This window comes from Homarus americanus, unplaced genomic scaffold (assembly GCF_018991925.1).
Source record: "Homarus americanus isolate GMGI-L3 unplaced genomic scaffold, GMGI_Hamer_2.0 scaffold5589, whole genome shotgun sequence".
In the NCBI taxonomy this organism is placed as follows: Eukaryota; Metazoa; Arthropoda; class Malacostraca; order Decapoda; family Nephropidae; genus Homarus; species Homarus americanus.
Genome location: NW_024736650.1, coordinates 1501420 through 1573508, shown reverse-complemented (window position 1 = coordinate 1573508; position 72089 = coordinate 1501420). Strand labels below are relative to the sequence as shown.

Sequence of the window (72089 nt, the reverse complement as noted above, 5' to 3'; positions counted from 1 at the left end):
GTGAACAGTGCTTGAGTCAGTGAGAACAACTCAACAGTAAAAGTCGTATTCAAGTTAACCTTCACACAGTGAGGTCCCAGGTACCCAGTGATAACGGCCCGTGAGACCCAACAACCGGCGATGCGTTAATCCGTCTACGATAGGAAGGCCTGGGGCCACACCTCACTCATATAACACCATCTGTGAGGGAATTACTACACCAAGTCAAGTCCCTCATAACACCATCTGAGAGGGAATTACTACACCACGTGATGCCCCTCATAACACCATCTGTGAGGGAGTTACTACACCACGGCAGGCCCCTCATAACACCATCTGTGAGGGAATTACTACACCACGTCAGGTCCCTCATAACACCATCTGTGAGGGAATTCGTACACCACGTGATGCCCCTCATAACACCATCTGTGAGGGAGTTACTACACCACGTGAGGCCCCTCGTAACACCATCTATGAGGGAACTACTACACCACGTGAGGCCCCTCATAACACCATCTGTGAGGGAACTACTACACCACGTGAGGCCCCTCGTAACACCATCTGTGAGGGAACACTACACCAATGGAGGCCCTCATAACACCATCTGTGAGGGAACTACTACACCACGTGAGGCCCCTCATAACACCATCTGTGAGGGAATTACTACACCACATCAGGTCCCTCCTAACACCATCTGGGAGAGAGTTACTACACTACGTGTTTGCTGTTCAACACCTGCATTAATCTGAATGTTCACTGTATGTTCCTTTACCTTTCTCTAATGAAGGCTTTTGTTAAACCACCAATGTATGTAATAAGTCGCCAATGTATATTTTCAGCCTTCAGCTGCAGAACTTTTCAATGAACCGTTAATTATTATTATTATTATTATTATTATTATTATTATTATTATATATATTATTACATACATACATACATATACATACATACATACATACATATATATATATATATATATATATATATATATATATATATATATATATATATATATATATATATATATATTTATATCACTGTATATATATATATACATACATACATGCATACATACATACATACATATACATACATATATACAGTTGCCTCTGAAGATGTCTTGAATAAAGACGCAAAGCTAAGGTGCTCTGTTGTTTCCATTTTCCAGTGTGATTTTATCAAGATTTATCTTATCCTTTTCATTGTGGATTTACATGAAATATATATATATATATATATATATATATATATATATATATATATATATATATATATATATATATATATATATATATATATATATATATATATATATATATAAACATACATACATACATACATACATACATACATACATACATACATATATATATATATATATATATATATATATATATATATATATATATATATATATATATATATATATATTTATATATATATATATATATATATATATATATATATATATATAATATATATATATATATATATATATATATATATATATATATATATATATATATATATATATATATATATATATATATATATATATATATATATATATATATATATATATATATATATATATTGATAAAATCAAACGGAAAAGGGAAACAACGAGCATCTTAGCTTTCGCCTTTATTCAAGACATCTTCAGAGTAACTGATATATATATATATATATATATATATATATATATATATATATATATATATATATATATAATATTCTAGACCCCGACTTACGACGAAGTTAGGACCCAACCAGGTCGTAAGTCCGACATAGATAAAAAAATTTTAATAAAATCTACAATGAAATACAGTACAGTAAAGTAATGAATAATGATGAATGGATACAGTACAGTGAAAGTAATAAATAATAAGGAATGGATACAGTGTGACTGAGCACTTAACCTTTAATGTAGTCAGCTGAATGCACATGAGATCCCATAATTTTCTAATTATACATGGAGACTACATTAACTCAAACGTTTCGTATAGAAATGCGCATATTTAAATTTTTTTATCTATATCTGAGGCGGTCGTAGTCCCGACGGTCGTAAGTCCACGTAGTCAGTAAGTCTAGGTGTGTATGTATATATATATATATATATATATATATATATATATATATATATATATATATATATATATATATATATATATATATATATATATATATATATATATATATATATATATATATATATATATATATATATATATATATATATATATATATATATATATATATATATATATATATATATATATATATATATATATATATATATATATACAACAAAATATATGTACAAAACTAAATGTTAAATGAATTATTTATGGTGCATTAGAGTACTGGTTACTTCAGACACAAAGATGGGCTATAAATAGCTTTTATCTCCCTCCATCTCACTCTGAGCCAGAGGAAGGGTCATGGTAAATAAAATTTTTTGCTTATTTTCCATTTACTTGAAATAGATTTACCCAATTATTTGTTTATTTATTTAAAGTCATTTACTGAATATTCTATGTAAAAATAAATTTTAAATTAATTATTTATAGGAGATACCATAAATATATGGTATTACTGGTCACTTCAGACACAAAGACGGGATAAAAATAGCCCATCTCCCCTTCTACAGCTGCCAATGGGAAGGCTTGTAATTAAATTTGATGTTTATTTTCATTGTCTAATTTATCATGTATCAAAGTAATATTACTAAAAATTGTGTAGGTAGTAGGCAGCTACCAAACAGGTAGATACTACGCCTGGGAAGATATATTAAGCATAATGTGTTGTCTAATGGTAGACCCTGCTGCCATATGGCATCACAAATTGTGACCAAGTCCCAGGTTCAGCGCTGACCTGACTTTTCTGCCTCATTTACACACAATTGCAGTTTGAATTGTTCCTCTAACTTTGACAACACAACATACATACAGTATATTATTTCTCGCTTTTGATCTTTTTTACTTTTTCTATTTATTTATGGTTAGTTACTTTAAATAAGGCCAATTCAATTCCAAGTAATGGCATCAAATGTTACCAGCTGGTGTAGTGTAAACACTAGTGACGCCACTTAAGCGCCTGTATTTAACTGTCAGTAGTTTCAAGATTAATGCAGTCATTTACTGAATATTTCTTTAAAAATAAATTTTAAGTATGATTATCAGTAAATATACCGATATGCATTACTGTCCACCTCCACGCAAAATAGCCCAATCTCGCTGTCACTTTCCCTTTCTTTCCCTCACTGGCAAATGATTGGGAGGGTGTGTGATGATAGCTGTGTTTATTACAGGTATAATTTCTCTTTTACGGTATGTTAGACAGGTTTATAATACATTTTTATTATTTTAATATACCGTAATCTTAATTTGAATCCAGCTTGCCAAACGTAAGTTTCAGTATAAAATAATTAGTGGTAAGACTTTGTGAGTGGCTTACGTATGTTTCCATCACCACTCTTGACAAACTAAACCACAATATTTAAGAGGTAAGAATTTTATACTTGGTGGTTTAGACAACCCCCTAACTTTGGGCAGATTTTTTTAATGTTCAAATTCCGTCTTATAAGCCGAGATATACGGTAGTTGCCTCAACAATTATGCACCCCAATTGCAATTGGGGTTGCAATTTCAAAATCTGTGGCATTACTAAAAATAGTAAAGTTTCTGGTGCACTCTAAGAAAAAGAGAGAAAACAAAGGACTCAGGCGTCCTGATGTGAGAGAAAACGGACTCGTATGATGGGGACCAAAAAAAAAGCATAGCTACATGTTTTGTGGACTACAGTATGCGTATCTTTTCATCACTTTGTAATAAACCTAGCCATGCCTATGTGTGTTTATTATGATATTTACCATAACATTATACATATATTTAGTGGGTATAAATGGTCGTGAAATGGGAAACTTGGGGTTGGGTCTTGGGTGCCTGGAACCAACTTGAATAACCCATAGGTTCTGTACTTTCAAGTATCGGCGGGGTCCCAATTAGGGCCGATAACCAAGGGATGACTGTATATACTTGTGACACTGGCCAGTTGCTTCTGGTGTAATGGTACAGGGGTACCAAGTGACAGCACTAGGATCCCGCCTCTATCAAGGAATTAGCATTAAAATTTAAATTGAAAAAAAAAAAACATTCAAATAAATTACTATCTTACAAGAATCCTCCAATGTAAGTTATATTCACCCAGGTCGCTTTGGGTGGAAAATTATGAGAAGAGCTTAGTCACTCTTAAGTAATGATAAATAAAACACGCAGGCAGGCCTTCAGCGCCAACTGTCAAATCTTATCTCAAATAAATGAACAAACAAATGCCAGACATTCTGTCACTTCACCTCCCCCCCTCTTCCCGCCACCCTCGTGTTCAAAATAAAAGATTGGTGATTTCTTTGTTTATTTTATATAATATCTCAGACTAAAGTTACGATAATATAATTTGCATTGCTGAAATCCTTGCAAGACGGAGATTAATTTGAATATAAGCGTCATATTTTGTTCAGGATATAAAAAATGTAGTACATTAGTGTACAATGTACATTTTAAAAAAAGTTTTTTAACTGTATTTTTGTAGATTTACATAAATTTCTTCATTTAGTTTCACCCATTTACATTCACACACCATACTAAAATAAACGTAAATAAATTAGTGCAAAGCTGGACTGCACATATACTAATTTGATTACGGTACTAAAATTGTTATGTCGAGTGCTTAATTACAACATGTTTATATTCAAATAAATCAGTATCTTACAAGAATTCCAGCTATGTTAAATATATTTTCCTAGGTCATATCACTGGCATTTTAAAATGAGAGAAGCTTAGCCGTCCTGATGCCCCTGAGCCTATCAGACTGTCTCTCAGAGTTTCTGACGGGCCATCCTCCACTCAGGCTGAACTAATAGCCCTCCTTGCTGCCCTTCTCGCTGAGGAAGAAGCAGATGGTTTCTGCCCCTTGCTTGTCTGCTGCGATTCCAGGTCTGCTCTCGACGGATCGATTGATCAGGGGGAAAATAAGGACCTCATCCTCTGAATACGAGGGTTAACATCCACACTCCAGGATGCAGGGTCCTGTGACATTCCTATGGATACCCAGTCATGTCGGGTATTTGGGAAAATGGACAGGATGGCCTTGCCAAGACTGGCTGCAACAAGGCCACACACTATGTTGTTCTAACACTTTTACAGATTAAAATCCGCGCCAACAGAGAGAGCTCGAAGCAGCCATCCTGGACTCCCCGCCCACCTGGTACGATGTCCTCTGTAAACTTCCTGACCTCTCAGACGCCTACGGAAAGGGTCACGAAAGGGGACGTGATTGCTGCCCGCGATCATCATTGGGTATGACTTGCTTGGGAGATTGGTATCCCCAAGATCCCCTAGGCAACGCCTTGTGCATTATGCAGAAGACCCACAGCAGCACCCTTATCCACTACCTCCTAAGATGTCCCACACACAACGCCTCATGACGCCTGCTGGACCACCCACTCCACAACCCCTGACGGAGACACGATGATCCTCCCCATACTGGCCAGATATTTTGTAAATAATATTGATTATGTGTTAAAGGAATATCCTTCCTTCCTTAGGCTTTAGTGCCCCTTTATAATATTTATACTGTATATACTTGTCACACTTTGCCAATGCTTGGTGTCACTGTACAGTAGGGAGGACAGTTTGGCAAAAGTTTTCAAAACCTAATTGCTTAAGCTGGATTATTTGTCTATCGCCACGCTAATTCAATATGTTTGAGTTTTTTACATCATTGCATTAGAAGGTTTGTGGATACTTTTGGTCTGTAGAAAACCAAAAAACTGTAATAATAAAGGACTGGCAATGTGGCACAACCTGTTAAAATCAAGTTATTGAATTGGATTATTCAATACTGTGTACACTGGTTCATAATATGCTATTGTTTTACAACTCATCTACCATGAGACTCTGACCTGAATCCCCTGAACTTTTCTTTTTTTCTGTTATCGCGGACCTCTTCCCTGACTCTCTCCACTTTCTTCCAGTTAGCCACTTTAGACTTGTCCTCAGTTATGATGTTGTCTGCAGCTCTGATGGTGTTTATGGCGTGAGCCACGTATCATTGGATACCTTGAACCTGTCAGCAGTTTCTCCCGATCCTGTCCTCGCTTCTTTCTCCTTTTCCTTTCTCTGATCTTGCTCTCCTGTCGCACTATAGCCTTGAACTCATTGTCATTGACATCCCTTATAATCACTATCTTCTTCCTGAGCACTGTCATCCACTGCCGACACCTCCTTTACACCTACATCCTCTCTCCATCTCCTCCTTACTCTTTGACCTCATCTTCTCAGTTTTCCTCTCTTCCTCAGCCCTTTCTTTGCCCTCTTCGCTCTCCTTCTCCCTCTTCTTTCTCAGCTTGGCAGTCACAATTTTGTCAACGCCATCAATGCAGCCCTCCTTCCCGTTTCTGGGCTGCCAGGAAGTTTTTCCTCGCTCATGCACTCTTTGCTGTCGCCTCCACATCAAACAACTTCAGCTATATCCCCTAACCTCATCTTCAGCTTCCCGCTCTTCGCTTCTTCCTTTCTGTTTCGTCCATTTCCCTTCATCATCATCGCTTCCCTCCGCGATCCTCCACAGGTCGTGGACTCTCATTTTCACCCTGATTTCAGAGATAGTGGGACAGTGGCCTTCTATACACATCCAGTACCTTCTCAGTCACCTTGTTGGTGGCATCCATATAATCAAAAGCATTTGTTCTTCTCCTAACCTCTCGTTTTCTGCTTCATAAGCCAGGGCACTTCCAACTTCCTGTTCAGAGGCAACTTGTTAGATGGCAGAGCATCCAAACTCCTAACACCTTATCGCTACCCTGGCACAGCTGAGTGTTGCTAATCTTAGACCTAACCCATCTGGTGGCGCCCTTGAACTAACTGCAAAACAACACAGAAAAAACAACTCAGCACTTCAATATCACCTCACCTATTGAACAATATTTTATTCAAAAGTATGGACTGAGATTTTGTCCTTAACTGTCCAAAGTCAAGCTACTGGGCTGAATTCGCGATCAAGTCCTGGGATTGTTGATATTAACGGAGTTGATTCCTTGCGAATACTAGGCATTCCGCCCAGGAGCCTCAACAAACTCTGTAAATATTGCCATTGGCCTGCCATTGGCATACACATATAAGGAGTTTGGTAATGTTCCGAGCGGAATGTCCTGAATTCATTCCACGGAATCTATCCACGCCAAGGTAATATTGGGCCCTGGTTTTCAAATATAATGTGATGTGGTGACTTGCAGCAAAAAACGCATAATTTGTAGCCATTGAGTTGTAAAACAATAGCATATTATGAACCAGTACACAGTAATCTAACAATCCAATTCAATAACTTGATTTTAACAGGTTATAGCCACATTGCCAGTCCCTTTATTATTTACAGCAAGTTTATGCCAGAACCCAAAAGTATCCACAAACCTTCTAATGCAATGATGTAAAAACTCAAACATATTCGAATTAGCGCGGGCCGATAGACAAATAATCCAACCCAAGCAATTAGATTTTGAAAAACTTTTGACAAACTGTCACTCCTTACCATGTACATAGGTACTAGTGACAACTAGATCCTTCCCTATCAGGAATAAACAATTGAATTGGAGAAGCTTAGTAGGACTGTTAAATAAACAATACAGACCTTTGCCTCAAACTTATCACTCAACCCCCCACAGCCCCCCCAACTACTGTGGCGGAGCCGCCAGTCCCCCCACCCTCCCCAGCCAGGCTTTTAGGCTTACAGTTTTATCTTATATAATATCTCAGACTCAAAGTTAGGAGACTATAATTTCCATTGCTGGAATCCTCCAAGACAGCCCAAATACTCTGAATATAAACGCTATTTATTTTGCTCGAGATAAAAAATACATTAGTGTACACAAAGTACTGTACTACATTTTATAAAAAAGTTTTTCAACTGTACTTTTGGGTAGATTTACATAGATTTTTAGTGCAAAGTTGGAGGGCACATGTACTAATTTGATTACGGTACCAAAATTGCTTGTCTAGTGCAAATTATAGCATGTTTATATTCAAATTAATCAGTATGTTATAAGAATCCCAGCTATGTTAATTATATTCACCCAGGTCATTCCACTGGCTTTTTTGTAAGAGAGAAGCTTAGTCACTTAAGAACTGATAAATATACACGCCAAGTAGACCTGGGCCTGTACCAACTGTCAAACGTATCTACCCTCCCCACGCACCTCTCTCCCCATCTGCTGGCGCTAGTTGGAATCCTTTGTAAACAGTGAATAATTTCAATATAAATTCATGTATTTTGCACAAGAGATAAAAATTAATCACCTGTATCACATTACAGTAGTGATTTAAGAGTAAAAGTGTATATGCACGATATAGTATTCCACATACACATAAGTACAAATAAAAAGTTTATGATGATCTAGACACGCCCATTTCCGTTAACGCCACGCTTCCAAGAACGTATCTAGACGCTAACCGGAGCATGACTATATATCCAATGAAAACGCGGATAAGAATAAGATGAGTTGTGAACCCTAACCTTGATCTGGGCACCACTGAGCACTGTTAAGATATACGCCTGCTATGAGCCGCACCTTCTGGTCATGGTCTCAGATTCACTGATTGTATTCGGTTCCAATCCGCTAAACCGACCGAAAGTGCCCCTTCGCATTACATAGCTTAACATACCCAATCCAGGGCTTTGCAGGCCTTCATGTCAGTGTGACGTCTTTCCACATCTGTAACACTGTTCGGTTTAGCAGTCGGAACGCAGTAACGCCAGTCCTCACGTAGAAGCGCACACTTTGGCCAGAGGCTTAGTAGACCTGGTATCTCAGCTGCTTGCGTAGTTACTTTCAGAAGCTCTACAAATGTCTACCAGTAATGCCTTCTGTAAGTCTAGGTCCTTCAGGCCCCTCATCACGGGTGCCACAACCACTCTGTCTCGTGATCCAGTTGTCCAGACACACATCACAAAAATCACAAGGCTATCTCCTTGATGCTGCACAGGAAACCTCAGAAGACCTCCCGCCCTGAATGCGAATAAAAGTCTCTCCTGTCAACAATGATGTTATGCCATGCCGTAAGTGGGCCTCCATTGCAACGAAGTAGTCTGAGATCCCCATCAGCCACAGCAAGTCCATACCTCAGTGTTCTGACCAATCGCCGTCCAGCAACGCCACTCAAAGTCGAGATCTCGTCATCAGAGGTAGTAGTGAATCTTGGTAAGCTTCATATCCTCTAACTTATGTCGCCAGGAAGGCCAAACCCCCAGGAGGCGGAAGATTTGAGAGGTGTGGAAAGAGTCGTGACTGGAGGTAACTCTGGATTCATACATGAGGTGCTATGACGCTACTCTGACAGGCGTGTAGCGCCCCCAATCAGCGCCAAGCTGTCCACCTTGCCTTGAGCTCCAGTCCTTCCAAGACAGTGGTCAGGCTGCCTCTCTCCTGTGTGCTTCCCTCCATTTGACTTGCCATGAGCGCTGTCAACCGTTTCCAACTGTCCTTCCATTGTGCAGTGTCGATGTTGTAGTAAGCTGCACAGACGTAGTAGGTGAGAGCAACCAGCAGCAGATCCTACCACCAGCTCCAGGTTTGGTTTCTTCATCATGGTGGGGTAAGGAAACACGCATATGAAGAATTGCAATGTTGAGGAACTTGTACAGGTGACCGGCAGGATTCAATGAATGACTACTGTATATTACTTAACAAACAAGTCAACTTCTACAATACATATATAGGAATGGAAACTGTCTCATTCACTATTGAACAATAGTATGAGAACTATCATTCACACCGAGAACCAAGAGAGGCACTTTCATACTGAACAATACTGATACGCACATACACCTAGCAGACATCACACACTCACGAGACCTCTAGGTATGTGACTGCATGGTGTCTCCCCACACCCACACCGTACCCTTCACGGCTCCACACACACCATACCCTCCACCCACAAAACTCTTTTAATATGGTTAATAACGAATTAAAAAATACAGTAATATCCTCGTTAACCAGAATCCCTTACACCCGGAACTCTCCGATAACCGAATTTAAATTTTCGAAAAACATTCCCAAAAGCGAATTTTCAGAAAATTTTGGCTATGGGAACGATTTTCCGAGGGGCACATTTTCCGGAAAATTTAGAAAATTTTCCTGATACCTAGAAAATTCCAGGAAGAGAGTTTTTTCTGGGTTTGAGATGATGCAATGGGCAATTTCTGAACTTCCAAGAACTTTTTCCGCTACCTGAAAATTTAAAGTCTTGAGATATTTTTCATGGTTTCAGAGATGATGTAACGGCAATTTCTGGAACTTCAGAAAATTTTTCCGTTACCTGGAAAATTCCGGATGAGAATTTTTTCGGCTTTGAAGAGTCGTCTAGATTCCGAATCTCTCATTCCTGGAAGTGCTCTGCAACAATTGCTATGGCTACGGGATATCACTGTATATTATTTGTTTGCATGTAATGAATACGATTTTTGTTTTTCAATTGTATTGAGTAAAAGTACTTAAAAATGTGAGTAATTTATAAAGTAAATACCCAAAATTGTTGGCTTAGAATAGAGTAGTGGATGAGTGGAACAAGTTACCAAACATCATCATTATCTCAAATCACGCTGGACAGCTTCAAACAAAGGTTGATGGATATATGAGCAATAGGGGTTGGGTGTAAATGGGACTGCCAGTATGGGACAATAGGTCCTTCAGTTTCCTCCTTTCTTATGTTCATGAGTACAGTACACAAGAAAAATTATTTAGTTAAAACTCTGCAGGTCGGTAACATGAGACCCTCATCCTTACACACCTCGTGCAACATTTCTTATGTTTTTTCATAAAAAGAATTGTGACAGTGAAGTGAGCAGTGTAACTTTGAAAATGTCTGTAAAAATTTTGCTTACCATCTTCAAGGCCACTACAAATGCTACACCTCAGTCTCCACTCTAGACTCCTAAACTCTGTGTGGAGTCAGGTTGAATCCTCCACCCAAGAGTCCCTTAGCCTTGAAGAAGGGGACATGTGATGACCAGACTTCTTCTTAACAATGTGGTGAGTGTTGTTTTATTGTGTTGTACGATTTTTTTTTCAGTGATACATATGGGTGTCCGACTGGCCAAGACCTATCCCACTGAAGCCAATGTTATAACAAACCTGATTTACGATATTTTGACCTGTGATGGAGTTTTCAGGAACCTAACCCCATCACAAATAGAGGTTTACTTGAACATATATAGAAGAAACACTAACAAGAATAGAAAGAGAGAGGTGAGGGATAGGTGATCAGTTGTTATGTTCTTGGCCAACTAATTTATTTATTTATTTTTTTTTATTTTATTTTTTTTTTTTAGGATTACCACAGGGCACAGGTCACTGACCCATATCGAGGCCTGAGGTGAAAATGCAATAATAATAATAATAATAATAATAATATAATAATAATAATAATAATAATAATAATAATTCATAATAAATAAAACTTATACAAATAAAAAATTTAAATAAAATAATAAATCAATAATGATAATAATAATAACAGCATTGTAATAATACTAATAATAAAGAAATACAAAGATGAAAAAAGATCAAACGTGAGAAAAAATATTTGTATGTTGTGTTGTCATAGTAAAGAGAAACAATCGAGACCCTGCATTATTTGCTCTTATTTTGTACATTAATGTTATTTTGGGGAGGAAAATGAAATATTTTGTCACCAGAAATGGATCCTCCATTTACTACTACAGTATACTGAGCTTGTTTAATTTTGATTCCGGAAGGGTTCCATCCTGGAAAATGATTTTATCCAAATTCCATAACGCGAAAACCTATTTTCATTGACTTCCATTATAAAACTGGAGATGCATTCTAAGGAATATTTTGGGCTCCAAAAAGTAATTAAAAGCACTTTATGAAAGAAAATAAACATTTATAAACACATAATACAGTACATTAAATAGTATACCTCTTAAAACATCAAGTTTAATATCAATGTAATGTACGCAGCTTCTTTTTACTACTGGGGTCACTTCCATGATGGCCTCTTTCCACTGTATATACTTACTGTATGTTTGTAAAAGTTAAATCAAACTGCTGGGGAAACATGCGCCAAGACACTGGATGCAAAACAATGGAGTAACTCCTTGTGGCGATGCCACGCTTAGCGTAACAACACCAAGAAATCCACGCTAAACAAATTATCATTTTCACAAAAAATTATTTTATATAGTGATTTTTATTTTAAATTGTTAAAATTTACCAATTCTGTAAAAGCGGTTACAGGCTGTAACGCAAATTATTGGTCATAATTTACAAATTCCGTAAGAGCGAAATTCAACAAATCGGGGATGCCTTACTACATTTCTAATTCATGAATTGGTAAAGGAATTTTTTTCACCAGGCTTTAGCTGACCTTCAGTGGTTCATAACTTTCCATGTTCTAGCTTGGTTGATTTCAAGTGCAAGAATAAAAAAATTCAACCTGACTTGAAACAAATAATATCATCTAGTTCCCATAACTTCAACAATAACTTACCCTATCAATTTGAGGCACCTAATCCATGAAAACCGAGATGGATGGGAAGTTAGGAATGATGTGTGATGGCAAAGGCGTAACGCATAATGATGGTTGTAGTATGTTTTACTGAGCCAAGCACACAGAACTGAAGGTGCCATGTCCTATACAGTGACTAATATTGAGTGATTCAACTGTGGCACAGCATCTTGGAGCAGTGCAATGTTGTCTAGTTCATCATCTACAAGGAAAATTCATACATTACAATTAAGACACGATACAAACACTGTAATCATAAAATTTCCTAAAATAAAAGCAACTGAATAATAAACAAACTGCTACATACTGTAATATTGTACATGGCATGTGTACATTGAAGATGTTACCCAAGAAATATCCAATAAGAGTATACCTCTCTTAAAACCATTGTCTTTAATGAGTTACTAGTGAGACCATGGCATCAACTAATAGCATAACAACTTCTAAAACATTTTAAAAATTATAAAAAAAAATATTACTGTTTCTTGAGCTACATTTTGAGCCTCATAAAAGAGGTATTCATGAACATAATAAGTACAGTAGGAATACCCGCTATTCACCCCCGATAATAGCGATTAATATTTATACCCTATTCTCAAAGCACATCACTTTTCACAAATAAAAAAAATTAGATCACAACAAAGGGTTGTAACTTTTGAATCGCTGTGCCCATACAATTAATTTCAAATTTTTACTGCCCCTGCAGAGCTGGATTAAGCCATGTTGAGGAAGCTTTCGTCATCCGAGGCCCCAGGCCACCACCATAAAATACAATACAACCGACTTCACGACGGGTTGAACCCAAATCCAGGTAATGAAGTAAATGCTTAAATAATACAGTAATACCCGCTCAACACGGTTTTAAGCTTAGCGATTTCATGTCTGTGATTGCCTCGCCAAACTGAACTTTCATAGCGATTTTTTCCCGCGTATACCGTAGTAATGTCCAGCTAAAGGAGCTATTTAGCAATTCGCCCACCCCCACCACCTCATTTTAGCTCATAAAATTCATACAAATTACCCGTCCAGAATATAATTTACATTGCTGGAATTCTTACAATATGATCATTTTGAATATAAACATCATAATTTTGGCATTAGACATACAAATTTTAGATATAATGTTTACTCTGAGCAAATATATTATTACATGCAAAATATATGACATTTGTATTCAAAATATTCCTGGTCTTACAAGGAATCAGCAATGTCAATTATATTATCCTAACTAGTTTGAGGATGTGCTATTACTAAAAAGGTAAATATTCTGGATTTCCCACACATCTAATAGGAGGTTGGTGGGGAGGAGAATCAGGAGGGAGGGACGACCGACCATCTGTTACAAATGTGAAGAATTTTTTTTTTTATAAACTGAAGATATTTGTTTTGACTCATAAAATTGATTCATACCGGTCAGAATATAATTTGGGAATTCTTACAATTTGGATATTTTGAATATAAACATCCTTAGTGTAGTGGATATACACCACAACTCGTGGCCGCATACCTCACGTCACTAGCACCAAACAGCGGCAGGGGCGTGCCAGATACACAGTATCCTAACAACAGGTCAAAAGACCAGAGCTTCCAGTTGACTCCTACAGAAATAAGATGCCACCTGCCACGCTCTCCCTAGCAACTAAACGAGCTGCCCAGGGGGCGCCAGATGCCACAGTATATCCCAGCACGGAGTCAAAGACCAGGGCTTCCTACCGGGTTGACTCCACGGGCCAGGTATATAAGCTCTGTCTTCCATTGAGATTCATTCTGCTCTCGGGTTCCTCAACAGGCAACACCTCCTCTGCTAGAAGCTCCTCGCTGTCCCGTTTCATCTAACCTGGAGCAAAGAAGAAAGTAACACATCTTCTTCAACGGCTCCTGCACATCTATCCTTCAACACGCTAATACTCACCGAACGCGGTCTACTGAGCAGCTCTCACCACACGGCACCTCCAGCACTAGACTGTCTACTATATAACTTATATTATATAAGAACACCACCTTAGGAGTTTCCATCCTGAGTGCTAGACAACATAATATCACGAAACCCTACAAATAGTGACCCCCGAAAAAAAAAGCACTCACACAGGATGTGAGGGACGGACAGATCTCAATACTTTCAACAACAACGCCGATGACTGGCCAGATCATGGAAGCAGCCCTCACGGCTCACAAGCATCACCCAGTTAAAGTATGGCGCCTCTGCTCTAAAAGCCTGCCCACGGAAGTGGCCACGCTGGTCACACAAACCATTTCAACCTCCAGATGACAACAATCTACCATCTCTGCGGGATGCCTTGAAGACGCATTATCAACAGACCAGCCCCACCCCTGCAGAAGATCTATCCTTCATCTCCTCGAACTCAACCTGACGCTTCGGGAGGAGATGTGTCGGCTGAACTCCCGTCATTAACAGACAGACCTCTCTAACTCTATCCTGTTCCAGCTTCACGCACAAAAGCTACCCACAGAAGTACTCTAAACATCCTGTCCGCAGTAGATTATCATATGCCCAGAAACTACATGCAACCACGCAGACAGAATTTTCAACGCAGTGCGCCAGCTGCACCCCTTGTCACACGGTCACACCAGTACCACCAATCGAATCCTGTAAGCCGGGTCAACACCCTCAGCCGAGCAATACCTCACAAGACATCAAGGACCCATAAAACTTTGAACCGCAGAGGATGGACACCATTGAGCAGTCTCTGCTCCTCCATACCCGCTGCTGCGCCCAGTTCCTGACTCACACACCACTCCCCCACAAGTTCAATACTATCAGCACAGCCCCAGCACAACAACATACCCTCTACTGGTATCACCAGACTTTCGCCGCAAGAATACCGAAATCAGGAGCCCTATTGCACCTATTCGGGAAACGGCAACACCGAGGCCAGGTAGACGCCTTTGTACCGGCCCTCCAGGCGCTCCCATTACTGCGCTGTCAATCGACCGCACTCCGCAAGAAGTTCCTCATCGGCTACAGGTTCATTGGCGAGTCAGCCCCATCTCCTCACTACAAGACAAGTCAAAAGCAACCTCTTATGACCTTGCTCCGGCTGCCAACGTACCCATCGCCCACGCGCACGCATTTAGACCTCGGTCTGCCCAAGACTTGGCGCTGGTTATTCGTATTACAGACGGTCTCAACTCCATCCTTGGTTTCTAATTTCCTCACCCTTCCACAAGCCTCGGCCAAAACCAAGTCATCTATGCTCTCATCCATGAGCCCACAGCACGTTAGAAGATCCAGGGTTCTCGCGGCTGGGACACACCCCACACTATCACCTGTCTTGCGCTCTGGAATCTAGTTCCCTCTCCTGCTCGACGAATTCATGGGAGCCTTTTCTCACCCCGAGTCCCTACCCCCACCACCTACATCAGAATTTTCCAATTACATCGAACAAATCAAAGGACCACTCAGTCTTTCACGCCTCGCCTGGGCCCTGAGCTTCCTGAACACAGCCAAAGCAGTAGAATTCAACAAAACTACTGCAAGACGGCATCATTCGCCTCTTCAAGGAGTCCCTGCATCGCTTTCACATGGTTCCTAAGCAAACATCCGGGCGACTGGAGGGTATGTGGCTACTACAGAGCCCTGAATCTCGGCCACCAAACCTGACAGGCACTTATCTGCGATGTCCAGGACATTCACTCATTAAACTTTATGGCAAGACTATCTTCTCAAGATCGACTTGGAGCGCGGCTCTCTCCACCAGATCCCAGTAGCACCGCAGATACCCAGAAGACAGCCACTAATTCGCTTGGACTCTTCTGAGCACACTTTCATGAGTTTTGGCCATTTAATGCAGCACAGACTTCTCCAGAGGTACATGGACCATATGCTTCAAGCGACCTCGATTTTGTCACCGCTTCACATTGACGGCATCCTCGCCACATCTTCGACGCCCACAGCACCGCCACTACCTACAACTCCTTTCCAACGCCTCTGCAGAACAACAACATGAAAGTTCATCCTGCTAAGGGCGCCTTTGAACCTCGGCCATCGATTTCTCGGTCATTAGGTCTCGCCTATGGCATACAACCCCTACCACAGAAGATAATCGATAGGGGAGTTCCCCAACCCGAAACGCTAAGAAACCTGAGAATTCTAGGTTTAGGCTCAATTACTACCACCGCTTCATTGGACAAAGTTGCCACCGCCCTAGCCCCTCACACGACCTCTCAAGGACGCCCAAAGAAGTCTCATTAAGTCTCTCGCGGTGGACTCAAGAGGCCACGGACCACCACTATCAAACAGCACATTACATCGCCTCACCCTCCTGGCCACCCCGCACTCTAACGCCCGACCACTCTCACAACAGACGCTTTTCTACGTAGGCGCCATCTTACAGCAGGAGGTCACGGAATTCCTATGCCCGTTGCTTTTCTCAACGGCTTCAACCACCACACCTCAAGTACAGTAAGCCTTTTGATCGAGAACTCCTGACATATACCTTGGCTGTCAAACATTTCCAGCACCTCGAGGCCCGCCAGTTCACCATCTTCACTGATCACAGCTCCTCGTCCACGCCGCTTCAGCTTCCTTGAAGTCACATACGCCAAGGTCCTGGCGCCACTTGGCTTACATCTCGGAGTTCTCCAGCCATCGCCCAACACATTAAAGACAACGCAGATCATTGACGCCCTCTCTCAAGTAGAGATTCAACGGCCTCATCTCCACCCATTGATTATGGGCAGCTAGCCGCTGCTCAAGAGAAAGACGAAGACCTGGCAGCATACAAGACATCCCCCTCAGGCCCTCACACTCCAAAAGCGCCACAAAACAGTTTCTGCATTCAGAGCTACTGCTCCACGCCAGTTCTCGGCGCCCTGAACACATCCTCCTGCACCACTCACACGAGTATATGTTTTCGTCAGGCATGATGCTCACTGCGAACCCAATACAACGCCCCTAATGATGGACCTTCCAGGTGGTTACCCATTCAGCAAAGTTCCTGACACTATCCGAATGGCAGACATGACACCGCCAGCATAGACCCAGTCAAACCGCCACCTTACCCATCAGGACCCCAGCCCAGCAGCAGCCATCAACAACCACGCCTGTAATCTAGCCCACCCAAGAGTTACCACCGCAGCAACACCACTTCCACAACATTTCTGGGCAATCTCTTTCACCCTCATGTACACCCTGTTCCTCGCTAGAACCTGTTCGTCATAGACCCTCCTCCTGTCATAGAACCTGAACCTGTAATAGACCCTCCTCCCAAGGTCATATAGAACCTGTTCTATTACAGACCTCCCTCCTGTTATAGAACCTGCATCTATCATAGAATCCGTTCCTGCCATGGACCCTCTCTTGACTTAAAGAGCCCTGCAGCAGCAGAGCACAACAACCATTGCTTGTACAACCTCCTAATCCCAAACCCTTTCCTCCCACCTCCCACAGGTTTTGTGTCACTAGACGGAGTTGCGCCACATCGAAGGCCGAAATGTGACGTACACCCAAAGTAGGTGGACATAACACGGACAACATCCAGCCTACCAAGGCTGGAGGGAAGTATTGCGGGACATCTCCTTCAACTGCGAGTCAAGATGCCACCTGCCATGCCTTCCCCAGCAACTAAAACGAAAGTGCCCAGGAGGGGGGGGGGGGCATCACCAGATGCCACAGTATCTCAGCAACGAGTCAAAGACCGCTTCCCACGGCTGGGACTCAATGGCCGCTGTGTATATAAGCTCTGTCTCTCCATTGAGATTCATTCTGCTCTCCTGTTCCTCCTGAACACGCACATTCCTCCAAGAAGCTCCTCGCTGTCCTGTCTTCATTCAACCTGGAGGCCAGCAACAGGCAACATCTTCTAACGGCTCCTGCACATCTACCTTCAACACGCCACTCACCGAACGTGTCTTACTGAGCAGCTCACCACACAGCACCTCCAGCACCAGACTGTCTACCACTATATAACTTATATTATATAAGAAAAACCACCTTAGAGTTTCCATCCATCCTGGCGTAATAACATAACATCACGAAACCCCCACATAGATTTTGCATTAGGCATACAAATTTTCGATGTAATGTTTACTCTGAGTAAATATGTTATCTTTGTGCAAAATATATGACATTTATATTCAATATTCTCCTTAAAGGAACCAGCAATGTCAATTATATATCCTAACTTTAATCTGAGGTATTTTAATACAAATGTTTAAATTTAGTTTTTCACCAACAACTCTTGGAGGATTGGGGGTGGGGTGGGGAGGTCGGCCACCAGTTGGAAGAGGGGGAGGCAAGGTGGGGTACTTGATTGACAGATAGTGTCGCTGAAGAATATTTTTTTTATTAACTGAAGATATTGTTTTAGCTCATAAAATTCATACAAATTACCCAGCCAGATATAATTTATATTGCTGGAATTTTACATTTGGTGATCATTTTGAATATAAACATCATAGATTTTGCATTAGACATACAAATTTTAGATATAATGTTTACTCTGAGTAAATATGTTATCTTTGTGCAAAATATATGACATTTATATTCAAAATATTCCTTATTCACAAGGAATCCAGCAATGTCAATTGTATTATCCTAACTTTAGTTTGAGGTATTATTTATTAAAATTTAGTGGTTTCCAAATTTTCAGAGAGGAAGAGCCAGCAGTGTAGGTGTGAGAAGAGGGGAGGAAGTTGAGTCCATTATTTGAATGGACATTAACTTGGCGACTGTATTTCTTAAGTATTAATATGTGCATGTACCATCATAAAATTAAGATGTTATTTTTACTAGAACATAGGATTGTGTCGAAAGTGGAGGTTGGGGGTCGGGCCAGTTTCATTGGAATTAATCCCATATGTTCTGTTGTTCACTTAGCTGTTTTCACTTAACATGGTACCCTGTGGTTTTATTGACCACGTAAGCGGGTACTACTGCACATAGAAAATCTAAAATGGGTGTCTTTTTCATCTCAGCACAACAAAACTCTCACTTTTGCTTACAGCCATTTTAGTGAATTACAACCAAAAATTTTGTCTGTGTACTGACGTTGGGACTCAAAAAATACTTAATTTGCTAAAAATTTTGGTACCTAATGAGGCAGGTTGTCATAAGTCGGGAGGAGCTGTATACTCGGTAGTGTATATATTTTTGTTTTTCCAAAGATAAATTATATATGCGGAAGAGGTGTTAATGAGAGAGAGAGAGAGAGAGAGGAGGAGAGAGAGAGAGAGAGAGAGAGAGAGAGAGAGAGAGAGAGAGAGAGAGAGAGAGAGAGAGAGAGAGAGAGAGAGAGAGAGAGAGAGAGAGAGAGAGAGAGAGAGAGAGAGAGAGAGAGAGAGAGAGAGAGAGAGAGAGAGAGAGAGAGAGAGAGAGAGAGAGAGAGAGAGAGAGAGAGAGAGAGAGAGAGAGAGAGAGAGAGAGAGAGAGAGAGAGAGAGAGAGAGAGAGAGAGGAGAGAGAGAGAGAGAGAGAGAGAGAGAGAGAGAGAGAGAGAGAGAGAGAGAGAGAGAGAGAGAGAGAGAGAGAGAGAGAGAGAGAGAGAGAGAGAGAGAGAGAGAGAGAGAGAGAGAGAGAGAGAGAGAGAGAGAGAGAGAGAGAGAGAGAGAGAGAGAGAGAGAGAGAGAGAGAGAGAGAGAGAGAGAGAGAGAGAGAGAGAGAGAGAGAGAGAGAGAGAGAGAGAGAGAGAGAGAGAGAGAGAGAGAGAGAGAGAGAGAGAGAGAGAGAGAGAGAGAGAGAGAGAGAGAGAGAGAGAGAGAGAGAGAGAGAGAGAGAGAGAGAGAGAGAGAGAGAGAGAGAGAGAGAGAGAGAGAGAGAGAGAGAGAGAGAGAGAGAGAGAGAGAGAGAGAGAGAGAGAGAGAGAGAGAGAGAGAGAGAGAGAGAGAGAGAGAGAGAGAGAGAGAGAGAGAGGAGAGAGAGAGAGAGAGAGAGAGAGAGAGAGAGAGAGAGAGAGAGAGAGAGAGAGAGAGAGAGAGAGAGAGAGAGAGAGAGAGAGAGAGAGAGAGAGAGAGAGAGAGAGAGAGAGAGAGAGAGAGAGAGAGAGAGAGAGAGAGAGAGAGAGAGAGAGAGAGAGAGAGAGAGAGAGAGAGAGAGAGAGAGAGGAGAGAGAGAGAGAGAGAGAGAGAGAGAGAGAGAGAGAGAGAGAGAGAGAGAGAGAGAGAGAGAGAGAGAGAGAGAGAGAGAGAGAGAGAGAGAGAGAGAGCGAGAGAGAGAGCGAGAGAGCGTAGAGAGCGAGAGGGAGAGAGAGAGAGAGAGAGAGAGAGAGAGAGAGAGAGAGAGAGAGAGAGAGAGAGAGAGAGAGAGAGAGAGAGAGAGAGAGAGAGAGAGAGACTGTGTGTGTGTGTGTGTGTTGTAACAATGTCATTAGTTCCCGCCACCTGGGAGTTCCCGCCAATTTCGAACCAATAGTATGAAAGCCTTAGGCCTGTTTTCGACCAATGAGAAAGCCTATGAGGCATGACGTCTTGAAAGTTGTGGCGTCCCTTGTGGGCTGACGCAGTTTGACTGAATACTGTACAGTGGTCTAATCAGATTTGGTGTTGGCCTACTGAGAACTAAGACACTTGAGTATATAAGCAGGCTGGGGCTGATCTGGTGTTGCCACATTTGTCAGGTTTATTTATTTATTGATTCAGTATTATATTATCATATAATTGGCCTCTTACGGTGTATGGTTCACCATGATTAATATAACATCTTCAGTAATAGAGAAAAAATACATACTGTATGTAATTTGTAATATGACTTGAAAATAAAAGGATAAGCTGTATCAGAAGCTTATTTACTCAAGATGTGTTCGTGAGAGCTTTCAGCAGACCAGCTTACAGCAGAGGTCACTGTAACACTATACAGTATTTGATAGGAAGATACCTCTAAAACATTATTTACTACTTTTGAAAGGTTATATGATGACTCACTTTGGCTACTTGTACACTTAGACAAATGATTACAGTGGTCCCTCGGTTAACGAGAGCCTCGGTTAACGAGTTACCTTCCATAAGATTCTTAACTTCGGTTAACGAGCAATCCCTCAATTAACGAGTTTCTTACAAGCCGAACTGAACATGTTCTCGCTTGCATTTTAAGTGTCCACCAGCTGTAGTATTAGCCTAACAGTAATCGGTTCTAGGGCTTAAATTCCTTACCATTTTAGCAAATATCGGTTCTAGGGCTTAAATTCCTTACCATTTTAGCAAATATCAAGAAGTTTATACTATTCAATAATTTTAAAAGTTTAATATTATATTTTTAGTCATTTTAACAATTATTGAACATAATTGAAGGTAATGAAACTAGTTTTATGCGCACCATCCAGTCTCTCAACACACCAAACAGGCGTCAGTCTTTGTGTCTTTTCAGTGGAGGTAACATCTTGCTTGAGACTCTCTCTCAAACGCTTTTTTTCTGTGTTTGCAAGCAAATTATTGGTCATTTTGAAATTAATTTTACATATTGACAATATATAATGCAGTGCAGTGTTGATTTAAAGAAAATAATCTTGAATTACACCAAGAGAACTAAAATTTTATGGGTGAACGCACCATGGGGTGACTTCTCTTCCACCCCAATGCCTTTTCTTCTCCCTTCTCCTCCACCCCCATTCTAATTCTCATCATCATCATCATCATCTAGGAGCCTTCTACATACACACACCTCAAAGTAAGTGTACTTTTCTACCTTTTTGTTGAATTTAGGTAATTTTCGGTGAGCTGGAACCAATTACCCAAAAACCCATTGAAACAATCACTTCGTTAACGAGCAACCTTCAAGAACGGATTGTGCTCAAGTAACCGAGGGACCACTGTAATGAATAAACACTACAATATTACTTATTGATGCTAAATACACTGCAATAGTATTTATTAAGTGATCAGCAATATACAAAGGTACTGTACTAATTTACTAAATGTTGAAGACAGCCATTGTGGTAAGCTGATCAGCTGTTTGCTCTTTGTTAACAATGGTTCGTGGTTTTCAGTGTGAGATTACTTTTCAGGAAAGCCGATTCTTTTAGGCTAATATTTTATCAAATTGGCACCAAATGATCCTAAATTATATGAGAATTGTGGTGGAATTGCATAAAGAAGTGTTAAAGGAATCTTGTGGGAGTTAGGGGGAGGGAGCCACCCACCTATGCTACCCTCCCATCTGTCAGCTGCTCCCAGATAAACATTCGCCTCCCCACATACAATATACTCCTACACTTATTTGTTTTTATTTTTATCTTTATAGTTCTGTACAATATACAATTTTCTCTTTATTCAAAAGACAAATTCTGTGGTTACTTACACAACACTTTACAGTAAATAAAAATCATCTCGGTAACAACCAGACTTTAAGTCTGATTTTCAACCCAGAGAGTTCAGTTTTATTTATTTTTTCTTGTTGATATTATATTCTTTTAATAACCTTGTTATACACTTGAAGACTTTAGTTGTTGAAGTGCAGTAATAACATAACAACAACTGATTTTCTTTAAACAGTTCAGGGGTGGTTTGAGCATTTCAAGAAGCTTAACAACTTGAGGATCACTGGTGAAAGCGGATGATGTAGCCCTTATCCAGGAGAAGGGCTACAAGCCGGAGCATGTTTTTAATGCTGACGAAACTAGCTTGTGGTGGAAGAAGAAGAAGATGCCAACCAGGACGTTCATTCCAAGGAGGAAAGGAGTGCACCGGGCTTCAAGGTGGCTAAAGATCATGTCTTTCTCCTGCTATGTGGCAACGCTGCAGGGCACACGATCAAGCCCATGCTGCTGTACTGCGACAAGCATCCGCGTGCACTCAAGAATAAAGACATGCACCTCCTCCCAGTTTTCTACCGCCACAACAAGAAAGCCTGAACAACGGTAGTGTTATGCACTGACTGGTTTCACAACTGTTTTGTGAGGGAGCAAGGATTACCTGCAGGAGAAAGGCCTGGAGTTTAAGACCCTTCTTGTGATCGACAACTGCCCTGGCCACCCTGAGGCCCTCAAGGTTAAAACAAAAATGTCGAGGTGAACTTTCTGCCCAAAAACACATCATTGCTCCAACCACTCGACCAGGGAGTAATTGCTGTCTTCAAGGCCCAAGTACATGACCCACACCTTCAGCAGGATACAGCAAGCCTTGGAGGAGGACACACGGGATGGTGTCGCATTACTGCAGGAAATGTGGAAGAAGTTCTCCATATCAGACTGCATCTAATTAATCCAGCAGTGCCATGATGACCTCTGTGTTAACTCCTGCTGGAGGGCTTTGTGGCCAGAGGTGATAAACGACTTTGCTGGCTTCCCCACAGTCGACAAGGATGTGCAGCAAATTGTCCGGCTTGTCCATCAAGTGGGAGGTGAGGGGTTCGACAACCTTCAGGAGGAAGAGGTGCAAGAGGAGCTCCTGGGTCATGCTGGGGAAGAGCCGGCCGAGCTTATCGACGAGCAGCGCCATGAGGATGAGGACGAGGAGGAAGAAGGTGAAGTAGAGAAGGTGCCCGCCTTAACCGTCACGAACCTCAACAGGTGCTTGTTGGCTAGTAGGGCACTCATGGACATATTTTTCGACGTTGATCCCATTCAGAGCGAGTCAACTTCAAGAGAGGGATGGAGCAGCTCCTGACTCCTTATAAAGAAATACTAAAGGAACTCAAATGCAAGGTTGCCCAGCCTCCAATCCCCATGTTCTTTTTGCCTTCATCCACCCGCCCTACACCTTCTACGCCTGCAAGAAAGCCTCAGCCTCCTGTTCGTGCACCTCCTCCTGACTCTAATTCCGACATGGACGAATCTCCTCCTGCCGCTCCCAGCTCTACCTTCACTCCCCTCTGCCTCTTTGGAAGCAGAGGAGGAGAACTTGTAACTCCCCTGCCTTCATCATCATGCAGGGGAGAGGAAAATGAATTACACAAACACCCAGCATGGAATGGTGAGTGTGTATCTATTTCTTTATAACAGTTATAATTTTTTGTTTGTGGGAATATTAATTCATTTACTCTAGTAATGATACAATGTTTTTTATTATTATATCGTAGGAAAATTAATGGTTTATTAAATTTGTTTATCACTGAGCCTGTACCATTTTCATAGTAACTATAAAATATGTGTTTCTCCCATATGCATGCCTGGCACTCCATAACGCACAGCCTGACTATGCCTGGCAACGGAGCAGGTAAGGAATGAATGACTGATAGTTAGCACGCCGCCTGCACTTTTTAACCTCTTCGCCCCTGCCATATTTCACTGGATTTACTGTTATTAAGAGTATTTACTGATAGAATAGTGCTTTATAGTGATTAAACTCATGGCAAGAGAAGCTAGTTTAGTCTCGCCATTGTAAACCAGGCCACTGGGCCAAGCTCGTGAGGTGTTATGGTTAACCCTATTTTTGGGTAGATATACGAACCTTCTTCATTTATTTTACTCATTTACATGTACACACCATCCCAGACTGTATCATGGTCAACCCAGCTGACCTGGTCTGCATGACAACCGAAGAATCGCTGTATAATAAAGCACGGAGTTGACTTGAGGGTAGACTCGCATTTTTTCTACATTAAATTTTGTTCTCGTGTTTCTTATTACGGATGAGAGGATTCCCCCATTATTATTTATTTGTATGCAATTTTATAATAACAATAAAAATAATAATAATTAACGGTTTATTGAAAGAGCATGGCAGCCGGAAGGCTGAAAATATACAGTTACTTAATTGGGCAATGGGTCTCCTGATTTACAAATAATATACAAGTAACATAAGTGATACAAATACAATATGATATAAAATATATAAGTGGGGAGAAGGTTATACAGGTTGTACCTCTCTAGTCCGGCATTCTGTGGTCCGGAACGATTTTAGTTTGTCAAATAGGTAGATAGGCAGCTTTTTTTTTTTTTTTTTTTTTTTTTTTACTTATCTGAATTATTATTACAGGATAATTAAATTTTTGCCTCAGGCCCCAATGGGTCATGACCTATGCCCGGTGGGCTAATCCAATAAAAAACAACAACAAATGCAATTAAGCTTTGTTTACATCCGCAGTTCGCTGCTCTCTGCTTGTCTATACAGAGTACAACATTTAACCCTTCAATATATATGAGCAGTAAAGTGTTGCTTTCATATTCTTATGTTGAGTAATGACGAGATGTTTTCACATGTGCACACTTACATACCAGTCTCTACTTTTTTACCATTAATGGTTAGCTACTTATTGTTCCATTTATTAACATTAAATAACATTACAGGTATCAAACAACCATATTAATTTTTTTACATTAATTTTACTACAGCCACAATCAGGTCTTATTTTCTTCGTTTTATGTAGAACCAATCAGTCACTGGTTTTGTAAGCTTTAACAAAAAACAATGCACTGCCTCGCCTCTCGTAGTGTTTTAATATTCCAATTATTAATAAATTGTATTGTTAATTTTGTACACACTAATAATTCAATAAAAATAAATTCAGAAACATTAATTAAAATACAGTAGTTATCTCGCTTAACGCAGGTCATTGAACCACAGGGTGCCGGGTTAAGTGACTACCGCTAAGTAATGAACAACAGAACATAAGGGATTAATTCCAATAGAGACTGGTCGGACCCCAAACTCTACTTTTTCCGACACAATACCTATGTTCTAGTAAAAATAACATCTTAATTTTATGATGGTACATGCACACAATTAATACTTAAGAGAAATAGAGAAATACAGTCGCCAATGTCCATTCAAATAATGGACTCCAACTCCCTCTTCTCACACTACACTCGCTGGCCTTCTGAGAAATTTTTGGGAAACCACTAAATTTTAATAAAACACCAACAAGTTAGATAATATAATTGACATTGCTGGATTCCTTGTAAGACCAGGAATATTTTGAATATAAATGTCATATATTTGCACAAAAAGATAACATATTTACTCAGAGTAAACATTATATCAAAATTTGTATGTCTAATGCAAAATCTATGATGTTTTTATTCAAAATGATCATCAAATTGTAAGAATCAGCAATGTAAAATTATATTCTGACGGTAATTTGTATGAATTTGAGCTAAAACAAATATCTTCAGTTAATAAAAAAAATATTCTTCATTTACACTATTTGTCAATCAAAATTCTCACCTTGCCTCCTCTTCCAACTGCCCAGGTGGCCTGGTCCGTCCCAACCCTCCCCCACCCCCACCAATCCTCCCTTCAAGAGATGTTGTGAAAAACGAAATTTTAACATTTAGTATTAAATAATACCTCAGATTAAAGTTAGATAATATAATTGACATTGCTGGATTCCTTTTACAATCAGGGAATATTTTGAATATAAATGTCATATATTTTGCACAAAAGATAACATATTTACTCAGAGTAAACATTATATCTAAATTTGTATGTCTAATGCAAAATCTATGATGTTTATATTCAAAAATGATCATCAAATTGTAAGAATTCCAGCAATGTAAATTATATTCTGACCGGGTAATTTGTATCAATTTTATGAGCTAAAACAAATATCTTCAGTTAATAAAAAAAAAATATTCTTCACACTGTAACAGATGGTCGGTCGGTCCCTCCCTACAGATGTGTGGAAAACCAGAATATTTACCTTTTTAGTAATAAATAATACCTCAAACTAAAGTTAGATAATATAATTGACACTGTGATTCCTTTAAGACCAGGAATATTTTGAATTCAAATGTCACATATCTTGCACAAAAAATAACATATTTACTCAGAGTAAAACATATCTAAAATTTTATGTCTAATGCAAAAGCTATGATGTTTCTATTCAAATGATCATCATATTGTAAGAATTCCAGCAATGTAAATTATATTCTGGCCAGGTAATTTATGAATTTTATGAGCTAAAACAGGCAGGCAGGCAGGCATGGTGGCGGTGCAATCTAAAAATAGCGTCTCGAGCCGGACACTCTATGAAGTATATACGGAAAAACCCGTGTTAATGAAAGTTCGCTTGGCCAGGCACGACAGATACATGAAATCGCTGCTTAAACCGCGTTAAGCGGGGTATTACTGTATATATGAACAGTAAATAAGTGTTGCTTTCATATTCTTACGTAAAGTAATGACGATATGTTTTCACGTGTGCACATGCGCACTTACATACATGGATCACTCTTTTTTCTTTACCATTATCGTTAGCTACGTCTATTGTTCCATTTATTAACATTAAATAACCTTACTTAAAACAACCATATTTATTTTAATACAGCTACAACCAAGGTCTTATTTTCTTCAGTTTTATATGTAGAACCAGTCAGTCACTGGTTTTGTAATCAACGAAAACAATGCTGTCTCATTTCCTCGTGTTTTAATATTCTACGTATTATTAATGAATTGTATTGCTCATTTTGCACACACAAACATTAATTCAATCAAAAAGACTTTCAGTAATAAACAATAATGAATCTTTTGTACATAAGAGAAATGACGCTGTTTACACGATTGTGCCCGTCGTCTGAACGTTGGTGGGCCGTTCAAACCCGTCGAAATTCGAGTTTCCGCCGTCAAAATTTTTAAATGTGTTGTAATTTTGTGTTCAAATAGAAAACGTTGAATTAAAAACTTGCAAAATTTGAGAAGCTACTGTACAACATTTAACCCTTCAATATGTCTTCAAAGAGACCATGAAGCAGAGAAAGTGGTGCTAGTGCTTCCAAGCCAAGTCACTATCTATCCAGAAAAGGGTTAATTTCCATGGTCCGGAAATTTCCATGGTCCGGCACCGGTCAGGTCCCGAGGTTGCCGGACTAGAGAGATACAACCTGTACAACAGGGCATTTCAACAGTGACAGTGCAAAAAGGTAAGAATGGCTGGGAGTGAATACATATACTGGTTGATTACGAGTTGTTGATAATTTTATAATAATAATAATAATAATTAACGGTTTATTGAAAGAGCTTGGCAGCCAGAAGGCTGAAAATATACAGTTACATATTTGGGGAATGGGTTTCGAATTACAAATAATATACAAGTAACATAAGTGATACAAATAAGATATATAATGACTAGATGGGGAAAAGCTCAAACTACAGTGCATTTCAACATAGTGACAGTGCAAGAAGTAGCATTTACTGGGAGTGAATACACTGGTTTATTACAAGTTATTGATAATTTTTACAATGGTTGGGACTGGGCAGTTCTTATAGCGATCAGTTCGTGCACGTATAGGCTGGATGCGGTTGAGGTGTCGAACAGCAATTCTCGGGCTAGGGATCTCAGGTGGTAGTAGGAGCCGGTGTCGAGGATGGTGTAGAAGCTTCTTACCAAATTTGCAGATGAGGTCGTGGTGATGGTCAGTGAGAATGTGTGTGTATGTATGTGTGTGTGTGTGTGTGTGTGTGTGTGTACACAAATATACAACACAGCAATACCTCCGTTAGCCACAATCCCTCACACCCGGAACTCTCCGATTGCTGGTACTGATCCTCCCCGACTTACGACCTGCCTCAGTCGTACCAAAATTTTGTCAAATTACGTATTTTCGAGTCCCAACGTCAGTACAGACAAATTTTTTGTTTGTAATTCACTTTAAAATGGCTGGCAAACAAAAGTGAGAGTTTTGTGGTGCTGAAAAGAAAAGGAGACACCCATTTTAGATTTTCTATGTACGTATTATTTAATCATTTTCGACTTAGGACCATTTCGACTTACGACCTGGATTTGGGTCCCTAACCCCGTCGTAAGTCGGGGAGGAACTGTATTGAAATTTTCTCGGAAAATCGTTCCCAAAGCTAGAATTTTCCAAGGGCCACATTTTCCGGAAAATTTCAAGAAAATTTTCCCAATGCAGTGACCCCTCGTTTAACGAAGGCCTCGGTTAACGTAATTTCGATTAACGAACTGCCTTCCATAAGGATCTTCAATTCGGTTAACGAAAAAAAATTTGGTTAACGAAGTTCTTGCGAACCGACCTCAACATGTTTTCGCTTGCACTGACCGGGCAACCAGCTTTAGTATCAGTCCGCCAATACATTAATCGGTTCTAGGGCTTAAATTCCTTACTATTTTAGTAAATATCAAGAAATTTATACTATTCAATAATTTTAAAAGTTTAATATTAAATTTTTTAGTCATTTTAACAATTATTGAACATAATTGAAGGTAAAGTGACTAGTTTAATGCGCGGCATCCAGCCTCTTAACACAGCAAACACGCGTTAGTCTCTCTCTGTTTTCACTGGAGGTAACATCTTGCTTGAGACTCTCTTCAACTAAACGCTTTTTTTCTGTGTTTCCAAGCAAATTATTGGTCAATTTGAAATTTATTTTACATATTGACAATATATAGAGCAGTGCAATGTTATTTTAAAGAAAATATTCTTTATTTACAGCTAGTTTAACTTTGAAAAACACGTGTTGACATTGTTTGAATCCAGCATGGGGCCTAAGAGATCAAGAAAAGCAATTTCAATCCAAATCAAGCAGGAAATAATAAAAAAACGCGAACAAGGCATTAAATCAAATGCGCTATGCAAAGAATATGGCATGTCGGCATCAACTGTGTCGACAATTCTTGCACAAAAAGACAAATTTAAAGAAGTGAACGTGAGAGACAAATCTACAAGAGTGTTTAAAAGTAGATCCCTAATCATAGAAACTGAGAGGTTACTTATCATCTAGATTAGGGAAAAACAGATGAAAGGTGATTCAGTTTCTGGTGATTTCATTTGTGAAAGAGCCAGGGAGATTTATGAACATTTAAAGGCAGATCAACCTGGTTCTTCAGGCACAGAATTTGAAGATTTTCGGGCTAGCAAAGGCTGGTTCGAAAAATTTAAGAAAAGAAGTGACATTTTCAGTGTAGTTAGGCATGGTGAAGCTGCTAGTGCTGATAAAGAAGGGGCAGCAAAGTTTTTAGTTGAATTTAAAAAACTGATGGAAGAAGAAATTATCTTCCACAGCAAGTGTTCAATGTGGACAAAACTGGGCTGTTCTGGAAAAAGATGCCCAAAAGAACATTCATCACCAAAGATGAAGCCTCTTTACCTGGGCATAAACCCATGAAAGACCGTCTCACTCTATTGCTTGGTGCCAATGCTTCAGGGGATTTCCGACTGAAGCCTATGCTTGTCTACCACTCTGAAAACACCAGGGTGTTCAAGCAACAGAAAGTCGTAAGAACAAAACTTGGAGTTTATTGGAAATCCAACCGTAAGGCATGGGTGACAAGACAGCTCTTTAATGAATGGGCTGTTGATGTGTTTTGCCCTTCTGTCAAGAGATACCTAACCACCAATAAACTCCCTTAAAAGGCTCTTCTCCTCATGGATAATGCTCCTGGTCATGACCCTGACCTTGCCAGCAATTTGGAGTATCAATTTGACTTTGTGAAAGTGTTGTTTTTGTCTCCAAACACTACATCAATCATACAGCCAATGGACCAGAATGTGATCAGCAACTTCAAGAAGTTGTACATGAAGAAAATGTTTAGGAGGTGTCATCAGGCAACTTCCACTGATCCTGAACTAACACTGAAACAGTTCTGGAAGACACAATTGAACGTCCTGGAGGCTGTAAAATTGATTGTATCATCATGGCAAGAAGTCTCCACTAGAACCCTCAATTCTTCATGGAAAGCACTGTGGCCATCAGTAGTCCATGATTTTGAGGGATTTGAGGAAGAAACAGAGTTGGACCAGGAGATTGTGTCCATTGGTCAGTCATTGGGCCTTGAAGTGGAGGAGAAGGATGTGGAAGAGCTTGTGATGTCTCATGAGGAGGAACTTACTCCTGATGATTTGAAGCAACTGGATGAGATGTTACGGGTAGAGGCTGACAGTGGTGAGGAGGAAATTGAAAGTGATGACCAAATGTCAGCTAAACAGTTGAAAGATGTGATTTGCTACTGGGAGAAGTTCAGGGAACTGGCTTCAAAGCACCCAGAAGTGGAAAAAACTGAACTAACTTTGTGTCATGTTGAGGACTCAGTGGTCTCCTTCTTTAAACATAAGTTAATGGTGAGGAGGAGAGATGCCCCACAGACCACAATTGACACTTTCTTCAGTAAAAGGCAGAGGGAACAAGATGCTAGCCCTCAGCCTTCCACTTCAAGAAGGAGAGAGGATGTTCAAGGTGGAGAATCTGTCAGTCCAGAGGTTCCTGACATTTTCATGGAAGGTGACTCACCTTCCAAGAAGCAGTAAAATGCTTCTCCTCCACCTCCACTTCCTTCTCTTCTCCCTTCTCCTCCTCCACCTCCCACTTCAAATGCACATCATCATCATCATCCAGGAGCCTTCTACATACACACCTCAAAGTAAGTAAATTTTTCTATCATTTTTGTTGAAGTTAGGAAATTTTCGGTGAGCTGGAACCAATTACCCAAAAACCCATTGAAACAATGGTTTCGGTTAACAAACTTTTCGGTTAACGAACGACCTTCTGGAACGGATTGAGTTCGTTAATGGAGGGGTCACTGTACAGTGAACCCTCGAAGATCCGGACTAAAAGGGGGGCCCACTTGTCCGGAAAAGCCAGTGAATGTACTAAGTGTATGAAAACAATAAATAATTACAGTGACCCCTCGTTTAACGAACGCCTCGGTTAACGAAATTTCGGTTAACGAACTGCCTTCCATAAGGATCTTCAATTCGGTTAACGAACAAAAATTCGGTTAACGAATTTCTTACGAACCGACCTCAACATGTTTTCGCTTGCACTGACCGGGCAACCAGCTTTAGTATCAGTCCGCCAATACATTTATCGGTTCTAGGGCTTAAATTCCTTACTATTTTAGTAAATATCAAGAAGTTTATACTATTCAATAATTTTAAAAGTTTAATATTAACTTTTTTAGTCATTTTAACAATTATTGAACATAATTGAAGGTAAAGAAACTAGTTTCTGGCGTACCATCCAGCCTGATAACACACCAGACAGGCGTTAGTCTCTCTCTCTGTTTTCAGAGAAGGTAACATCTTGCTTGAGACTCTCTTCAACTAAACGCTTTTTTTCTGTGTTTCCAAGCAAATTATTGGTCATTTTGAAATATATTTTACATATTGACAATATATAATGCAGTGCAGTGTTGATTTAAAGAAAATAATCTTGAAATACACCAAGAGAACTAAAATTTTATGGATGAAATGGTGCCATGGGGCGACTTCTCTTCCACCCCAATGCCTTTTCTTCTTCCTTCTCCTCCACCCCCATTCTAATTCCCATCATCATCATCATCATCATCCAGGAGCCTTCTACATACACACCTCAAAGTAAGTGAACTTTTCTACCATTTTTGTTGAATTTAGGAAATTTTCGGTGAGCTGGAACCAATTACCCAAAAACCCATTGAAACAATGGTTTCGGTTAACGAACTTTTTGGTTAACGAACGACCTTCTGGAACGGATTGAGTTCGTTAACCAAGGGGTCACTGTATATAAAAAACATCAATAATACAGTACATATTATCCTGACCACTGGGGTTAGTTATACAGATTTTTTCTGTGAAAAAGCTATAATTTTGAACAACATACAGTAGAAGTCCAAAAATCCGGACTGCTTGGGGATTGGGTTGGTCCGGACTTTCGGATTTTCCGGATTCTCAGGCAGTACTTTTAAAATTCAAATTTAAGGAGGACTAAAGAAGAGATGAACAGGTACATTTTGATAGTTTATTCATTAGCAAATATAGTATGCTTCATTTATCAAAACGAGCAGTTTTAATGAAAAAGCTGTGAATTCTAGAATTTTATTCTTTGCCATTTTTATATCATAAATTGTATACTTTCCAATGTCGTATGTTTCCATTAGAACAGTATTGCTCACACCATGTTCTAGTTTCTTAATTATTTCAAGTTTATCACTCAATTTCAACGTGTTCTTCTTTCTCTTCACACAACGAAGTTTATCTACTTTAGGAGCCATTATTATGGGCTTGTACAGTACTCTGTAAATGGAAAGAGTAGGACTCAAAATATTGTTATATTATAATGGTATTCTATTCATACTGTGCTTGATATAATGCATTCACGGAAATGTAATATTTTTGCTGAAATGACGTACGTATTACAGTGGAAAGTGGGAAAAAATCGTGACGAAAACAATGACTTTCGCTTTCTTTCGTTCAAAAGATGTTACCGTAATCGCTTTTCGTATGGTTTTCAGTTAAAAACTGTTGTATTACAATAATATTCTATCCTAATTGACTTGAATAAATACTATGATACCATATTTCTGAATATTTTCATTAAATTCCATCAAAATCATTTTCCTTGTCATCGTCTTCAACACCAAACAGCTCCTCCCAGTCTTCTCCTTGAACAGGGCTAGAGGGTATGTGTTTTTCGAATCGTTTTCAATAAAAAAATTATTACATCACACGTATATTTTACCTAAACTGCGCCTGAATGAATATATTCTCGGAAATAAATAGTAGTTTTGCTGAAACGTGATGTATTTCAATGTAAAATAGGATAAAATACATGACGAAAACAAAAGAGTTTACCTAAGCTTCCGATGTTCTTGAGATGTTACTCGTTTTTTTAATAGTTTTCGGTTAAAATTCTGTTATATTACAATGATATTCTATTCATACTGTGCTTGATATAATACATTCACGGAAATGTATTATTTTTGCTGAAATTACGTACGTATTACAGTGGAAAGTGGGATCAAATCGTGACGAAAACAATGACTTTCGCTTTCTTTCGTTCAAAAGATGTTACCGTAATCGCTTTTCGAATGGTTTAGTTAAGAAACTGTATTACAATAATATTCCCTCCTAATTGACTTGAATAAATATTTGAATGGAAATATACAATATTTTTGTTGAAACTACCCGCGTTTCAGTGTAAAGTGTCGTAATAATAAATGGTAAACAATTTGCCTTCGGCACTCGTGTTTCAGGCACGGCGAGCCTCGGTTTATAGGACGTAGTGTTTTTACTGAAGGTTTTGTTGTTCCATTACCCTCAAAAACGTGGGTCGAACCTATAAACGAGGAATATGCTATAACGAATCTAATTGGTTCTAGAACCTTGTTCGTTATAGCATTCGTTTGTTATAGGATTAATCCGTTCCAGGCCCCCAAATACAACCACTTAACACTGAAAAATATAATATAAAATTGTAAAAAAGTGCATAAATATGCATCTAAACCCCTGAAATAAAGAATATCATTAATATTTGTAATAATAAAACAATAAATTAGAAAAAAAAAAAATTTAAATTATGTTCGTTGTAGGAGTTATAGGGTAAAACCGTTCGTTATAGGAATATTCGTAGTAGGATCCGTTCGTTATAGCATACCCCACTGTACGGTATGTTGTCACAGTTTGATTGCTCGTTTTAAAGTGGCGACCACGAGGTCGCTTGTTGTGGTTGTGCAGCTGTGGCGCTCACGCATGCGCAGTTGCGCACATACACACAAAAGCCCGCTAAAAAAAAAAAAAAAAAAATAGTTTTCGAAAAGTCCGGATTCTCGGGTGGTCCGGATTTCTGGCATCCGGATTTTTGGACTTTTACTGTATTACTGTACTCACTTTATACTCAAATGTATTAACTAAAGGATTAAAATTTTTATCTTTTTTACAAAATATGTAATGTCTATACTCAAATTATTCGCTATCTTGCAAGGATTCCAGCAATGCAAGTTATATTTTGCTAAGTTTAGTCTGTAACATTTTATAAGATAAAAACTTTAAGCCTAGAACTACCTTCACCCTGGCTGGGAAGAGTTGAGCCAGGCAGGGGGGAGGAGGGGAGGGGGGAGGAGGGGAGGGGGGGAGGAGGGAGGGGGAAGGAGGGTAGGGGTGAGGTGAGGTATTGACCAGCCGGCAGGAGATTACCCAGTCTGTAGTTATAAGTCATATAGAGGGAGCTTAAGTTTTTTGCTTATAAAATGTCGCTGAATTGAATTGGCAGAATATAACTTTCATTCCTTGAATTCTTGTAAGATAGAGATTAATTTTAATATAAACATGCTATAGTTTGCACTAGACAAAAAAAAATAGTAATTGTTTAGTACATTTGAGTAGAGTACAGGTTTCCCCATTGGATAATTATTTTTTTGTCTGAATCTTCCGAAATCCAAATTTACCGGGTCCGGATCTTCGAGGGTTTACTGTACCTGGAAAATTCCAGGTAAGGGGGAGTTTTTTCTGGGTTTAAGAGATGATGTACTAGTAATTTTCTTATCTTAAGTGTAGTGGCATATTAATTGTTATCTTAAGTAATGGATGCTATCTTAGGTGTAGGTGTATCTTAGGTGTAGTGGAACTTCCAAGAACATTTTTCTGTTACCCAGAAAATTCAAAGGATGAAGGATATTTTCCAGCTTAGAGAGAGTCGTCTCATTACCCGGAAATCTCTCATTCCCGGAAGTGCTCTGCAACAATTGTTCCGGCTAACGGGGATATCACTGTATAGGTAAAAGAAATAATTGTCCTAAGGGCAAACACATCAAGGCAATATACATTTCTTTGTACATAAGTAAAAATGTAACCCCCCCCCCAGTCAGCAAATGTTAATCGCAGATTTGGCGGAATCGCCAAATCTGCGTTTGATGCCAGGTAGCTCCTGTTTAACACAATTCCACAAGGTATTGGACATTTAGACCCAAACTCTGGAACAGATTGGCAATATCAACAATATATATACAGTACATAGATTTTGCCAAGGCTTTCGACAGAGTACCCCATGAAAGGCCGAAAATTAAACTGGAAGGGTATGGGATTCGGGGAAGTGTCCTAGCGTGGATCGGAGACTTTTTGTATGATCGCAAACAGTGTGTGATAGTTAATGGCATGAAATCGTAATGTGTGCCCATCACAAGCAGGGTACCACAGAGCAGTGTATTGGGCCAGTTGTTGTTTGTTTCTTCATAAATGACATGCCAGAAGCTATACACTCCTCCAAACAAATGTTTTTTCGGGAAATTGAGAACCAAACAGACTGTGAAGAGCTCCACAAAGATCTCCGTGAACTTCAAGAATGGTCGGAAGAAATGGCTGCGAAGATTCAATATCTCGAAGTGTAAGAGGATGCACCTGGGATGTACCAACAGTACGGAGGCGTATCACATGTCCCGAAGAAACGAAGAAACTGCATTACCGTAATAGAGATTGATTGCAAAAAGAACCTGGGTGTGTATGTTGACAATGAACTAAAATTCTCGAGCCATTGTGAGAAGGTGAATTAAGCAACTAAATTATTAGGTGAAATGCTTCCTCGTCTGGAGTACTGCCACCTAATCTGGTCCCGAGATATACTTGGGACTGTCAGTTGACTGAAAATGTTCAAAGGAGGGCCACCAGACTGGTGCCTGCACTTAGACACCTCAACTACCCAGAGATTAGAGCGCCTGCAACTGCCTAGCTTATACTACAGATGGGGCGACCGAATTGAGGTGTATAAACATCTCAAAAGGCACTACTCAGTCAAGTGTCCATACCTGGACCTGACAGACACCCGCCCCACAAAGGGTCACAGCTCAAGGATGAAGTAGACGCAAGTCCAGAAAACTGTGAAGGCCAACTTTTTTGGAGTGAGAGTTGTGAACTTTTGGAACAATCTACCAGAGAGTTTTGTGACAGCACCGAGTGTGAGTTGTTTTGAAGACCAGACTTGACCGCACCGTAGCAGGTTCAGATACATTCTCTGCCAGTCACTTCTTGTTAACTTGTGTACATCATTATATCTGTTACAGGTACACCACCAATTTTCCGGGAACTGATGGTCCGGCACCTAGTTTAATCTGGAAAAAATTACGAGAGGGCACTTAACTTCCCTCCCTCCCTGCCATATTTCACTGGATTTACTGTTACTAATAGTGTTTACTGATATAATAATGCTTAATAGTGATTAATCATGGCATTGAAGCCAGGTTAGACTCGTCACTGCAACCACCAGCCTACTGGGCCAAGATGAGAGGTGTTATGGTTGTTTTTCAACTCATATTTTTGGGTAGATATATGTAACTTTCTTCATTTATTTTTACTAATTTACATGCACACACCATCCTAAATACATATTGCAAAAAAAGTAAAAGAAATAATTGACCCAAGGGCAAACCTGTACTCCAATGTGATGTACCAAGTTAATTACTAAAAATTTTATGTCTAGTGCAAACTATGGGATGTTTGTATTTATATTAATCACTATCTTGTAAGAATTTCAGCAATGTAAGTTATAGTCTGCTAAGTCAATTCAGTGACATTTTATAAGCGAAAAACTTAAACTCCCTCTATTTGAGTGGGTAATCTCGCCGCCGGCTGGTCAATACCTCACCTCACTCCCCCCTCCTCCCCCTGCCTGGTTGTCAACACCTCAACTCTTACCAGCCAGGGTGAAAGTAGTTTTAGGCTTAAAGTTTTTATCTTATAAAAAGTCAGACTAAACTTAGGAGATTATAACTTGCATTGCTGGAATCATTCTAAGATATTGATTAATTTGAGCATAAACATCACACATTTTGCACAAGAGATAAAAATTTTAGTCCTTCAGTGTAGTACATTTGAGTATAAAGTGTGTACAGTACTATGTTGCTCAAAATTATGACCTTTACACATTTAATTTACATTTAATATTTGTTTAATTTAAGTTTCTAGCAGTCCATGGTGCTTTAGACACAGGAGGTGTATCATTAGTGGGTCAGAGGTGTATTGTTGAATTATTATGACCTGACCTCGGTTGGTCCGGCAAAATAGATAATCCAGCAAGGCTTTGGAACCGGAAAATCGGTGGTGTACCTGTAATATCTTTCGGATTATCTATGAATCTGATATATGCACAGCATGAACACATCCAGGGACATATCCTTAATGTTGAGTTTCTCCAACCTTGCTGTGGGCATATGGTTTCCTGCACATACAGATCACTTAAGAGTCAGCAACCCCCCACAGTCTGCCATCTATTCAACTGCACTTCTTGTGTCCACACTAGTTGCACATCATTGAGTTATTTATTTATTTTTTTACGGGAATTAGCCAAACCGGGCTCAGGTCGAACGACCCATAACAGGGCCTGGAGGGGGAGGGGGGAAGCGGAATAAGAACAAAGGGAAATTAAAAATAGAGAAGAAAAAGGTTATACCATGTTAATCTACACCACAAAGATGCCGGAAAACCAGCCTTTTAAAGTGAAACAGATTGCAGATGTATGGAAAAACAGAAGAAAGCAGAGCATTCCACAGTTTGGCTGTGTGACAAAAGAAGGATGTACTATAACGGGTTATTCTAGTGTGACTGACATCCACAAAGAAACGGTGGGCACAGCGGTTAAGACTTGTGTTACGAGCCCAAGGCCTTGCCGGCGGTACACAGGATGCCAAATCCACCGAACTTCGCCCGTTAAAGTACCTGCGGCGAAGAGAAAGGGAAGAAAGATTGTTGACTATGAGAGTTAATAATACAAAATGCCTTTGATTCCACCCTATTTAACAGTTGGACAGAAGAAGAGCCACCCCAGATAAGAGAGCAGTACTCCAAGTTAAGATGAATGATTCCCTTATAAACTTGAAGCAACTGCTCAGGAGTGAAGTACCTACGACATCTGTACAGCATTCCCAACTTTCGGGAGGCAGCTATAGCTATGTTAAGGATGTGTGATTTCCAGGGCATAATGGAGGAAATGGTGAGGCCTAGCATATCTATTTCAGAGTTTGGCAGAATGATAGCGTCCTGAAATGAAATTGGTGGAAGATTATCTAATTTAGAAAGTGTAATTGGTAAATACCGAGTTTTATTACTATTGAATTTAACCAAGTTTGTACCTCCCCATTCAGAGATGCTGCACAGATCTGCATTGATAGAAGTAATGATATCAGCTCCAGAAAAAGATCTAGTTTGAGAGTTAGGAGGAAGGGGAAAATGTGAAGAAGAGTGAAGAGTAGAATCATCAGCGTAAGAATGGATAGAATTAGTTGTAGTGTGACGTAAATCATTGATAAAAAGAAGGAAGAGAGTAGGTGAAAGAACAAAACCCTGTGGGACACCACTATTGGTAGAGAAAGTGAGAGATCAATCCCTCGACAACAACTGCCATGGATCGGTTCTCAAGGAAGCTAGAGATTAGAAAACAAAGTGGGGGGGGGAGAGAAACCATAAGAAGGAAGTTTAGAAAGCAAAGACTTGTGCCATACCCTGTCAAATGCTTTGAAGATGTCGAGGGCCACGATGAAAGTTTCTCTATAATCCCTAAGAGAGGATGACCAAAGATGGGTGCAGTAGGAGAGCAGATCACCAGTAGATCTCGCCTGGCGAAAGCCATACTGGTGATCCGACAAAAGAGAATGGCGTTCAAGGTGACGGAGAAAATGGGAGTTCCAGATAGTTTCGAAAATCTTAAAGAGGGATGAAGTTAGGGCAATGGGGATTAGAAAGGTCACCCTTCTTCGGGATGGGCTGAACCGAGGTGTGCTTCCAAGAAAAAGGAAAAGTTTGGGTTTTGAGGCATAGACAATAGAGGCGAGCAAGCAAAGGGGCCAGAGCTTCAGCACACTCCCTCAGAACACGAGTGGGTATTCCGTCCGGTCCATGCGCCTTACTCACATCCAACCTGGATAACACAACGGCAACCCTGCAAGTGGAGATTATAGGAAAGTGCATAGGATCAGTAGGAGGAGCAGGAGTAGGAGGGATAGAGTAGGAATTGTTTAAGGTGGAATTAGAGGAGAATAAGGTGCCAAAGAGATTGGCTTTGCCAGGGGGGAGAATTGGCTATAGAGTTATCAGGTCAGAAGAGAGGAGGAAAAGGAGTGCAGAAGTTATTCCAGATGATTTTTATTAAGGACCAGAGGGATTTACTAGAGGGAGAATTAGTCAGGACAGCAGTCTTTCTTTTTATAAAATTCCGCTTGGCCCTACCAAGAATAGCTATACAACGATTCCTAGAAGTAATGAAAGAGGTGTGGGTAATAGGAGGAGATAGTTTCATAGCTTGATATGCCCTATCTCTCACCCTGCATGCAAGAGTGCAGGAGCGATCAAACCATGATTGTAAAGTGAAAGTTTTGGTAGAAGATGGGATAAATGCACTCATACCACCCTGTATAAATCCTGCAATGCTGTCAGCACATACCGAGGCATCTCGAGTGGTAAAGCAACATTCATCCCAAGGAAAGTCGGTGAAGAATTCTCGCAAAGATTGCCAGCTTGCCCTCCGATAGTGCCACAGTTGACGTTTAGAATGGGGTTGGGGAGGTGGTCGTGCCCAATTTGATTTAATAGAAATAAGATTGTGATGAGAAGACCTTAAGGGGGCAGATTTTGAGTATGAAGAGTGTGAGGGGTTTGAGGTAAAACAAAGATCAAGAATGTTAGCAAGATGATTGTGTCGATCAGGAATGCATGAAGGGCGTTTGATTATTTGCTCCAAATCATTAAGTAAGAAAAAAGAGAGTGCCTCAGCTCCACCTGGGTCATTCCTTGCAAAGCCAAGCCACTCTCTGTGATGCACATTTAAATCCCCTAGGTAGTGGATCTCGGTGTTGGGGTGTGTGGATAGCAACGACTCATGGCAAGAAGTGAGATAAATAGAGTTTGAAATAGTTGGGATAACAGTATAGGAAACAAAGAAAAATAGTCACGGTTTGTAGAGATATTTTGAGCCAGATGACATCACAAAGGGAAGATTCAAGATCCGTGAGTTGGGCTATGGATGTATAAGTGTTGCAGTAGGCGCATACACCTCCCTTAGAACGGAAGGAGGTATAAAGGTTGTAGTTGGAGACTTGAAAAGGTTTGGGTGAAGCTGCTTTGGTCAGTTGAAGTTTGGAAAGTAGTAAGAGGTCAGGGGAAGAGGTTTATAGATGGTGCTCCACAGAAGGAAAATTGGATCTCAGGCCGCGAATGTTGGAAAAATTAAGTGTGAAAAAAGCCGATCCTCCAGCAACCGCGGTGGCGTCAGTTGGGGCCACAGTAACTTGATGATGATCAGGTCGACCCTGGGGTCCACAACCTTCCCGACCAGTGGGACCCATCCGAGAAGGCCCCGCTTCAATAATAATATCAATTGACATAGGAGAATAAAATAGAATGAATAAAACAGATCAAGAATGAGTATGGTTATATTTGTTGTGATGTCAATATTGAGAGACAACTGAGACCCTGTAATTGTGTGTAAATAAGGCAAAGATATAGAACAGCAACCTGGGACTTGGTTACAATTTTCGTGATGCCATATGGCAGCAGGGTCTACCATTAGACAATACATTATGCTTCCAATATCTTCCCAGGCAGTAGTACCTCCCTGTTTGGTAGCTGCCTACTACCTACTACCACCCCCCCCCTTTTTTTGCAGACCACATGACCATTTTCCACATTCCACCATGGGTCCTCACCCCACACCATTAGTCAATACTTTTGTTTTTACCACATTCACTCTCTGGCCCTTTGCATCTATTCAAGAAAACAGTTTGGTACGGTGTCAGCATGTACAAAATCTTGGCGAATAATGTAGAAAATGTATGAGTATTGATAACTTAATGGGAGTACAGAAAAAGTCACTTGGATCTGGGTTAGTGAGAGCTGGGATGTTACTTAGGTTTGAAAAAGTGATATGAACCTGCCTCAGCTAGCAACCAATCAACAATGCAATCGCAGTGTCTTTGTCTGCCAATAAGCATCGAGTTTACAGCTGGAATCGGTCACTTTCCCGCTCAATCTGTTACATGTACAGTACTGTATAAAGTTGTTATGGTGCTGTTTTTTTCTGTCATAAATTTACATTACAGTACATGTCCTTGCATTGATATGTATTACAAAGTGTGATATGCATCCTAGACACAGATACATGTACAACTGTGGAAGAAATTAAATTAATATTGTTTTGTGTATCATAATGAATGGCTCTTAAGTTTTTAAAACTTTGATGCATAATTTCTTGAAACTTAAATTAGATGCACTCGTCACTGTCACACACAATGCCTCAAATCATTATCATCATCACCAAAGATACCTTAAGTAAAAAAAAAATTACTCTCTATAGATTATTATGATTTATTGGTAGAGTACAGTACAGCATGTATTGTAGTCACTACTGTTAACATTTATGATTTCCCCTTATGTTCAGTCATGCCAAGCATACCCTCTCTTCCTTTTGAACTAAGGTTTCTATATTCATGGTTTTGGCATTCACAAGGTTGTTATTCACGACTGTGCAATAATTCTCAGTCATATTCCAGTGCTATAACAAGGTCTACTGTGTACACACTGTACAAAAAAAACACACACCTGCTCTGGAAAGTGAATCCCCAGGACTTGTGAAGGGTTTTGAATCCATGGTTTAGATGGCATAGACAACTCATCCACATGCTGCAAAAAAAAATATATATATATTTATCAGACATCAGCTTAAATGACACACACATTGAAGTGATGAAGTACAGATTGACCTCGATTATTCATGCCTATGGGTATCCCACCCTGGCTGGATTATCAAGACAAAGATTTGTTGAATAAATTAAAAAAAAAAAACCGTACAGTTCTTTTTTTTTTTACGGGAATTAGCCCACCCGGGCACAGGTCAAACGACCCACAACGGAGCCTGGGGGGAGGGGAAAGAACGGAAAGAAACCCGACTCTCACACCCTCTCTCACTACATCCTCACTTGCCCTATGACCTCCTCCTACAGGTCCCCAGCTGTTACCAACACCTCTTCCCTCCCTGACCAGATATCCCTCTTCCTAGACACAGGCCTGGCACTTGACATTATTAGGGACCTGCCACGCTTTGCTATAAACAGATGAAATGTACCGGGAATTTCCCCCCCCCCCCATCATTCTGTCACTTTATGTAACTTGCTGACAAAACCCATGACCCTTCAGGCTTCCACGCCCTTAATGCATGAGTTATAAAGGCAAGCATGAACTTCGCATGCTTCCCAGTTGGGCACTGTAAACGCTGCTGCGCTTCACCTTGCACAGGATGTAAGGGGGTGCCCAATAAACTAGCCCCCTCCGGGGCAATCTGTAAAAAAAAATCTAGAACGGAAAGAAATTGTAAATATTGAAAAAAAGTTATACTGTATTAATCTACACCACGAAGATGCCGGAAAACCAGCTTTTTAAAGTGAGACAGATTGTAAGAGCATGGAAACACAGAAGAAGGCAGAGCATTCCACGGTTTGGCTGTGTGAGGAAAGAAGGAGGTACTATAACGGGTTATTCTCGTGTGACCGACATCCACAGAGAAACGGTGGGCACCGAGGGCAAGACATGTGTTAGGAACCCACGGCCTTGCCGTGGGTACACAGGATGCCAAATCCACCGAACATTGCCCGTTAAGGTACCTGTAAAAGAGAGAGAGTGAAGCAACATTGCGGCGAAGAGAAAGGGAAGAGAGATTGTCGACTAAAGGAGGAGAGTTAATAAGACAAAATGCCTTTGATTCCACCCTATCTAATAGTTGGACAGAAGAAGAGCCACCCCAGATATGAAAGCAGTACTCCAAGTTAGGACGAATGAATCCCTTATATACTTGGAGCAACTGCTCAGGAGTAAAGTAGCTGCGGCATCTGTACAGGTCAAGAAAATATGCTAATAAACAAACACTTTTTGTACTGAATAAAACTTGTTTCACACTTAAAAATATATTTTTTTATTCTTGTAGCCATTTTTCACTCAGATTATCTCACGAAGTACTGTACAGTATATGTTATGTAGCTAACCCTGTGAAAGATAAAACACTACTGTACATACCATCAAATATATATGATCTTTATCACACTGGTACAGTAGGTGGTTTAGGCACATAACTCACCTGAACTACAGTATTACAAAGTACAGTGCAACAGTACTGTAATATTATACAAATTCAGTAATCTTGTATTTAGGGCATAAAATCAAAAGTGTCAGTACCTTTGTTGACATATGACAAGACTGGGAACTTTCCAAAGTACCTGTACTAGATACTGCTACAGTACTGTGTACAGTACAGTATATCATCCTTAAAATTTACTAAACTACCTAACCTAAATCATATTATAATGTTAAGGTGAAACTCAAATTTAGGTTAGGTTAGTTTGCTGCATTTTTTGAGCTATAAATTATATATTGTAGCAGTATCTGGTACAGTACTGCAGAAAGTTTCCAGTCTTCCCTGAATGGCAGCAAAGGCACTCATTAAATACAAGATACAGTAACCGCAAAATGTATTCCTCATGCACTTTAGTTTTTTTCATAAAGTAAGAAATATTTTATCTTCTAAGGAGAAATTTCCTGAAGTTAGTGCTAGGCAGTGGGGTATATAGGGGGTCCATTCAGCCAGGGCCTCCCCCCCTCACCCTTTGATACTGCTTTCAACTTACTTGATTCAAAGCAACCAGTTTGTGAGGGCATAAGTAGATATTCAGTAACTAAGACTTAAAGTAAATGTTATATCAAAGATCTTTGGATAATTATCATAAGATCTTTGTACAGTCAAAAACACTAATCTAGGGATAGGGTAAGCGTCAAAGTGTGGCCATTGAAAAGTCAGGCGTTCGAATGAATCAAGCCCCCCATAAAAGGCTAGTTATGTAGATTTACACCTTGAAAAGTGAGCTCTAACTCAAAGGGTTAACATTACAAAAATTACAAGGTTACAATTAACCTAATTCATTTAAATTTCCTACTCCCTGTGCATACAGTTTATTGTGCGGTAACGTGATGGAATGCATAACTATTTAGTGTAGCGAGTATGCCAAATAAAATAAACATTTGAATAAAACTTGCTTAAAGGGGTGGGAGCAAAGGCTTAACCCTTTTCTTCATTCACAATTTTGATGGATATACAATATACCCAATACAGATTCATACATGAGTTCAGTACTGTATTGTAAAAATGACTCATAAGACAATGACCCCACCTGCCCTCCTTCCCCCCATCCCCTTGCTTACTCATCTCTCCTTCCCACCCCTCTGCCTTGACTTGTCGGTTTTCTCCCTACACTTTCCTCCCTATCCTCTCGGTTCCTATACAGAGAGTCCCCAGGTTATGAACAGGTTCCAACGAAAGATCAGCATGGGGCAACACAGACATACCAACACAACAGGTAGCTGCCAACACACCCCGTGAACACGCACAAAGTGAAGAGATCAACGATTTGAAAAATGAGATTAAAGAACTCTAATCTCAATTTACAGCTCAAACTGATATGTTAAAGAGCCTCTGCAATACACTACAGAAAAAGAACACCACCAACACAGTGCAGCAGCTATGGAAGATTACAGTCAAACTGAAGACATTCAGATGTCAGTACCAGATGTGGAAACTCAAGACCCATCAGGAAATAGTGTCCACGCAGAGGAAAATAGTGATACTGGTAACAGTTCTTGTTACCTAGAGAAGGAGAGAGAAGGACAACGAGCTTTGCTGAGGTGATAAGTGTGATAAGCTCGACTAGTCTCTAGCTGTCCAGTGAGCCATCAAATATATTATATGTAGTCGTTAATAGTGATGGAACATACGATTGAATTAATTATCTCTCGTAATATTAATTTGCACTTGCAGGTTTTGCGATAAAAGAAATCGAGTCCTACATGGGGTCTTTATATGCTCATTTGTTAAGTTTACTGATGCCTTGTGAAATGGTCAGTGAAGATGAACAAACACAACAGAAAGGTGGTGATGTCGTAAACCAAAGTGTGTTGTTGTTAACACTGAAATACAACAATTGTTGGCTTTACGCCCAGAAATGTTTCAAAGGTTAAATGGCCATGCCTGCGGAAGGGTCAGGAAGTGAGAAAAAAACAGTATCACAGTGCATTTTGCTTCTTTCAAATATAGTTCATAATGGCCAGTGTTAATACCAGACAAAGATACAGGAGGGAGGGAGTATTTAGAGAGTAGGTAGGTGAAGTCGGGTGCTGTATATGCAGTAAGTCCTATATACATCTAAAATCTTTAGCAAGTCAAAAAAAAATAGAATGAAAAAACAGTAAATTAAAGTAAAAAAAAAGTCATCTGGTAAATAAAATATTGTAAATTTCAAGTTTAAAAACTGATCATATGTAAGTCGGACGTTTCAGAAGTCAGGACCCCACAGCAAATCTCGGTTCCTATAGTGTAAATACTCTAACCTTCTGTCACTATATCAAAGGGCACCTACAGTATGTTAAAGCCAATTTCATAAAACATTGTTAATTTGTTGTTGCCTCATGCCAAATAAATAAAGTACAGGTTGACAATCCTTTATCGATTCAAAAAAAGTTGTGTTGCATCACTGTGTGAAATCGAACATTTCTGGACTTGGCGCTTCGGGCTGACCCACACCGCGGGTGTGAGTGGCGTCCGTGTCTCAGTGTTGCTACTAGTCACACATTTGCGCTATTCTTATATTTACGATTTGTTTATTCACTGAATGCCAAGAGCTTCAGATACCCATGGGTAAAGGGAGCAAAGGAAGCATCCCTCATACGATAGCACAGAAGTGGAGTTGTTACAGCTTGATCGTGGTGTCCTGTGGCATCATAAAATATGGTGTGGACTACCACTGTATATGACTTAGAAACGAAGACAAGTTGTTGAAGTTTTACTCTGACAGTGATGACCAAAAATAATAAAAACAGAATAATGCAAGGCAAAAATGAAGATCTTGACGGCGTGCTGTTAAGTGGATTCGACAACAAAAGTACGTATGCCACTGGCGGGTTTGATGGTCATGAAACAAGCTAGAATATACCATGAGAACTGAACATTGATGGTGAGTGAATATTCAGAAGGTTGGCTGCAGAAATTTAAGAAGTATCATGGTATAAATATCTGAAAATCTGTGGTGAAAAGGCTTCTGCTGATCATGAAGCAGCTGAAAATTTCATTGACGATTTGCAAAACTATATCTGATGGAAACCTTAGCCTGAACAAATTTACAATGCTGATGAAACAGCTCTGTACTGGAATGTTCTAGAAAACGTCAACAACGTTTGATGAGAGAGCACCAACAGGTGTTAAGGATGCTAAGAACAGGTTGATTGTTCTTGGGTTTCAATGTTGCAGGCACACAAAGTTAAAGTTAGCAGTGATTGGAAAAATAGCGACTGAGATGTCTAGCTGTACACAATTTACCTGTGCATTATTGCCAAAAGAAAGCATGGGTAACCAGGAACTATTTTCTGATTGGTTCAATCCTTTGTACCAGCAGCAAGAGCTCATTGCTCAGAAGCGGACTGGAACAAACTTAAAATTCTATTGTTCCTTGACAACTGCTCCGCTCTTCCCCCTGCTGAACTTTTGTGAAAAGTAATGTTTTGTCATTTACTTTCCCCAATGTGACGTCTTTAATACAGCCTTGTGACAAGGAATTTTACACTCCATGACAGCAAATTAAAGTTTTTTTAACTGTATGTGATGAGTCAACAGGCTGGAATCAAGTTTCACGAAAGAGTTCAATATTGGGATGCATTTATTCAATTGCTAATGCTTGAATGTGTTGATGAGCCAACATTAACAAATGCTTGGCACAAACTTTGGCCTACAACGATGTTTGATGTAAATGAAGATGCAGATAGACTTTGAAGGATTTGGTCACTGAGGAGATAATGATATCAAACTTCCTTACTTACCAAAGGTTTATCTTCGAAGTGTAAATAAGTTGAGGAAGCCGACATTGAAGTGTGAACATTGAAATAATGCACCTGTTGTGCATTGTTGGTGATGAAATAGCTGAAATGGTGCTAAATAAAGATAAGATGGGATAGTAGTGATGATGATGAAATTGTGAACACGGTGAAAAGTCTCCATGACAATGTGGTGAAACCTGTGATCAGTAATTACTGCCCTTGAACAAGCGTGCATTTATCAGTGAGCAGGAGATTATGGCAGTTTATTCAATTAAAGAGAACTGTAGCAGAAACCACTATTAATGGACAGATGACACTGGAAGAAGCCATTAAAATGCCATCTGTCCTAGTGTTGAGTCATCACTTGAGAGTCTGTTCTGCCATCTTCAGATGTCGACTCTCTTGCGATGACAACACTGTGTGTCCTATATGATGCAAGCCGCTGTAATGTACCTTATATATCTGTTTGAAGTTTTACTGAATGTTTCCTAAATAAATTGTACTTGATATTTTGGACTACTGTATTTTATCCCCAATTTCATTTATGCAAACTAAATGAACTGAACTGAAACTAACGCCTAAAACCTAACCATTCCGAAAACCGAAATACATCTGGCCCCAAGGATTTCGGGTAAGGGATTGTCAACCCGTAAATATGTTAATGAATGCGTTAAATTTAGAGGAGTAATGCAATAGTTATTAGTGGATAAGAAATCTCAGAAATATATTTTAAACATTAAAATAAAATAATAAAATATATTTTCTATCCTCTGATGTAAAGTCAAGTGACTCTTGATGACTTGATGTGGTCGAGAATGGTATACAGTGCTAGACGCTAAGTCCAAAAATACTAATCAGTTGCATTGCTATCAAAAGCACAGGAAACTCGACTGTAGGACCTGTAGTATAGAGCTGAATATATCCTGGTTCTGCCTTTTCTTACGTAGTCCATTAGCTTGTATAGCAAAAAATGGGTTTAACTGTAATGTCGGGTATACTCATTGAAACTTTCAGGAAATATTCTTTTAGTATCCCTGAGTATGAAACCTCTTATTGCCAAATTTTCTTGGCCCTTAGGGCAGAATTTTAATTTAAAGTGGCCGCCCTCTACTCATATTGATATACTTTGAGCAAGGTACACATTTTTAAAGCGTATAAAGTATTGTACAGTAATATTGTAATACAGTATACTGTATGTCTTTTAGCACTTGATTTCATAATTGCTAACTGCAGTACTAATTTCATTCTATTCATTTTATCAGAACCATGATAGACACTGAAGAAATGAATGATGAAAAACTAGTGCCACAACCTCATGCAGTGCTGCGGAACATGATTTCAACATTTGTACGGAGGAAAGGCACTAATTAGAAATCAAATTGACAAAAACTCGTGATGTCTCTACTTGTAAAAGTTCCTACAAAGTGTGAATAGGGGAGCAGAACTTAGGAATACAGAATCCGTTAGTGTGTTTCGCAGACTGGAAGGACTGACAGGGGCAGATCTGCTGGCAAAAGAGGCACAATGGCACCAGAACTACTACGCTGATCCAACAGCTGAGAGCAAAATTGAAAGAGATGAACAGCGGTACAAAAGCTATTTCAAAAGAGCCAGCGCCTCCTGTCAGCCCGATCAGAAGATAAAAGGTTGATGAGGTCTGGCTGTCGAGTGTTTGATAACCAACTGTGTTTTTTTTTGTCAGCAAGAGATTCGAAACCACTTGAGCATGTCAAAGTGAAAATAGTGCAATGTAAATTCAAGATATTATAGAAAAAAGTACCAATGCTGCATGGAAAGTCCAGCTGGCTGATATCATAGCAGAGGGTGATTTCCTTGCTAGAAACATTGACTATCTCAAAAGCTGCAAAACCAAATATTAGCAAAAGTATGTACAAGGGCCCAAAAGAAGTAGTACTGGTAGATCGAGTAAAGAAGATCCAGCTTCTATGATGAATTGCAAGAAGGAATTGATGATCAATATCTTACCACAGTTGAAACTGAAACCTTGTACAAGAATATGATGTGTGATCATGGTGTTATAAAAAATGGTATAAAATAGAAAACTGATGAAAAAGATCATGGAAAAAATCCTAATATTGTTATATCTACATGCAAGGGTGGATCACCTGGAGTCCTGCATTCAAATAAAGCAGGCTGTGAAGCAGTTGACACAGCTGAGTAACAAGAGGATACTGAACATAATCTCACTGCAATCTTAAAGTGTGCAAATATAATCAGGCGAGTGATTGTCAATACAGTACAGTACTAAAAAAGAAGAGCAGTGGTCTTTTACAGGGACTTTTGAGTGTTGGTGAATTCCCAGTCCCATTAGAGCTGAAGATGATGACCAGATGGATCTTGCAAGGATCAAAAGCAGCTACAACTGACACACGTGATCAGGACTTGCACAAATATTGTCTTATAATCTCACAAACAATAATGCAAGAATTCAAAACCACCAGACAAGTGACATATACAACAAAAACTCTGTCAGCAGTATCAGAGTTTTGGTAACAGTATGAAAGTCCATTTTCAGTGAGCATGTCTCTGTGGTTATATCATAATCTGCATAGTAAAAGAGCCATATCTTTTTTGACTAACACTTGTGCTGGCATGTCATACAGTCGAGTCACTCACATCTGCAGCTAGATAGCCAATGCTGTGATTTTTGTAAGAAGGGTTCCAAAATCACTCAACCAAACAGCCTCAGATGGACATTATTCAGGCAACAGGATATCAATAAGGGAGTTGAGTCACTCCCGCCAACGCTTAGAGCCTGGGAACAACATATCAGGCGAGCACACTACCAAGCAGCTGCATGGGAGCAAGATCTCATTGTTCACCCAAGTTTGCCAGATCCTCTGAAACTTGGCTGGATAAAAGTAGACAACTGCCTGGTGCCAAAGTTATCAGAGGTTGAGCCTCTGCACCATCAGCTGTTGTTGAGCTAGTAAGGTGTAGATGTGATGCAAGTAGACCATGTGCAATAAATAAATGTTCCTCTGCATTGTGTTCATGCCAAACAAGGGATCTTGTTTGCAGAGAACTTTATCTGTGTGAAGCTGACATACTGTAGATGTATGCCAAAACGCAAGCAGTTATTCAGACATATAATTAGAAAATTTGTGTTTTAATTTACATTTTGCATACACATCCTGTTGAAGTATAATTTTTTTTTATTGTCTAATTATGGTGCATACTGTATAATGATCATTTACATGTTTATAAATTAGCTATTCTGTAATGAAAATATTATTTCCACATCCCATAAAAATTATTTCATTGCTATAAATAACATGACATAAAAGTAGTGAATATGACATACATGGCAGCCATTTTGAAATCCAAGACAGCCGACCTTAAGGGTCAAGGAAAAATTGGTCACAAGTGAGTTTCATATTTAGGGATGTCCGGAGAATATTTTCTGAAAGTTACATAGAGTACATATAGGTGAAACCCATATAAATTTCACAAGCTCACGGACTACTAAAAGAAGGATCATAAATGAGGCTCACATCAGAAGGGGGTGAAGCACCAAATTAAAAAAGCTGAGAAAAACACGTATAAAATTTTTTGAAGTTCAAACAACTATAATTTGGGGTTTTTTAAGCTAGAGGGTTCATTTTTTAACGTGCAGCTCAATCCCACTCCTAGAGAACTGTGAAAACTGGAAGTTATTACTGTGAATAGTTATTATTTTATCGCAAGTTGAATGAGAATAACTACCCGTGATGTACAGTCGTTTGATCCTCAAACCAACAATAATCGGGGTATTCTGCAAATTTATTATTATTGTAGGATAATACTGTAAAACAAGTTAATGATCACCAAAAACAGCACTCATCTTACACCCCCCCTCATAACCCAAAAATTAAATAATAATAAAAAACTCATTTGCCTATCAGTATTTATCTTTCCGTCCTTATTATTAGCCAAAGATTTATACTATTGTTAAGTATAATAGTGTGTAATAATAAGGAAACACCACTACACTCATCCCCCCCCCCAATGTAATTAACATACGAATACAAAGGCGGAGAAAGTTAGCATAATATTTGGTAAAAACAGTTTTATGAAAATACAGTAGTATTACAATCTTACTTAGTTTAGTTCCTTCGTTTTATTATCCCTGAAGATCGTAGTAACTTGAAGTTACGTAAATCCTGAGGAGTGCGTATAACTTTAATGGTTTCGTCATAATCAATCACGTAGTGATCAAAGTCTTTCTCTGCCCTCTCTAAAAAAATGCCACACAGATTCTTCATCAACTAACTCATTGATTATTATTGATGCAGGCAATAGTTCAGTTTCATTATAAGACCGAGTTATGGGCTCACTTTCACTAGCATTTGTTGGGTCAGGCTCACTTTCATCACTATCAAGGTCAATGCATGTCGTGTCACTGTCCACTTCTACCTCTTCACAGTCTGTATATTCTTGTTGTGATACATTAGTGTCACTGTTTGTGTTACCATTAAACTCACTTTCATCGTCAATATTGCCGTCAGTGCATGTCACGTAACTCTGTACCGGAACACAGTCTGCAAAAAGGTCTTGTGATGCATAACAGTCACTTTTTGTATTATGAGTACTGTATACCCAAATCACTATCACTATCGCCATCACTATAACCAAACATTCCTGGGGTGTCCACGTGAGCACTGTCGTCACTAAACATACGCTCAGGAATAGACCTGAACCCACACCAGAAGGCCTGGCCACACTCGCTCTACTATCGGGCAGATATTGCACAGCACTTCTCACACCCATGGAACACAAATAAGGTCAATGTTACGCCAAAAAGTTATCAAAATAGCAGTAGAAAGGGTACTGAACCTCCTTATGCTATAAAATGCACCAAAATTAACAAGGAGACAGCATCTGGGTGCAAGGATTGGCCAAGAAGCTGTGACGTAGCAAGGGGAAATCCATTGTGATTGGCTGCCTCAGAGGGTATGGTCCGAGGGAGGCGCACTCTCATTGGCTAGCACTCCTCTCGCTCTGAATGGGATGTTGTCACCTTCTTTGACTGAGCGCACAGCCAGGGGTCAGTAATGGACCCACTTTTGTTTAAAATCTACATAAACGATCTAGATACAGAGTACTGGGATCAGCAGTGACATAAGCAAGTTTGCGGATGACATCAAAGTAGGTTGGCAGATTAATTCAGGGCAGGATGCAAATGCACTACAGGAGGGTTTAAATAAACTACAGGAGTGGTCAGAAAATGGCAAATGAAATTCAACACCAGCAAGTGCAGCGTACTTAATATTGGAAGAACAAATACTGTACTGTCAATGTATACAGCCTTAACAACATCAACCTAGAGAAGTCGACTTGTGAAAGAGACTAAGGGGGTATAATAATTTCAATTATCTTGCACTAGTCAGGCCGCACCTCGAATATGCGGTTCAGTTCTGGTGCCCTTATTAAAGAATGGATATCAATTCACTGGAGTCGGTGCAGCGAAGAATGTCGAAAATGAATCCGGGACCTAGAAACCTTCCATATCAAGATAGGTTAAAGAAACTAAACTTGCATTTCCTAGAAATACGAAGAGTGCAGGGTGATATGATAAAAGTATTTAAGTGGGTGAAAGGAATCAATAAAGGAGATATAGATAAATTTCTTATAATATCCGAGCAGGATAGGACTTGTAGCAACGGATTTAAGTTGGATAAGTTTAGGTTCAGGAGGGAGATAGGAAGTAACTGGTTCACAAATAGGGTGGTGGAAGAGTGGAACTAGCTTAGCAACTTTGTAGCAAGTGCTGGAATGCTGGAAAGTTTTAAAAGGAGGCTAGATAGATTCATGGATGATAAGAGAGTGGTAGTAACTCTCGACAGGAGCTGCCATGCACAGACCAACAGGCCAATTGTAGACTCCTTATTTTTTTATCTTCTTATACGTAGCTCCAGGCCTGAGGCAAAATCACACCTTATTTTTGAAGGACTATATACCATATTTGTATTCTAGATAGAGGGTTACATCCAACGCCAACATGTAGAGGAAGGGTGAAAATAGTAATATCCATCAAAAAATGTATTTAGGCCAGGGTGTCGCTTCACCCCCTTCTAATGCTGAGTGCCTCAAATCACCTGTAATGGACAGAGTATGAAAGATGAAGGAAATTGTGGGGTAAAATACGGTGAAAACTGATCATATGACAATAAAATGATGTCTGTACGTGCTTTAAATGTGAAAAACTTAATTAATTAGAGTAAATATGCCTCCAAAAAATCTGCCATTATCTGCGCGTGTTGTCATCTGCATTATTTGTTTACAACTCACCTGCTCGGTCCGAGTATATTCTCACGTCTACAAAAAGCATAAAATTACACCATGACGCTTCAACAAAGTTGCTTTTATTGATACCAGAATAAGTATACTTTCTGTTTACCATAGCAGGGGGTTCCAGCTAGGAAGTTAGGTAGGTTTCTTTGGTTGGTTAGGTCAGCTTCTATTATATTCTGTGTATTGTCATGTTGTTTTTATTCCTTACTAAGTTGCTATCATCCAAAGAACATGTGGAAAAAATTAACCAAATCAAACATCTTGCTGCTCCAGGATTACCCAAAAAATCTACACTAATTAATTTTCTTGTTATTTTTTCTTACCTGTGCTTGCTTTCATGGCAACACTAAATTAGAGAACAAATGAACCCCCCCCTCCCAGTGCTAAATTTAATGCAAAAATGCTAAACCTGGTTACCCTGGCTGTTGGCATGCGCAGATCTTTCCCATAATTGGTCAAGGCCGATTGTGTGGATAAACATGCCTGGTTTTATACAAAAATAAAAAGACAGTCACTCATATTGCTCCTCCATCAGTTAAATTATTTAAGCTTTTTATAAATCTGTGGGTATTTGAGTGCAAATAACCTAACCTAACCTTACCCAAAATGGATTAGATGGAGTAAATCAGTTTAAGTAATGGAAAAATAAGCTACAAAATGATAATTAGAGAAATTAAATGAGATACAATATAAAAAGTAATGTGAAGTAAAAGTATATAGAAAAGGCACGTAACAGTTAAGCTGCTCTTTATTTTACACCATGGTACCATGGTTTAGTGCAAGACAATAGGTGCTAATTCACTGTACTATGGTGTTAGATGGAATCATTAGTATGTGGGTCAGGCAGGGAAGGGATTTGACAAAGTGTGAAAATACTTTGTGCATTATTTTTGCTAAAGTGTGCAAATACTCACTTCATCTTTAAAAATAGGTCTTTTTTTTAGGTTAGGAAAGGTTAGATCAGGTTTTCAAGCTTGATATTTTGGGAGATTTCTTTAACCCGCAATTTCCCTCATCTTCATAGTCCTGCCCACTAGCAGCCACTATCATTGTTATAGGTAGCGGGTCATATCTAAATAAATATTCACTCGAGTCAAAAATACTGTAGTCATAATATTTTAAATCCCCATCATTTATATAAGAACACTCTGGTTAAGATTTATTTTACTTACACCAAGGAACTTCATATTTCTATTTATAAAGGGAGAAAGAGAAAAAATTAATTATTCTATGGAGTACTGTACAGTATTCTGGACTTTTCGATAGCACACAGGCTATTATTATTTTTTTTAATTACAAGAGTAAAATTTCTTGTGCAAATGTTTAGCTGTTAATATATTTACCGACAAACATTAGATTAGGTAAGATAGTATGGTAATTATACGGATAATGACCATCCACCGTTTTTCATTGAAAATTAGTTTAAAAATACACAGTTTTCACTGATTTCATTAAAGGATACTGTAGTAAGTTGGGAAAAAATTAAAAAATGGCTGAAATCATGTGCTAACCAAACCTAAAAAATCCTGACCTAACCTATATCTAGAAAACTAAGCATTTACACAAAAACGTGAATAAAACTGAAAGTAATCAATGTACAAAACTGTCTCAAAACACCCTGATAATTACCTAACCACATCCCTCATAATTACCAAACTGCTGATGGCCACTACATCTGCCACATCACAGCTGATATAAATAATAAATAAATAATAATAATAAACGGTTTATTAATAGAGTTGCAGCCGGTGGCTGAAAATATACAGACTTACATTTGATTTAGACATACCGACATAATATGCGTTGAATACATTTACAGGGCTGTACAGTACATAAATCAGGAGTTGTTTATTATTTTGACAATAGATGGGATGGTGCTGTTCTTATATCTATCGGTGCGAGCTCTTATGGGCTGAATTTTGTTGTTGTGGCGGACTGCACGAGGTGGGTGGGGGGCTGCCGGTGGCAGGTGGGGGGCTGCCGGTGGCAGGTGGGGGCTGCCGGTGGCAGGTGGCGGCGATGACGAGGGTGGTGCATTGGTTGGCTGCCAAACCTTTCCAGTGCTTGGTGGTGGAGGTCACTGAGGGATAGCGGCTGTAAGAAGGCTATCTTAACTTGCCTATATCTCAAAAACTAAACATTTGTCCAAGAAAATAAATAGGAGTGAAAGTATAATAGCCAATAGTATTTGACATTGTTTGCATGTGTTGTTGTCTATGCTGTTTGCTAACAACCAACCCACTCGGTCCGAGCATTCTCTCACATCCACGAAAAACTTAAAATTACACCAGACATTTCAAGAATGTTTCTTTCATTGGTACCAGGTAACCAGGTATCAAAATAAGTACTTCCTGTTTGTGCAGTGGATATTTTGCCATGACCGGCTAAGTTCTTACTAACACTATTATACTGTGAGTGTACTCTGATTGGCTAATTGTCCATTACTGGCGAACAATGCGAGAACTATAGGCTAATATCAAGGACTTCACAGCCAGTGTGTTATTTGTTTTGATGTTTAACTTCTTACTATATTTTCATCAGTGAGTTCTGATATAATCATCATTTTTATGAAAACAGCTTCGTTTGGTAGATAATTAGATGAATAGGCGCGCATTACTTTGTCAGGCACACACTTTCTCTGCGGCGGTACACAGCTAATCATCTCCATTCGCCAGTGTGTGTTTAAGAGCCACACAGACTGGGAGGCTGCTCTCACATACACAATTTTTTTTAAATTATACATCATAATAAATTTTTTTCTGGTTAATATGCCGGTAAGTCTGGAGAGTTGAGCCTCACGGCTGGGAAGTTAGGTAAGGTTAGGTAGGTTTCTTTGGTTAGGTTGGTGAGGTTTTCTAACAACGCTTCTACCATTTGTTTTTCTTATCGACTAATGTTAGGTTAGGTTTAATTTAGAAATAACCCCTTTTTAATAAATTTTCCATAATTTTCATAATTATGACAGTGTCCACTATAAAAAAACAGTGAAATTTCGGCATTTTTAAATTTGTTTTCTATGAAAAATCAGCGGCTGCGAAGTTCTATATAATTACCAAACTATATTTGACCGTGATTCTGGCGGTATTTGGCATTTATTTCACAAACTTTACGCTGCCAGTCAATCACCCTACTTTTTTTCAGGTGCAAGATGTACCGGTAACCTGGTTCCTAACCTAACACCATTTTTCAATCTACATTGTGGTCACTTATCGTTCGCACGTTGTTTGCCGGTAATGGACGATTAGCCAATAAGAACACACTCACAGTAAAATAGCATTAGGAGGAACTTAACCAGTCACTGCAAAATATCCACTACATAAATGAAAGTCAGATTCATTTAAATCAACACAACATACACTAGAAAAACCTATTTTTGTTAGTAGTTTCTGTGGTGTAACTAAAACGAATCCTTGCCATATTTATTTTTGTCTCTGATTTGATTTCCCATTTTGTACTTTACTGAATCTTTACCAAATAAGCAGATGTATGAAGGAAAATCAGATACTGTCCCTTTTTTGGTAAATTTGCAGTTTCAGCCCCAACTACTGTTCGACCATATTTTTTTTCCCATGGTATTTGGTCTGATTCATACGAATTTGACCTTCATTTCTGTCATACTAGAGAGGTTACTGAGTTTAACCCCGACAAATTGCTCTAACCGAGTTGGGGCTGAAACTGCGGTATTATTATTGCTTCGGTTATTCAGAAAATTTTAGGATTCACAGTGGATATTTTGCTGTGACCTGCAAAGTTCCTACAAATGATAATTTACTGTGAGTGCACTCTAATTGGCTAAATACTTTCTGTTTAATATGATGGGAGGTCTGCCCCCCTGGCTAGGAATTTAGGTAAGGTTAGGTAGGTTTCTTTGGTTGGTTAGGTCACGCTCTATTAAGTTCTAGTAAATGTTGCCTCTTTTATAATGATAAGAACATGTTGGGAAAAATGAACAAAATCGAACTACTCTTTCTGGTGGTAGCGGGGTTCTAAGGCATTACCGTATTTTTAACGGTTTTACAAGTTAGGTAAGGTTAGATAAGGTTTTCAAAGGCTTGTTTGGTGTTCTTTGTTGTATTTTACACCCCATTTGCCCTCTAGTGCCCACTTTGAACAACCAATATTGTTGGTAATTGGGGAGGTCTTATCAGTTAAAATACTTGAAAAATATAAATTTGTGCCAGAAACATAACAGAATATAGTTTTTTTTTTGCTTTCTCCCTATATAAATAGAAATATAAAATTCCATGTTCGACCTAAATTGAATCTTTACCTTTATTTTTGTTAGTTCTTTCCATGCAAAACAGAAATATGGTTAGGTATGTTTATAGCTACACAAAGAGTGACTTAAGGCGAAATAAATGCTAAATGCCGTCAGTCACTGTCAAATATAGTTCTTCCGTTGTTCATCAGTACTGGACAATTAGCCAATCACAGCGCACTCTCTGTTCAATAGCGTTAGTAGGAACTTAGCCAGTCACGGCAAAATATCCACTGCCTTCAGGATTTTAGGTTAGGGTAATTATTCATGACCAACCCGCGGCCAAAATTGATAGAAAACGATATTAAAACTCCGGATTTTCACTGTTTTTTATCGTGGACACTGTTGTAGTTTGTGCAAATGTGTTAAAAATGGTTATTTCTAAAATAAACGTAACTTAACCTTTAAGGTATGAAAAACAGACCTAACTAACCTAGCCAAACAATCCTATCTAACCTTACCTAACCTCCGCCCCCTGAACCCCCGGGTATATTAAACAGAAAGCACTTACTATGATATGGTGCAGTGATTTATTGTGATGGCAGGAAACGTCAAGCCACGGTCTGAAAGCACAGAAATTCCCTGCTGTTGTCTTTGAGCAATTAAAGGGTCTCGTTGTCTTTATCCCTAAATTCGCAAATTGCGTCCATATAAGACCGGTGACAACCTTCACACGTCATGCCGAAAATAAAACTGCCACAAACGCGGGGAAAAGCACCGCAACAGAGCGTGGCCTCATTATCGCCGGGAAGACAAATTAGTGCGCGCCTAGACGCCTAATTATCTAGAAAATGAAACATTTGCACAAGAAATGATTACCATATCAGAACTCACTGATGAAAATAAAGTAAGAAAATAAACAGTAATACAAATAACTCGTCCATGGGATAGTCCTACATATTAACCCAGGTTAGGTTTGTTAGGTTAGTTGAGTTGGGTCGGTTTGGTTAGGTTGAAATTATGTTTTTCCAGTATTATTTTACTTTAGGACATAGCACGCCCCAGTTATAAACTACTGAAACATTTAGATCTCACTATTCTGAGCATTTATACTAGTCGGAAATGGAAAATAGCTACACAATTGAATTTAATTGATTTTACGTACTTTTCAGTCTTCGTCTCTGCGAAGAAATGTTATCTGTGTGAAACCGAGTTAATTATGCATCACGCATGCGCATTATTGACTGATGTCATCCGGTCATGACCAATGACGTATCAATATCAAACGATTTTTTTTTTCAACCAATCACATTTTTATTTTTTCAAAGGAAGCAGCCTGGGTACATATTTGAATTTCAATGACCAGTCTGACAATGGCAGTGGTGGAGGTTGGGTGCGATTCATGCTCCTGCGATGATTTGTTTATTGCTGAGCTTTACGAGAAAGACGATCATTTTATCCAATTCTTACGTAATCACGGTGTTCTCCCACACTGTAAATTGCCTTGTAAATACAGAACCAGTGGTTCTGTAATCGTTCAAGGAGGCAAGTAAAGAGCAAGTAAAGGGAGGAGGTCAATGACTATTAACCTATCCCTGGTCCTTCCACTTCTAACCAAGGTATTGTACTTTCACACATGGCACGCCCCAAAGTTTTAAACTACTGAAACATTTAGGTTAGGTTAGGTTAGATGACTCGTTTTCGAGTTCTACCCTACCCAAAAACCCCGATTTCCCAGGCTCTCCCCCATTATTGTTGGAGGGAGTCGGGGTGGGGCAAAAACGAGCACTTTCCGACAAAATACACGGGAAAAACATATTGGTCAACCCCTAGGGACTCCTAAAGTAAAAATTTACCGTTTTTCCGATGGTTTTGATGTGTTTCGAACAACTTCCAAGTGAGTGCAAGACCGAAACCATAATTTTACCGAAACTGTAATAATACCATTTTTTACCCCAACCCTTTACAGAAGTTTATTTTCGCCACTGGTGTTCCCACGTCATGAAATATTACCATTGCTTGCTGCCCATACTGTCTGTGTAAATGCTAAAACAGTGTGAACTTTAATAAGCATTATATTAAATGTCTACAGTATCTGTACACACCTTCATTCTACTTACTCAGCTGCCAACACTCAACTTAAACACTGTAAAGTATAACAACAGTACCCCACGACATTACCAACTCTCTCTTACCGTAACTTACTCTACCAATAACAACTGTTACGATGAAAACTAAGAAATAATTACCTCGACCTGTAGTCCTCTATACACCTCTGACTCTGTTTTCTCTTGGCGCCAAACAAAAGCGCATACGATTACAAATACTCCTAATAAAAACTAATCACAAATTATCATTCAGTTTATGCTTTAATCTATTTTCGAAATATATTTTATTTCGTTTACAATTAAAACATATTAAAATGTAAAAATTATTATCAATCTATTTACCTATTACAACAAGCTGTGTGAAATATATCCCCGGCTTCGCTTCATGCAGTTTTAGTGCATCTTGTACACGACCATATTGTTTACAAACTTCAGAGATCATTAATGTATAATATTTCATTCTGTATAAATTGAAGCAAAGTTCATTAAAAAATGTAAATTAACTTCCATCTTCTTTTATGAAACATATTTTTTAGGATCATATTTGAAATTACTTTTTACATTTGTTGGTAGTAGGTGCCATACTAGGTAGTAGGAGGCCATCAAACAGGAAGGTTCTACCGCCTGGGAAGTGGGATGACCCTTCTGCCATATCTTTTTACTTTTACTTTTTTCCTCTTCACCACTGATCGGCTCGTTAGCCGCTTGGGCGATCGGTCACGTCACTGTTACTTTCCCTTTTCTTTTATCATCTTCAGTCTTCACCAAATGATCGACTCGTTAACCGCTTAGACGTTCGGTCACGTGTCTGTTACGCATTGTTGGCAAGTACTGGGCATGCACCGACTCCTGAATGTACCTGAATCTGCTCCAGTGTTGGTCAAGTCTGGTCATGAAAGAGCTCACACTCGGTGCCGTCACAACACTTTCTGGTAGATTGTTCCAAGAGTTCACAACTCTCACTCCGAAAAAGTTTGCCCTCACAGTTTTCTGGACTTGCTGCTTCTTCAATCTTGAGCTGTGACCCCTTGTGGGGCGAGCGTCCGCTAGCTCCAAGTAAGGACACTCGATTGAGTAGTGCCCCTTGAGATGCTTATACTGTATAAGCATCTCATGGGGCCTGAACTTGCCTAGCTAGGCAAGTTCAGGCGTTCCAATCTCTCAGGGTAGCTGAGGTGCCGAAGTGCAGGCACCAGTCTGGTGGCCCCCCTTTGAACATTTTCAACCAACTGACAGTCCCTAGTATATCTCGGGGACCAAACGGGGTGACAGTACTCCAGATGGGGAAGCAATTCACTCTTGAAGATCGTTACGAGGGACGGACCGTCTAGATATCTGAACGACCCTCTTATAAGACCCAATAATTTATTTGCCTGATTTACCTTCTTCTCGCAATGGCCCGAGAACTTCAGCTCATTGTTAACATACACACCTACAGTGTAGGTCCTTCTCACATTCATTCTCAAATAGTGCAGTTTCTTCATCCCGTTGGGGCATATGATACGCCTCCTTACCGTTGGTACGCCCCAGGTGCATCCTCTTACACTTCATTGTAATGAACATACTAGTTGTTCTTCTGATGAAGGCCAACTCTTTTTGTATTGTGACGGGATGCAATATGTTTTATAAGGAATAAATTAGTTAAGTCATGCTTGATGTTTCACCCTTCTTCCCACTCTCGATTTGGTCGATGAAAAACCCAACGCAATGCCTAGCTTACTCTGCCCTCTACCTAACGAGCTACATACTGTCCATGGGGGGGGGAGTCTGGTAGCAGCGACCTTCTAATTAAGAATAGAGATAAGTTATCCCCTCAGAATTAGTGACCCCCAGAATCGGGCAGTATAAATTGGTGTCTATAGCGGTGGGATTGTTTTTTAATCATTGATCAAATCCGGTGGAAGTGAAGCTGTGATTAAGATGCTGAGTAGACAAATTATTTTAATTGTGGATTTTCTGACATTAGAGTGATACTTACATGTGAATAACATTGATTGTGTACAGAAATGTCAGAAGAATTTTTTAAGGTTTAGACAGTACTAGAGTAGTATGTACCATTGATTTTTTTTTGGTGTGTTTTACCCAGTGTTAATGAGTATTAATAATTACAGAAGTTGTGGATTAACCTTGTTGGCGTTGAAGTAAGGGAGTCCACACTGTGTCTGAGAAGTGTCTCAAGTGGTTCACCTATGGTCGAGTGGTAGTATTTTTAGGACAAAATGGATGAGTCATTAGAACAGGAAAGTACCACAGTTGGTAACACATTGGTAGAGAGATTTGAACAGGCATGTCAGTCATCAACAGGCAACGGTCAGAGCTAGAGGAATTGCAGAAACAAATTAGAGACCTAAAACAAGACCTCTGGCATGCAAGTAACCCAGACACTGATCAAGACTAAGTTGTAAGAAATGTCACAACCCCAACTGCCCCACAGGCAGAAAGTTCCCAATTAGGGGGCGACACCACACACCCAAGTAGCCTTAAAGTTGATCCAGGGGTTCATCCCAAACTAACGGATCATATCAAGGTTAGCGATAGGGAATCATCTTTTTTCAGCCTTAATTATGTTAAAATGTTATCACTGGAAAAACTAACGGGGTTGAATTCTGGGATGAGTAAGTAAGGCTTGGGGATTGCTGGCCACTTCGCCTTTGGGCTATTTCGGCCGGAGCTGATGTCTTCTTTCTTCTTTTAGTCTTGGTCTTCTTTCTTGCTACAACTAATCTGATGTTCTTGTTTCTTCTTTTCTTGTTATTCTTGTGTTCTTCTTGTTTTTGGTATTTTGGTTTCTTCTTTCTTCTTGTTGTTTTATTTGGGATAAATTATGGTATGAGTGAGTGATATGATAGTGAGTTACTGACAGTCCAGATGAAATGGCCGGTCAGGTGACTAGTTTCTCTGTGATTTTTTTTATTGTCTTTTGTAGCCCGTGTCTTTTTGTTTGAATATGTGTTGGTGGGTGTCAGTTTTACTTGGTATATGTGCGTGTTGTATGTAATGGAAAGGTTGTGATATGTCTCTGATGTTGTATGTTTTAATTTTTGTTTTATTCATTTTTATTTTCTTTAGGGCATGGTTACATACATATTATAAAAAGAGTTCATGCGTGTGTCTTTCACAACATGCCGATAAGACGGGTCTCCTTGAGGAAGATTATTACAGCGTCACTTATGGTGACATCATCTTGCAATAGATTGGGTACAGTCAGCACGACGCCTCGCTCGGCAGCTAGGATCACCAGCTGCCGGCGCTCTGGTTCGTACTGGCTGCACTCAGTCAGAATGTGTCGAATGGAAATAAATTTGCTGCACGTGGCACAGATAGTTGGAAAGGAGTTGTCTAAATAAGCTTTTAGGTGGGTCAAATAGGTACAATTTAACCTTAGTCTGGCGAGAACCACCTCTTCCCTCCTATTCTTTCTGTATGCTGAAAGCCAGTTTCCTATGTTAGTCTTCCAGTTGTTGCGAAGATCTAACCTCGTCCAATCAAGTTGCCACTTCCCTGTTGTATATGTCTTCCCCAAGGAGAGACACGACTGACGCTCCCAGGGTACATTAGTTGACTCCCTGAGACCCACAGTCGCTTTTGCTAGTTTGTCTGCTTGTTCATTGCCCCGAATGTTGCAATGCCCAGGCACCCATATCAGCACAATATTCTTGGCACACTCATGTAGTTTATTAATAATGTTGCCCTGTATCTCATTGCTGGTAGTGTCACCACCTTGAATTGCTTTTAGAGCTGACATAGAATCTGAAATGATAGCAACATCATTGACATCGCCTGTTATTGCAATGTCAATGGCTCTACTTATTGCAAACATCTCTGCAGTGAATATGGTTGTATGCCGCGGCAGGCGGGAGCTCCACTCCCCGTCTCTGCTCCAGATACCGGCTCCAACGTTGTCGTCAGTCTTGGACCCATCTGTGTACACGTGAGTATAGGCGCTATATCCTTCCAGAAATTGATAGAAAAGTTGCTTCAGGAGCTCAGGATGAAGGTCATTCTTCCCTCCTGGAAGCCACGATGTTTCCACATTGAAGTTGGGGTTCTCCCATGGCGGACACAACGGTGGAACGTATCTATCAACGTCTTCGAAGTGGATACCAGCACCCTGGCACAAGGTGTGGAGGCGGACAACCGAGGACGGGGACCTACGCAGCTGCAGGAAACGGAATTTAGCAACAGCACACCAACCTGGGTGGCCTGTGCCGCGCCTCCTAGCCGCACTCAACCCGTACCTTAGCGTCAACATGTCCCTCCTGATGTGGAGTGGAGGGATATGGGCCTCCACCTCTAGTCTTTCTACACGTGTACACCTGTAAGCACCCAGACATAGACGAAGGCATTGGTTCTGTATTCTGGTCAGCTTTGCGAGTGTGGTGTCGCATGCAGAAGCATACAACTGGCATCCATAGTCAAGTTTCGATCTGATCAGGGTCTTATACACCACTAATAAAGATTTCCTATCGGCTCCCCATGTAGTACCTGATAAAACTTTCAGGATGTTTGTGACTTTAAGACATCTACTTTCAAGTTCGTTAATGTGGTTTTTCCACGTTAATTTCCGGTCAAAATGAACACCGAGAAATTTTACTGAAGTCTGAAATTTAATAGGAGTATCATTTAATTTTAATTCTGGATTATTAATGTTACGTTTCTTAGTGAAGACTACTCCTACTGTCTTCTCAACTGAAAACCTAAATCCCCATTGTATTGCCCACTGTTCAGCGGCTTTTAGGCCGGCCTGCACCCTTTGTGCAGATACTCTCTCGACCCGAGAGGAGCGCCAGATTGCGCAATCGTCAGCAAACAAGGAAAATTTGAGGTCACTTAAGCTGGGTGCTGGTGATAGGAAATCATTAATCATTATAAGAAATAATATTGGGCCCAAAACGCTGCCTTGTGGAACTCCGTTTTCTAGGACAAATGTGTCTGACTTTACGTTACCTTTTAATTTGACGGAAAAAGTTCTGTCTTGCAAAAAATTTCTAATGAAAATTGGCAAATTACCTCTCAGACCCAAGGCCTGGAGTTTCATCATGAGGCCAGTCCTCCATGTCATGTCGAAAGCTTTTTCTATGTCTAGGAATACTGCAATTAGTGTTTCTTTACTGCAAAGAGCTTTTGAGATGTCAGTTTCAAGACCTATTAAATGATCTAGTGTGCTTCTACCTTAGCGGAAACCACACTGTCGATCACTCAATAAGTTGTTACTTTCCAAAAAATACATTAGCCTACGTTTTATCATACGTTCCATGACCTTACACAGACTGTTTGTGAGCGAAATCGGACGGAATGAGTTGGTGTTAGTAGGGCATTTGTCCCTCTTTGGGATCGGTACGACATGGGCAAAGTGCCATGAGTTTGGAAACGTTCTGGACGTCCAGATCTCATTGAACACTTCTAGCAATTTGTCCAGGTTTCCCTGGTCAAGGTGCTTAATCATCTCGTATCATATACCGTCAGGTCCAGGAGTAGAGCCCTAGCCCTTATTTAAAGCAAAGGAAAGTTCCTCTGGGGAAAATGCTCGATTGTAGTCCTGTTCGTCCCCGTTCTCGAAGTCGAGATGCAAGAGCTCGGCACGATCACGGAACACGCCGAAGCGTGGATCATGATTGGTGGAGCTACTGGCATCTGCGAACTTCTGGCCTAGGGCGTTGGCAATGGCCTGGGGTTCGTCGAGAAGCCGCCCTCCACTACTCACCTGTGGGATAAAAGTCCTTCCTCCTTTTGATCTGACCCGGTTTATAGCCGACCATACCTCAGAGGAAGGGGTATCCTTGTTAATAGTGGAGACGAATGCCCGCCAAGACTCTCTCTTGCACTCCCTGATAACCTTCCTAGCCTTAGCTCTAACTTTTTTATATTCAACGAGGTTTTCAATAGATGGAACTCTGTTGAATAAACGGCATCGCCTATTTCGCTCACAAACCACTCGTCGGCAGTCTGGTGTCCACCATGGAACTCCAGGCCCGTGGGTAGTTGCAAAAGTCTTAGAAATTGTTAAATCTGCTGCGTGTATTATGGCTTGTTCTATGTGTGACATTTTGGTGTTGATATCTTCTCCAATGGTGTCTATACGAACGGCTCTTGAGTAGGCCCCCCAGTCTGCTTTCCTAAGGTTGTAGCGCACTTCGGGAGTAGCCGTTGGGGCGCCACACTCATAAGAAATGCAGATCGGAAAATGGTCGCTACCCAGGGAGTCGTCGTATGTAGAAAATTTACAGTATAAATGGACCGCTTGGAGTGGCGAGCCGTGATTATGTCGTGATCAACCACTTTGTCAGAATGGCAACACTAAATTCGGAGACAAATCTGGAAAAACAAGTCAGGCGCTTCTGGGAATGCGACTCAGCCTACAGTAACGATGATCCCGTCTCTGTCGAAGACAAGAGAGTCCTGACGCAGTGATCAACGTCAATTACTCAAGTGGACGGACACTACCAACTTCCCATCCCGTTTCGCCATGAAGAACCAGGACTCCCAGACAATAAGAAACTTGCCGAGCAGCGGTTGGCAGGATTGAGAAAACGTCTCCTGAAGAACCCAGGGCTCTCTCAGAAGTATAAAGAAGAGATGAGACGTCTAATCGACGAGGGACATGCTGAGCGAGTCCCACGTCAAGAACGTCAAGAACATTCCAAGACTACGGGGAAAGTCTTCATGATGAGATCAAGAAAGCGAATCGTAACTTCTACGTCGACGATTTGCTTCTCTCAGTAGATTCGCCGGGAAAGGCAACGATAATTACCCATCGGCTGAGACAGCTGATGAAAAGGGGCGGATTCAGACTTACGAAGTGGGTCTGTAATCACAAGGAGGTCCTCAAGGCAATTCCACAGACAGAGAAAGCTGTGGGAGTAAGGGAAGTAATTTTGAAAGATGACTGGCTCCCCACTGAACGAGCGTGGGGAAGCTTGTGGGACCTGGAAAAGGACGAACTAGCGGTCCGGGTCCAGATCCCTAAGAAACCGGAGACGAAAAGAGGCCTTCTGAGTATGGTCAGCTCCATATATGACCCACTGGGACTCATCGCTCCGAGTGTCATAAGAGCCAAAATCATATTCCAAGATGAGTGTAGACGAGGTGTTGGATGGGATGAACAAATCACTGAACAAAACAGGGTCGCATGGCAAAGATGGCTGGATGAACTACCTCACCTATCACGAGTTCACGTTCCACGGTGCTACCGACCAGAGGATATGAATCCAGTGACTACCGTGCAACTACATCACTTCTGCGACGCCTCCCAACGAGCGTATGGAGCTGTATCGTATCTGAGAACCACGTGTGAAGATGGAACTCACCATATCTCCTTCGTGTGTGGCAAAGCCAAGCTAGCCCCTCTGAAACAGCAGACCATACCTCGACTTGAGCTCTGCGCGGCAGTACTGGCTGCTAAGGCAGACAAACAACTACGGCAAGAGCTTGAATTACATATAGACAGATCAGTGTTCTGGACAGACAGTACGGCAGTCCTTCAATACATACGAAACACCGAAAGACGCTTCCAGTCCTTCGTGGCCAATCGAGTGACAACGATACACGAGGACTCCAATGTAGAACAATGGCGCCACGTGACGTCGGCACTGAACCCGGCCGACGACGCTCGTCGTGGATTACATGGAGCAGAGCTCAACGAGGAGGGCAGGTGGATTCGGGGACCTGCTTTCCTCTTTTTGGAAGAAGACAGTTGGCCAAAGAGTCCATTGAGGATTCCAGACCTCACAGACGGAGACCCAGAGGTGAAGAAGGAAACCACGGTGCTGACGGCGAACGTTGACCAGGGGGAGGGTATCCTCGATAAGCTATGGGCCAGGTACTCATCGTGGCATCGACTTCTGAAGTGCGTAGCGTGGATTAGAAGGTTTATAGAATGGCGGCTTGGGAAGCGAAAGATCAAACATCACCGAAAAAATCGGCTCCAGGTCAGCGAATTGGAAGAGGCGAAATTAGCTGTCTTAAGATTTATGCAAAGGAAAGGATTCCCTCGAGAACTAGGAATATTACTACAGGGACAACCCGTGAGAGGTAGCGACATAAGGCGGCTGGAACCTCATCTAGACACAGACGGTCTGATCAAAGTAGGTGGCCGACTGAAGCACGCCGCTCTCCACCCAGACCAGGAGAATCCCATACTATTACCAAGGGACAACAGGATCACGGGGCTCATCGTGAGAGAGGTACACTCAACTAGAGCTGGACACTCAGGACGAGAACACACTCTTGCCATAATACGTGAGACGTACTGGATACCTAAGTGCCGAAAATTACTCGACCGCACAATACGGACGTGTGTGACTTGTCGAAGAAGCAACTGGAGGCCTACCCATCAACGCCAAGCCGACCTGCCAGAAGATCGAGTGCGCCCAGGAGGCCGGCCGTTCACCTACACTGGAATTGATTGCTTCGGCCCTTTTTTGGTTAAACAAGGACGAGCCCGGGCGAAGAGATGGGGATGCTTATTCACCTGCCTGACCACCAGAGCCATACACCTAGAAGTCCTCACCTCACTAGACACCGACTCGTTCCTCAATGCCCTAACAAGATTCACCTGCCGCAGGGGACCTCCCAAGCGTGTTCGGTCTGACAGGGGAACCAACATGATTGGAGCTAACCGAGAGTTACGAGAGGCGGTGAACGGCTGGAACAACAGTGACAAGGTCGGGAATGCCCTTCTACAGAAACAGATAGAATGGCAGTTCAACCCCCCGACAGCCTCTCACATGGGAGGAGTGTGGGAGCGACAAATCCGCACTGTAAGGAAGGTCCTCCATGGAGTGGTGGGCACCCAGACACTAGACGATGAACGCCTAAGCACTGTGTTCTGTGCCGTAGAAGAGATCATCAACGGAAGGCCCATCACCCCAGTGTCTGACGACCCAAAGGATCTAGAAGCACTAACGCCGCTCCACATACTACGGATGAACCCGGAGACACTGTCCACCGGAGGCGATCGGTCCATGACAGAAGGGTACCGACGAAGATGGAAGCATGCCCAATTCATTGCGGACCAATTTTGGAAAAGGTGGGTAAAAGAATATCTCCCAACATTACGTCAGCGACAAAGGTTCTTCAAAACTCGCCGTAATCTCCACGCTGGGGATATCGTGATCATCTCTGGACAACCCCTTCCCAGGAGTCAGTGGATGCTAGGGAGAGTACTGGAAGCTCTACCGAGCAAAGATGGCCTGGTGCGAAGTGTTAAAGTGAAGACAAAGGACTCAGTGTTAATACGCCCAGTGACGAAACTCTGCCTGTTGGAAGGGGTGGGAGAGTGAATCTAATAATATGCCGTGATTTCGTGCGAAGCCCGACAGGGGGAGTGTTACCGCCACAGTAAGATAAGCTAGAAGAGAGAGAGAAAGAGAGGGATAACCATAATAAGATAAACTAGGCGAGAGAGAGAGAGGGGGGATGAGATAAGAGATATAGTGTTGACAACGAATTTGCTGACCAATCTGCTGAGGTGTTTCAATACGAAAACACATGGCCCTCGCCTCCGGGCTGAGATTGCCCTCGAGGGTAGTCTACTGATTTCTACAGGCCAGACAACACGTTGGTTCAGACCACTAGACCCTAAAACGTGAGTGATCGTGAAGTATTAGAATCTGCTAAGAAACTCTAAATAACTTTAATAAGTATATTTGTGTACTGCAATTTGATCATATTATACCAGTTGTCTCCTGTATCAATAGTTATAACATGCGAGTTATATTTAAGATGTTAACAGGCTATGTACTGTATGTTGATTGTATTATTCATACTATGTGTCCTGAGATAACAGCATTTGTTATATGAGAAATGTTCTTTAACAGGTTTTGACCGAATTATATGGTATGCGTCAACGTTGAGGGTTTATTTCTCCAGCAACAAACCAATAACGCTCCTATGAGCGTTAACAGATGTCTTAAAGTCACAAACATCCTGAAAGTTTTATCAGGTACTACATGGGGAGCCGATAGGAAATCTTTATTAATGGTGTATAAGACCCTGATCAGATCAAAACTTGATTATGGATGCCAGTTGTATGCTTCTGCATGCGACACCACACTCGCAAAGCTGACCAGAATACAGAACCGATGCCTTCGTCTATGTCTCGGTGCTTACAGGTGTACACGTGTAGAAAAACTAGAGGTGGAGGCCCATGTCCCTCCACTCCACATCAGGAGGGACATGTTGACGCTAAGGTACGGGTTGAGTGCGGCTAGGAGGCGCGGCACAGGCCACCCAGGTTGGTGTGCTGATAGATACGTTCCACCGTTGTGTCCGCCATGGGAAAACCCCAACTTCCATGTGGAAACATCGTGGCTTCCAGGAGGGAAGAATGACCTTCATCCTGAGCTCCTGAAACAACTTTTCTATCAATTTCTAGAAGGATACAGCTCCTATACTCACGTGTACACAGACGGGTCCAAGACTGACGACAACGTTGGAGCCGGTATCTGGAGCAGAGACGGGGAGTGGAGCTCCCGCCTGCCGCGGCATACAACCATATTCACTGCAGAGATGTTTGCAATAAGTAGAGCCATTGACATTGCAATAACAAGTGATGTCAATGATGTTGCTATCATTTCAGATTCTATGTCAGCTCTTAAAGCAATTCAAGGTGGTGACACTACCAGCAATGAGGTACAGGGCAACATTATTAATAAACTACATGAGTGTGCCAAGAATATTGTGGTGATATGGGTGCCTGGGCATTGCAACATTCGGGGCAATGAACAGGCAGACAAACTAGCAAAAGCGACTGTGGGTCTCAGGGAGACAACCAATGTACCCTGGGAGCGTCAGTCGTGTCTCTCCTTGGGGAAGACATATACAACAGGGAAGTGGCAACTCGATTGGACGAGGTTAGATCTTCGCAACAACTGGAAGACTAACATAGGAAACTGGCTTTCAGCATACCGAAAGAATAGGAGGGAAGAGGTGGTTCTCGCCAGACTAAGGTTAAATTGTACCTATTTGACCCACCTAAAAGCTTATTTAGACAACTCCTTTCCACCTATCTGTGCCACATGCAACAAAATTCTTTCCATCCGATTCATTCTGACGGAGTGCAGCCAGTACGAACCAGAACGCCGGCAGCTGGTGATGCTAGCTGCCGAGCGAGGCGTCGTGCTGACTGTACCCAATATATTGCAAGATGATGTCACCATAAGTGACGCTGTAATAATCTTCCTCAAGGAGACCCGTCTTATCGGCATGTTGTGAATGACACACGCATGAATTCTTTTTATATTTATGATATGTATGTAACCATGCCCTAAAGCAAATAAAAATGAATAAAACAAAAATTTAAACATACAACATGAGAGACATATCACAACCTTTCCATTACATACAACACGCACATATACCAAGTAAAACTGACACCCACCAACACATATTCAAACAAAAAGACACGGGCTACAAAAGTCAATAAAAAAAAAAATTATCATAGAGAAACTAGTCACCTGACCGGCCATTTCATCTGGTCTGTCAGTAACTCACTATCATATCACTCA

The 72089-nt window shown here is 40.3% G+C and overlaps 1 long non-coding RNA gene across 1 annotated transcript; it reads right to left on the bottom strand.

Moving 5' to 3' along the window:
• Positions 1–12696: 12696 nt before the first annotated feature.
• On the bottom strand, positions 12697–60796 carry LOC121872265. Its single transcript, XR_006090065.1, has 3 exons — positions 60724–60796; positions 42676–42756; positions 12697–12762 (listed from the first exon to the last, which is right to left on the bottom strand). It is a non-coding gene; the product is annotated as an uncharacterized LOC121872265 (long non-coding RNA).
• Positions 60797–72089: the final 11293 nt, after the last annotated feature.